At 37.6% G+C, this 54594-nt stretch overlaps 4 protein-coding genes across 6 annotated transcripts; 2 read left to right on the top strand and 2 right to left on the bottom strand.

The window, feature by feature from the left end:
* The first annotated feature begins 442 nt into the window (after positions 1–442).
* On the top strand, positions 443–9876 carry LOC137391644 (probable helicase with zinc finger domain). The gene is made up of 20 exons (XM_068078166.1): positions 443–460; positions 573–682; positions 832–1018; positions 2659–2766; positions 3000–3188; positions 3354–3553; positions 3735–3908; positions 4102–4312; positions 4553–4681; positions 4782–4903; positions 4992–5228; positions 5504–5754; positions 5954–6072; positions 6989–7091; positions 7272–7462; positions 7615–7807; positions 7898–8087; positions 8191–8285; positions 8872–9062; positions 9745–9876. The coding sequence occupies exons 1-20, from the start codon at positions 443–445 to the stop codon at positions 9874–9876; spliced, it is 3150 nt and encodes a 1049-aa protein (XP_067934267.1).
* A 263-nt stretch (positions 9877–10139) lies between these two features.
* Positions 10140–18391, bottom strand: LOC137404459 (thioredoxin domain-containing protein 15-like). The gene is made up of 8 exons (XM_068090674.1): positions 18289–18391; positions 15427–15571; positions 15167–15276; positions 14855–15068; positions 13894–14031; positions 13046–13253; positions 12664–12794; positions 10140–10623 (listed from the first exon to the last, which is right to left on the bottom strand). The coding sequence occupies exons 2-8, from the start codon at positions 15458–15460 to the stop codon at positions 10406–10408; spliced, it is 1053 nt and encodes a 350-aa protein (XP_067946775.1). The 5' UTR covers positions 15461–15571; positions 18289–18391; the 3' UTR covers positions 10140–10405.
* Positions 18392–18622: 231 nt separating this feature from the next.
* LOC137386040 (cleavage and polyadenylation specificity factor subunit 3-like) lies at positions 18623–43581 on the top strand. Of its 2 annotated transcripts, none has more exons than XM_068072693.1 (17): positions 18623–18734; positions 29552–29625; positions 29893–29956; positions 31796–31893; positions 32199–32327; positions 32835–32919; positions 34988–35170; positions 37919–38069; positions 38348–38523; positions 39614–39772; positions 40149–40295; positions 41381–41530; positions 41989–42097; positions 42370–42563; positions 42728–42818; positions 43029–43192; positions 43382–43581. In XM_068072693.1, the coding sequence occupies exons 2-17, from the start codon at positions 29558–29560 to the stop codon at positions 43478–43480; spliced, it is 2067 nt and encodes a 688-aa protein (XP_067928794.1). In that variant the 5' UTR covers positions 18623–18734; positions 29552–29557; the 3' UTR covers positions 43481–43581. The 2 variants fall into 2 exon arrangements, with proteins under 2 accessions (XP_067928794.1, XP_067928793.1); XM_068072692.1 differs by having other exon boundaries at positions 18663–18801.
* Positions 43566–54286, bottom strand: LOC137386041 (tyrosine--tRNA ligase, mitochondrial-like). 2 transcript variants are annotated; one of them, XM_068072694.1, is made up of 10 exons: positions 54019–54286; positions 52362–52447; positions 52051–52159; positions 51655–51753; positions 51361–51442; positions 50582–50763; positions 49946–50015; positions 49215–49418; positions 45658–45765; positions 43566–43700 (listed from the first exon to the last, which is right to left on the bottom strand). In XM_068072694.1, exons 1-10 carry the CDS (start codon positions 54283–54285, stop codon positions 43642–43644), a joined length of 1266 nt encoding a protein of 421 aa, XP_067928795.1. In that variant the 5' UTR covers position 54286; the 3' UTR covers positions 43566–43641. The 2 variants fall into 2 exon arrangements, with proteins under 2 accessions (XP_067928795.1, XP_067928796.1); XM_068072695.1 differs by lacking the exon at positions 54019–54286 and having other exon boundaries at positions 52051–52151; positions 52362–52442.
* Positions 54287–54594: the final 308 nt, after the last annotated feature.

Raw genomic sequence — 54594 nt, 5'->3', positions numbered from 1 at the left:
TAATTGTTGGTTTGTCTCCATTGTAAGGAACTCCAATAACTTTGCACTCGCCCTTTTGCTACACAATTTAAAGCGAATGTCATATAAACTCTCGATTGGAAAGCAGTCCAAAAGGCGGACCCTTGAAGAAGCCGTCCAATGAGCAATGCACTTTTATGAGGTTATTTATTTCCGGTCTGAGATGAAGATATAAAGACGAGAGTGCTGACTCTCTGTTCTCATTCTTTTTCAAGAACCTCGGATACTTGGATTCTTAGTTACTCCTCTCTTTTGTCAGATCGTACACATTTGGTGAGTTTTATATTAAAAATGTTTGTCATTTGTCTATAAGTATCATATCTCTATGATGGATGTGGCAGCTGTATGCTAGTACACATTTCTCAAGTCGTATTATCATTTTAGGCTCATCTGGTTAAATATATCTCAAATTCTACAGAAGAACATGGCGGGTTATACTTGGGTAAGTGTATGCAGTAGGCTTATAGATTTCATTGTTTGAAGCTGTTTGATAATCCTTGAAGTAACGTCTTACTCATTCAGAGAAACATAGTTGATCTCCTTTTTAACTGTAGAATACATGGCAAGTTGGTAGTGCCTGGGATGGCGTAGATGTTAGATTTTATGAAGGCGAGCCAATCTATGGGGGCCAGCAGGCTCGAGAGGAAATGTCAATTTGTAACCGGTGAGTGAACAATTTTCTAAGCTTTTTGCAGGATATAAACAACTACAAATGTCTTGACTACACTTGTGAAACATGCTGAATATTTGAGTAGAAGCTAGGCCGAGCTCATATCACTATATTAACATATTAAATGATGTTGCTTATTTCAGTCAGGGAGCTTGTTCACGCCGGCCTACTTGCAACAGAGCACACAGTGAGGATGAACTGGAGCTACGAATGATGAGATTGGCTGTAGATAACCGTCTAACCAACCGAATAACTTTAGGACATGAGCCAACATCTCTGACTGAAAGGTTGCGTCGTCACCTTAGACTCGTACAAGACGCTTCTCATCTTGTGAGTCAAGTTTTAATATATCTACAGGTCATGTTACTTCAGCGAGTTTTCCTTATTTCAAGCTCTTCATGAGTATTTTGTCTACAGCTCTACTGGTATTAGTCAAAAGTCTCTAGCATCTGTTGGTATACCCAGAGTAAATGTGGTCATAACTAGAAGGAACAACTACCTGGTGGTAACTACATGCATCAGCTGCTTTAGGGAACATGAGTGCTGAATTCTAACTAATTCCTAGACATCTTCTTCTCTCCTTGTGTTTAATATTCTTCACGTAAATCAGGACCGTCCAAACCTTTTGCAAAGGGGGCAGATTTGGCGTGTTAAAAGTTTAGGAGGCCATCCTTGGCAGACATTTTTACAGATAACAGCAACTAATGTAAATAAACTTTACCGAGCCAATCCGTGTTTCTTATTTGCTTTTTTGTTTTAAGTTCAGCTATCTTAAGCATGTGTTTTGGTTCATTTAAAACATGCGTATCAAATTTGCATTGACATTATAATTGAAATTTAATAATCACTTAACTTCACTTTCTTAATACCAACTTTTTTGTAACAGTTGAACAGACGTAATTTGTACTCTTGAGTACAAATTACATTTGAAACGTGAAACAATATCTCACTATGGCAGTTTAATATTTATAGAACTTTTAAACACAATTACAGAAAAATGAACAAGTAATAAGCATATCAACAAGTGCAGGGCTCATTTAAAATATGACAGTAGCTATAAATGTTGATTGAATTTTTAAATGTTTAACACGCAGGTAACAGCGCTTCTGCTCAATTTATTAACCCTTTGAACACTGGTAGTTTTGTCATTGGTGTCAGTAACCCTAAGCAATCTGTCCAGCCATTCTAAGTTGTTAAACTTTTATTAAATATAACTAAACATGCCCATAATACAATGATATTTGGTAAAACATTAGTAAAAAGGTTGAGCAGCCTACAGCAAATGTCATCAAACAAACAAAACCGTGCGTCACCATTATTCGCGCCAAAACTATGAAAATTCGTACGATTCTAAAAAACTCGTAAAAACAATTACAGTAGCATCATATCCATTGAGCAAATGTTCATCATCATTTCATTACTCAAAATGTAATGGAAATTTATAGTTAGTATATCATAAAATTCTTTATTTGCATCAAAAGCATTTAGGACCTACCAACAAACGAGTCGTATCAATTTTTCCGCAACGCCATTCTAATAAAATTTGCTATTAAATCTAAGGAAATGAAGATATTTGAAAACTGTTACAAATTGATGAGACATTTCTGGTCAAACATCCTGTGCAAGAATTAATCTGATTGGTTTATGCCGTTAGTTACAAACTACTTTTGTAAACAGAGCCATGTGAATGTCAGAATTCCGGCCGTTAGGGATTTTGACACACCCTATGCGATGCTGGAAAATCGGCGTTAGGGTTCGAAGGATTAATTCTACAGGCGAGCCAGACGTATTAATTTTATGACAGAGGCTGAGGGCCGAATGAAAATTGACCCTGGGCCGCATTTGGCCCGCGGGCCTGACTTTGGACATATCCGACTTAAATGGTTTTCATCTGACCTTCATGCAATATATATATTCTCTTGCTGACAGAAACTGTAGTTATGTGATGCACTCATTCCGGCCTGTTGTAGTTGAAAAAATATCTGGATGGTGTTGAGATGTACCTTGATAAACAAGATACCATTGTGGTAGAGAGCAAGTCTGAGGTGGTTAGCTGGATATTTAATGTTTCATCATCGGTAAGCATTTTTTGAGAAAATCATAATCAAAAATTATCCGTAATAACTTTTTAAAGTGATGTTATATTTACTAGTTATTTGAAACGTTTATTGCTAAATATGCTTTTCTGTATTACATCACCTTTACTGAGCATAATGTGCTAAAATAGTACTTTTGAGTGATGACTATAATAAAATAGTCTGCATATGAAACGTGAGCGGAGCACCTTTTCATGTGACTCTCTTTTTTGTAGGAGTGTGTAAAGGGAATCGTTCTCATCGACAATGAAACGGCAGCCAACTTTTCTCTTCAATATGTCACAAGGAATGTTTTGGGATCGGGTGATGTGGAAAGACTGCCAATGCGACGAGATGGTCAGCGAGAATGGAGGTTTCCTTATTATGATACAAGAAGGCATGCTCCACAAACCTTTAGAGTAAAGGTGAGTAAAGACCTTTTTATTAGCGGTGCCTCGCAATGTTTTCATTTGCACAGAATTGTATTAAAATAAATACAACTTCATCTTGTCAACTCCGTGGTCCAGCTACCCCTCATGAACATACTTGGTGAGTTTTGCATAGTTCGCCTAAGAATTTTTGCCTTGCAGGTTGAGTTCAAATGCAACGCATATGGCGTCTATCAACAAAGAGTGGTTTTTGCAATGGATCGAGAAAGGTACTTGTACAGGAAGTTAAAAGTGACAGTTCGGCCAATGACAATGACCAATCCTGTAACAGACCTAGCTGTCACGGAAAGCCGGCGATGGGACAGTCTGCCTGAGTTGCGCATCGTTAAATGGCAGGAGTCGTAAGTGTCTGTTTACTTTTGCAATAAGTTCTTATTTGAAGTATCTTGTTAATGCTGTTCACTTTCTTTTCTTATTCATTAAAATTGCCACAAAAAAAAATCAATAAGAAAAGCTAAATTCTTCTGTTGTAATTAATGTTGAATGATGTTGATAGTGGTGTTATGTGGCTCTTGTGTTTAGAATGGATTCAGAACAAGATGAACAGTTGAGTGAACAATACAAGAGACCTTCTAATGTTGAAGACTGTGTAGAGATTGTTAAGTCTCAAGGCAGTCTTTCCGCTTCCAACTACAAACTCTACAATCACTCACTATTATATCTCGAGGAGATAGAGCAATTCCATAAACTTTCCAAGTTAGTAGCGTGTTTACACTTCTACAACTCTGAACTTTCCATATTTTGTTCTAGTAGTTCTACCGCTTCATGCAACTGCATTTGAAATGTAGTCATGTTCTGACACTATGCTTTTTGGCTATTGATTTTGATTGATGCCAACTTGCATGCCAGGAACTTTAAAAATCTTTTAAGTTGTTCCGCTGCTTTGTAGGCTCCAGCTGAGTAGGGTGGTACATTTTACTCAGACCTACACGAGAGAATCTCTTGTCAACAACACTACTAACTATGCTCGGCCTGCCGAACTATTCGGAGAACTGCCACTCGACAATGCTTTATCAGAGGATACAGTGCCTGGAAGGATTCTTTTGCAGAATGTTAACAGCCTACTAATAACATGTGACATGGATCCTTGTCCTTCAGTGGTATGAATCTCTTTACATAACTTGTGTGCACCTTGACATGCTCTGCCAACGTGCGACTGATTGTATTGAACTGCAAACTAACACCCGTATTGATCTATAGCTTTCGATATTCAACTTTCAGTTGCTTCATTTCTCTGTATGTGCTAAAACTCAATGCTAAAATAGTTAAAAAATATTTTCAAACAAAATATTTGTGTAATTTTGGCCCTCATATGATTGCATTCGCTTCCATTCTCACAGCTCCTTTATTTCTCACAGGTGTTTGAGTGTCCTATATTAGACCATTGTAAAGCTGGCATGATCTTCAGGGTGACGGCTAAATTGGTAAAGTTCTTTAAAATCAAGGCCCAAACTTCTAGAAGATGTCAGGTAATATTTATGGTGCTCTGGATTGTTATGCATTTTGTGAAGTTCTTTGCATCTGCCACTATTTCATTCCTATTTCATTCTTCCACTACTTCCTTCATAGGTACAGTTTGTCGTGAACAGGCTACCGTTTTGTGAGATGCACTCAGCCTTGGATCAACTGGATAATATTATTCGATTATTTCCTGCACCTCAATATATGAGGCCTTCTCAAGTCCAGACATGGTGAGTATCTATATTTAGACTGTTCTTTCTTTGAGCGACTTCTTCAACCAGAAATGTTGCTATAGTTCATCAGTTGCTCCCCTTGTAGCATGAATGGGATCAGATCAAGACCCTTTGTGCTAAATCGGAAACAGAAAGACGGCTTCAACGCGATGACTAAGCCTATCCAGCCTCACCCTGTTCTTCTCATCGGGCCTTTCGGAACAGGAAAGACATTGACATTGGCTACTACACTGCTGCATCTTATAGAGAACACTGAGAACCGCATCCTTCTCTGCACTCACTCCAACAGGTTTTTATCAACTGCCTATCTAGTTCCTGCTTTGTTCGTTGGCCGTTTCAGGTTAATCAGTCGCATCGTCAAATGGCTCATGTGGATATTACCTGCTAACATGTTACATATCATACTTCATAAAGAGTGGTTAATACGTGCTGGTATATTATATCGTATAGAGCCATCAGGACGTTTTTAGAGAGTATACTTTCAGTTGCAGAATTCCTTCAGTTTTGATCATACCATGCCATTAGATTGATGCTTTGTCTGTGTCAGCAAAAAGCCATTAGAAGGTGTTGCAGCTGATTATGTTTCCTCATTTACAGCGCTGCTGACCTGTATATCAAAGAGCATATCCACTCGTATCTAGCCACTAAACCATCCTGTAAGGTACTGAGGCTTTACTACAAACATCGATGGAGTGCAGCTGTTCATCCCACTGTCAAGAACTACACCCTATTCGACCATGTCTCGCAGTCCTTCCGTGACCCGGTTATGAGCGACTTACAAGGTGTAAGGGTTGTCATCGTTACCCTTTCATCTTGTTACAGCCTGCTTCGTCTTCAGCTACCCAAAGGTATCTTTTGCTATAAGTGGTATTCCGAGCATTTTTCTTTTCATGCTCAGTGCTGCCCTCTGTATTCACCAGACCAGTTTCATCATGCTCAGTAAGGAATTCGGTCAAAAAAAGTTTTCCACTTTACTCAACTCGCTTATGCAAGGTAAAGAGTGTAGCTTTTGTGCTAATGTGTATTTTTTCTGTACTTTGTTCACAGGTTTCTTCACTCATATCATGGTGGATGAAGCGGCACAGGCAAAGGAAGTTGATACAATCATACCATTCACACTAGCTGGACCCAACACTAAGATTATAATGGCGGGTGATCACATGCAGGTGAGTTTAGAATGCTTAGTATAAATTAACATTTCAATATGTATCAGTAAATGTCATCTTTAGCATTGGTTCAGCGGATTTTATTGACATGGACTGTTTTATAAAATAGTAAACTGCATACCTTTTTAATTACGGCCATGTGGCTGAATATAGTAACCTTCTCAACAATAGAATTGTATACCGTAAGTCCTTGTGCTCAAGCCGCGCGGCTTGTCGTTGGGCGCGGTTCCTGGTTCAAGGTCACAGGCGGCGGCTAAAGACAAGTTTTTAAAACTTATGTGGGGCTCAGGGCGGCTTCTCGATAAACGCGGTTTCTGCTCAGTTCCGCGCTATAACCATAAAATTGCAGTCAGATACACTTTTATGTATGGGGTTTTAGTGACCTACTCGTTTATTTTCAAGGTTTATTTTCATGTTTATGGAATACTTTAGACTAAAGAAGAATTTATCGGTCATGTTTAACTCACCACAGTCATAGGTTATTAACACCTTTTCCTTCTTGACTGGCATCTTTCCATAAACGTGAAGCCCTTTAACAGCGAAATAAAAATCTAGCTGAGACATGGCAAGTAAGTTCTTGATGCAAGGGTTTAGGAATTTTAATTCGAACTCGGAGGTAAAAGAAAACTCTTTTCATATGTACTGATGTGACCTGTTTTCTTATTCAAGAGGACGGGAGTATAACGAAACCCGTCTCAACACTCTCACTCCTGAAGGGGTCAAGGACGACAAAACCTCTGTCATTAGCCGCAGTCTGCGGGCATATGCGGCTTGTTGGAGGATTATTTTTTCTTTCGTGAGTCATTTGTTTTTTAGCACAAGCCGCGCGGCGGGAGCATGAGGTCTTACGGTATATGCAATAGAATTGTGTATATGACATGTCTATTGCTTTTTCCTTTCCATTGTTACATTGCAGATGAACCCGGATGTTTTCTCAAAGCGTGCGAAGAAATATGGATTGGCTAGCAGTATGTTTGAGCGATTAACCAAGCTTTACCCGGACACCTTTGAATGTAAAGGTAAACTATGACACATTTAATCAACATACCGTTGCTGCTTCTAGCTATAGATACTTGATGTTTGCAGTTAGCAGCATCACACCTAGCCTATCATACTTGGACACTTTCACCCATGTTTGATTATATTTCCTATACCAATAATGATGGCCTTTTGCTAATTATTCTATGGTCATGTTTTAGTTACTCTAAATGAGAACTACAGATCCCACGAGTCACTCGTCAGGTTCTCTTCTCGTTATTTCTATAATGGTATGCTGGAATCTATGGGAGATGAGCCAAGCCACCCGTGTCTCTACCCGCTCTCATTCATCGCTGCCCGTGGTGAAAGTTTACAACATGATAAAGGCACAGGGTATTATAATCTGGCAGAGGTTAGTATTTTGAATCTCTTTTGCTATTCCTTCATCGATGAAACACTTAATTAAAATATTTACAAAGCCATTATATGGAAAGAGCTTGGCGTAGCGTTTGATCTTTAACAAAGTTATAGTGCATTGTTGTAGTCTTTCTCTTCTGTCACCAGGTTCATGAAACAGTTGACTTTGTCACTGACCTGCTGGCCAACTGGCCTGAGGACCAATGGGGTGAGTTTAATCCAGAGTCAGTCGGAATCATCCTCCCCTACACAGATCAAGTGGCTATTGTGAGGAAGTTGCTCAAAGAAAAGCCTAGTCCTCTTCGTGAGATTCAAGTGGAAAAAATATCGAATGTGCAAGGTGTGTTATGCAGTTATCGCTTTGCTTTATTTAAATTTATAACTGATGCTTAAGTATAACAGTATTTCACAATTCAGGTTTGTTTTCTAGGTAAACAGTTTCGTGTCGTTGTCATCAATGCAGTGCGCACATATAATTCATGTCTGGATGTTGATGGGAATGAGGCAGATTTTGGCTTTCTTTCCTACCCCAAGCTGCTCAACACTGCTATTACCCGTGCCCAGTCCCTAGTAACCATCATAGGAGATCCTTTTTCGCTTGTCACTGTCGGCAAGTGCAGGTGAGCTCCGCAGCAAATGAATACAGCGTTATATTCTTATTTACACAAATGTAACGTTATCTTGCAAGCTACGTTTTTTCCATATACTCTGTTTGATTGTTAGGAGCCTCTGGATCCACTATCTGGAGCAATGCCAGTGCAATGGGAGTCTACGCGGAGTGACGTTTGCCCAGCTGCAGGACTACCTCAACTATATGGGTGAGTATAAACAGTCTAATTTTGAGAACCAGTGTCTGCTGAACTGCACTGAACTTGACTTTGTGACAGTTTCATTTTGTATTGCTAAATACCGCACACCTGATCCCAAACCCAATGTTTTTGTTTACATAAAACTTATAGTAAAGTTGTTGAACTGAATCACAACCCTAGCAACAACTGATATCAAAATTTTATAAAACAAATCCCACAGACAATGACCCCATATCGATACAAATACCGATACTTTCTGAAGAAATCTACAATGATTTCGTACATCGTTTGGACTCATTTTCCATTTTTCCAAATATAACCAAGAAGAAAATGTATAATTACTCATATCCCCCTACAAGGTTATTGCTCAGCTCAAAAAAAACTTTTGTTTCAACAAGTTGAAATTTTAGTTAGGAATAATATCTGTCTGTTGAAAGGTGCCAGTCTCGGTTTGGTTTTGTTCCCTGTTTACTCATTTTCATATGACTGAATGATGGGTCGGTCATATAGTCATACTTTATACAATAAAATATAACCGTAACCCTGTTGCCCTTTACAATTACTCAGTCTTTCAGATTTTGCCTTATATTTACAGATATAGAGAAATCTTACAAGTTTAATCCTCAAGCTAGCGAATTCGTACCAAGACCAGCTCGAGAACGAGTCGCAGCTCCTCATCGCATAGTTCCGCCACACTTGGTTGTTCCTGTTCCAGTGATACCTTCAGATGCAGCTCCTGTATTGACTCAGGAAGTTACACAACCTCAATGGCATCCACCTGTGCAGGTTAGCACAATTGTACCTATGGTAGGTACAATAGTTGCTGGGATCGTATCTTTCATTTAAATTTCACTTACCTGCTGATATTGAAGGCAACATTTTGCTTATCCAGCGCTACGTACATGACTAGGTCGTATATGAATGCGATTGCGTCTATATGTTTGACCATTAGGCTTCTGTACATTAAAAGACCTGTCACCAACAACCTTTCCTAACTTACCTGAAACCCAGCCTTTTGTAGCAGTTTTGAAATAACACTGCTGGCCTTCATCCAATTTGCTTTTCTCTTTACCAGCATGATTATCATGGTAAAATCTATCGCTTGATTTAATCCTACCTAACTGCTCACAGTACTCATTTAAATCATTTGACTTACCAGCATAAGCAGTCTCACACACAAGCATACCATCACGCAACACTCTACCCTGAAGTAGTTGTGCAGGGGACAATAACCCATAGGTTTCTGGAGTATTGCGTATCGCTAAAATACCTTTCAGCCAGCTTTGGCCCTGTTGTCTACACTGGTTCCGGAATGCTTGAAGACTGTTTGTTGCGGCCACCACCTAGCATTTCAGAAAGTTGTTGCTTTCTGCAGTACTAAAATCTAGAATTGAAAAAATTTCTAAAGTTGCTAAAAGTTTTTTCTGCTTCTCATGCTGTCATAACGATCAGTTCTGGAATATTCTAGGTCGGAGCCCCATCTATTCGATACGTTCCGAGTGCAGCAAGATATCGCTCTATGTCATACTATCCAGCACACACTCACTACAGCGACGCAGCAGATGAATATTATAGTGAGCAAGCATCGTCACGTCTATAGACTCTGCTGTTGACCCCTCTACTACAGTCGACTGCTTAGCTGAGCCCTCAGCAACTTGGAAGGCCCATACGAACTGATTATTTTAGATCCATGTTCCGATGAAGTATTTTTTAATTTTTATACTATCTTTCTTTGTGCATTTTCAGACTTTGACAGGAAAAGATTTGGCGCATGCATTCTTTTTAGGTAGTGATAAAACACTTTTTTACTATAACATTTGCTTGGCTACATAACATTTCTCTTTTCTGTGTAATAAAATCATATCAACAGACACAGAACTGTATTGTTGTTAACAGTTTTCATATACGGTATATGTTATCAACAAGCTACCAATAATTTGGCAATCTGTAATAAAAAATTAGCAGTGAAATAAGAGCCTCAGTTGCAGGAAGTGGTGGTGACATTCAATTACACACAGAGGCAATACTAAACGTCTCTATCTAGTCTTTAGCTTCACTTATGGCTGCTGAGCCATTGATAACACAGACTCGGCAAAAACATAAATTAAATGGACTCCCTCTTTTGGTAACTAGTCCAGATGATCATGGTCATAGTGGAATAACTGTGCAGTGTAATCACAGACACGCCGAAGTGTTCCACCGCATCTGTAACAGCCAAGGAGTAGAGCATACCCAATTACAGCCCATGACAGTATGAGGTAATAATCCGTAGGGCGTAGCACCTCTGTTGGCACGGGTCCAAGATAGTCACTAGGCATCAGATCCACTGCCAGTGATGAATTTAAGTCTGCAGCATATATAACAGTCTCAGTAAGCTGTAACCTCGAACTCTGGTAGCTGAGATACAAGTAATAAGAGGGAATTGGAGTAGTGTTGTTGAAAAGATAGCGCTGCAACTCTATTTGAACGGCATGACGCTTAATTTTTAACCCTTTTCCTACAGTGGCGTCTTATTAGAGGTGCCATTCAAATAGAGGGTGGCGCTATATTTTTCAAATAGCCATTTTGATAGCCATAAATTTAGCCATTTTACAAACAAAGCGAATGTCACGGGTCTGTATTTTGCACTATCCTTTCAACGAAGCGACATAAACCCTCTTGGATGCAATAAATCTACTAATTTACCTCCAACTTGTCACAGATCTCTAAATAAATATGCCTTGAAAAGCTGAGAAATATATCTACCAGTTGATATATATTGCTTGCAATTAACCTACGACGCAACTTTCATTTTTTTTTTATTTCATTCTAAACTTGAAAGCATATTTTTATTTTATAACTATATTTAACAATGTTGCACTAAAGCTCATGGATGCGTGCTACAGTTCGCAGCCAAAACTGACTTTTCGTGTGCAATAGAAGATGAGTTATGAGCGGTGAATCCGTTGATCCATTGTAAGCCGAGTGTTGACACTCGCAATGATGCGATCAAACAATTTGCCATTAATTTGCAAAATTACAAGTTATATAATAATCATTTATCAAATAGTACAAATATATATTTAAAAAAAAGTGATATAAACAAATCATATTTATAATATATGCAGAAATAAAAATTAACATTTTTGAAACAAAATTATTTGCATCGTTTGCTTTGTCAGTTGTGTTCTGATTGTTGCTTCACTGTAGAACTATTTGATCTCATTCTGGCTTTTAATTATCTTCCCCAGTGTCTGCTGACCTCATCTCTTCTGCACTGCTGAACTAGTTGATATTAGCGTCCAAACAACTTTTTAACAGAGCAAAACTTTTATGCATTGCAATTTAGAAAACCTTCTGCAAAGTAATGAGAAACTTTTAGACACATGTATGCTAAACACAAGTTTATAGCCTAAAAAATAGTAGTACAGATTTCATTGTAACTGCAAACAATTTTTTATATACGTTGAAGTATCAATACCGCATTAAACAAGGAATTACTATTAGTCTGATACAATAATTAATTATTTTTATGGCTTTGCTTTCAAGGTTTTGAATAAAAAACCGTAAGCTTTGGAGTTAGAGATCGGACCGCGATACAATCAGCAACGACGGAAGAATGAATTGTTAATGATGTACTGAGTCCTTATTAACATTATTTTGTGGACACCTTTCAACTAATCACTGGCTATTAGAGTTCATAAAGATCAAAGAATCTCAAAGTGGCGGTCAAATAGAGATGGCGTTCAAATAAACGTTGCGTTCAAATAGAAGTTTTACGGAAGTTTAAAATTTTCATTGAATCTCATATCAATAATCTCATAGTAAATGTCAATGAATCTTAAAAAGTTTGAAATCCATTGGTCACTGAGATCTTAAGGCTGGTTCACAGTATATCCTCATATCTCGGTGTTGATACCAAAATGCTTCGGTGATTGCTGGTGAAAACAATGTTCACACTATCATAAAAACACGCGATGTTTGCTTTCGCTTTCTTTTTTTTCTAATTTTTCGTATAGAACCTCTTTTTTGCCGCGTGCTCAAATCAAATACTAGTTCCGCAGCAACTAACACAACTGGAAATATAAATAAAGCATTCTGCAACAGCGAATCAACATCGTTTGACAGCTGCAAACTTTCCCGACGTATCAGAATTTCTTCGTCGATGCCACCGGTTCAGCGCACTCAGTCGATGATGAACGACGAAAGAAAAATGGTGATATAGTGTGAACCAGTCTTTAGAGTGATGCGTCAAAACAAAACAAATATGCAGTCCCTGCTGCAAGTTCCACATTCAATCCGTTAACTTTTTTGATCTGCTTGTTTTCCATTTTCATAGATTTATAAATTGAGAAATCAAGCAAAAATTTAAGTATATTGCAATGTAAATCATAATAATTATACTTACTTGTAAAATTTTGAATAAAATGAGTAAAACTTTGGATATTCTTCTCCGTGTAGTTATATTTAGCTATAAATTTACCATTATGGAATAGCAGAACGTTTGGCACAGCTACTGTACCAAACCTTGCATTCCAACTACAACAGAAAAATGCAGACAACCTCATTGTTTGTCCAAGTATTGACAAATAGAACAGATAGAGCATACACAGTTAACATGCTTTGATACCTTGAATACATGTATTAAACAGTAATTTAAGCACGCTGATTGGGTGAAACCTCTAACCATGTGGTAAGACGACACATTCAGCACGCTCAGGAGCAACACACATTAATATAAACTGTTACAGTCACAACACTTTAAGCTTGATCAGTTGTAGAAGACCTACTAGTTTAATGTAACGGCATTGATAGCGAGAGCCTCAAGATCGGGAAATATCCTGCCGAGTGCATTGTAATGAGGAGCGAGACGAGCGCTGAAAGGGCACCAGGGAGCGTAGAGTAACAATATTTGACATGGCGCGCTCCCATCTACTTCTGGACTGCCATTAACTGTCTTCTCATTCTTCAATAGTTGCTGGAGTAAAGTGTCATTCACTGAAACAAGTTGAATCTAGGTGATTCGACAAGCAAGAAACGAGTCGATAGACCCGCGTAGGCCCGAGAGACCCATGTAGGGCCCATAGAAGCATGTAAGGCCCATAGACCCATGTAGGGCCCAAAAACGCATGTAGGACCCATAGACTCATGTAGGGCCCATAGCCCCATGTAGGGCCCATAGAAGCATGTAAGGCCCATAGACCCATGTAGGGCCCATAGAAACATGTAGGAATATGAAAATATATATTAAAAAGTAATCAAGGCAAGTTTTCAGAGAACTGTTCTGTAGAGCGGTTCTCAGAAAATCACCTTAATTATTCATTATACACACAATCATATTTAAACAACTTCCATGTTGATTGGAACTGGATAGTTACTTGTAAAAGGTCGTGTTTGTAAAAGATGTGCAAAATGGCATGCGTTTTGGACTTGACAGTAAGATTGGACTTGACAGTAAGCTATCACAAATGCAAAGATTTGGTATTTCAAGTCATTTGGGACCACTGATTATCTTTATCCTAATAATAGTACCTCTGAGACTCGACAGGTTTCTTTTCCTTACTTATGGTTATAAAGCTTTTTTAAGGTTACAGCAGTGCATGATTGAGTTAGTTTAGGCTCACTCGGTAGCCCTTACCTAGTATAACCTCGCCATCAGCTGATGAGTTCTGCCTGAGAGTACAATTGGCAGGTTTTCGAACTTCGGCAGACATTTTGTTTGAATCTTGTGTGTTCACTCGGTCACTTTCTTCTTTCAGTGAACCAATCTTAGCGTCTGCTCAGCACATTAACAGTAGTTTGTGTATCAAACTCTACTTGAATATAACATATTAATAGTAATGTTTGTATTAGACTCTATATGAATATAACGTATAAGCAGTAATGTTTGTATTAGACTCTATATGAATATAACATATAAGCAGTAATGTTTGTATCAGACTCTATATGAATATAACATATAAGCAGTAATGTTTGTATTAGACTCTATATGAATATAACATATAAGCAGTAATGTTTGTATCAGACTCCATATAAATATAACATATTAGCAGTAATATTTGTATCAGACTATCAGAATATAACATATTACCATTAATGTTTGTATTAGACTCTATATGAATATAACGTATAAGCAGTAATGTTTGTATTAGACTCTATATGAATATAACGTATAAGCAGTAATGTTTGTATTAGACTCTATATGAATATAACATATAAGCAGTAATGTTTGTATTAGACTCTATATGAATATAACATATAAGCAGTAATGTTTGTATCAGACTCCATATAAATATAACATATTAGCAGTAATATTTGTATCAGACTATCAGAATATAACATATTACCATTAATGTTTGTATTAGACTCTATAAGAATACAGTTGCCAAATGCTTAAACATATTAGTCGTTTTCAGGAAATACTAGCTTGACAAATTTACTAAATCAAAGAATGACAACATAGCTTGAACTTTTTCAAGCTAGAGAATAAATATACTGGCTATAACACAATTTCGGAGCATGAATAGTTCATTCGAAATAGAATGTCACACAAGAATGGCCTTGAAACCATGGAAACATTAACTCTATAGACTACATACCTTTGTTGGTATAAAGGTCACCTCGACTGGATTCGGCAGGGAAGAGATATTCTATAATTTTTACAAGATACTTGGTTATGCCGCTAAAACTCTGCCTAGGACCAAGGTGCTTTTTTATATTTGGCTTTTTCACCTCTTTTTCCTCTCCTACGCTAGTAAGAAGTCTGAACAAATCAGCTTTTCTGTCGTAGACACACACATCTAAAGCTTCACTCTAAAAAAATGATGCAAATTTGACAACCTCGACTTGACAAATTTGAAGGTATTTTGAGGAATATGGCTACAAGAATTCACTGATTTTCCGATTCTTACCGATGTATCAGCAGCAATATCAGATGTAAGTTTTGATGTACTCTGTAAAATTGGTAGCTGTTGAAGCTGGGGGTATTCTGACTGGACTACATTACCAAAGCTGAATAGTACTGAAAGAGCAATAAATTATACACTTATTCTCAAATGTAACACCGATGCGTGTCATAAAAAAGGTAGAAAAAGGATGTATGACACAAAAGCACACAAAAATGTTAAATGTAACACAAAAATATATTCAGAAGTAATGTTTTACAACTTACACCAGCAGACTGAGATTAAAGAAGACAAATACATATTCACTCCAGGAGCCTGATGAAGAATTAAGACATTCCGTTCCGCTGTATAAGGCCAAGCATTAGCCTTTGGGATACAATAGCTTTCAGCACAAATGTCCAGCCATTTTTGCTACATAAAGCAACATTTCCCTTCTGTAAATGTCTTAACTAGTCTCCACATGAAGATTAAACTTGGAGGCGAGTGTTTAACTAGCGTAAGAACTCCAAATATGTTTTCGCCTTACATCCACTGCGCTTACAGTTAGGTGCATTCCTTATATTTCAGAGGCATCCTTGCTAGCAACTAAGTCTAAACTGTTATGTAGAGCTGGCAATAAAGAGCATCAAGAGATCACTTTCTAGAAAATGCAATGATTAGTATAAATTTCTGATCTATTCGATATAAAATGATACTATTATGTATTATATTGCTATGAGTTTGTGTGAAGAAGATCATAGCTGGGTTTGTAGTTTATGGCTGTACCTTACGCTGCCTGTCATTGTTTTTTGTTGGACCTGAGTGCACATTCTTTATTTTTTTGATATTTTTATTTTATATTTGCATTCTTGTTTCTCACCATACTCTTTTGTGCTTTAAATTCACCTCTGTTAGTTGATATTAAAATTTGGTTTATGTAGTTTGCTAAATCATTAAAGCTTTTAATCTTTCAAAGCGTGTGTTCATGTAATCGCTATCTGGAAATAACTTTTCATGATGATATTGGTGGTTGAACTAATATTAGTTTTGATTTTGATGAATAAATGGTTAGTTTTTCAGTTTGATTTATGTTCTACTGCAGGTTATAACTGACAACTATATCTCAGTCGCCTCCTGTATGACGACTTAGCAGTTAATAGACCTTATTAGAAGACAACCCCTGTGATCTTATCATTAAATACCCAGCACAGAGCAGGATCCGACCTTTGAATAGCGTCGCGTCAGCTATTTAAAAAGGCTATAACTGATAGACAAAAAGTGTGACAAGAGATACAAAAATATTAAAAGACATTCCAGTCATGTGGGCAACCGCTTTTGGACTAATCAGCAAAAACTTTTTTACTGCTGATATTGTAGTGAGGTTGCGTCTATGCTTACCAGCTATCAAAGTGCAAAACTGGACTGGGATTTCTCCCATTCATTCTTTCTCATATCAGCTACATGATGAGAACTACAGACAGACAGGTTGGACTATGACCTTGTGAAGCCCTGCAGCAACTGTTGTATGGAAATATTTGCAAAAGCAGAAACGCCTATATCGCTGGAAAGATACATGATATTACAACAAAGAAAAAACACCTAGTACATCAGAGGGCCCTCAGGTACAACAGTCATCATATACCCATCTACAAGTAGATTAGAAACCTCCAGCAGAGGTAACCCATGAGGAAAGAGACATCAATTGATGTGCCAGAAAACCATCAAAAAAATTAGACCTCTAAAAAATATATCAGACCTGTACTAGTCACGACCAAAACAATTGGAGTTAATCTTCAATTCTAATCAGTAAACTTCTATGACGTACATTTGACAAGTCCAGTCACATGCTAACCCTCTGCAACATATAGAGCAATGTAAGTTATCCTAACTGTAAGCTTATTCAGCTCAGTACCTGAGCACCTAAACACCTCACATGCTAACACAGACATCTATAAAAGAGAACAACTCCAATGACAGCCTCTCTTTCCTGAAGACCTGCTGAGGCTCTCCTTTTTCCAAGGGCTTGCTCAAGCTCTCTCTGTTTCCCCCTGCCTGCTGAAGCGCTTTTCTCTGCCTGTGGGCTCTTCCTGTCCCTTCCCTTTGCCTGTGGAGCCTTCCTGTCCCTTCCCTTTGCCTGTGGAGCCTCTATCTTTTCCCAGTCGACGGAGCCTCCTTCTCCATCCTCAGTTGAGCCTCTTCTCCATCCTCAGTTGAGCCTCTTCTACTTGACTATCTTAACTACCGCACCTTTATATCTAAGAACTGTCACGACTCTCATTTCACTGGCAAGACTCGCAGCAATATGGAACTGAGCAAACGAACATGGACGACCATTCGAGTAAGGGCGTAACATTCAATAGCTACTTTAAGCTTTTGTCATTAATAATATTGTTTACAATTTGTTAACTGTGTAATTTAATTGCTGGACTTCTAGAATAAATAAGTATATTTTACCAGTAAATACTAGAATTGCTTACGATAGCTTAACACCTTCACTAGTAAGTGAACCAGTAGTAATCAAATTGTCTCACACAAGATAAGCAAAAGTGCACAAACGAAACATAGTCAAAATAGAATAACATGAGAAACAACTTCAAAATGATGTTGTGTTTCGGATTAGTTACGCATAACATAATTCTTCACCAATTCACTATGACAACGTTTCAACTTAACACCGACCCGTCGTAGAAAAGGCAAACTAGCATGTTTACTTATATATAATTACTCTACTAACTTGTAGCATCGTTTACTCATACTGCTTATGCTTAATTTAGTAACTGCTCACTTAAAAAATCAAGCGTTTGGCGAGCAATAAAACTTGCTTCATCCCTTATCATGCTATAGGTTACGCATTTTAATACCCTGCAGACAAAATCATTATTTTGATTAACTTAGTTAGCCACAGAGACCATACCCACTGATCATCAATTCTTTTGCATTCAGCAAACAAGTTTGAACTTTTAGTAGCACTTTTAGCGGATCATTCTAATACTGACATATTTTAGCGTTTACAAGTTTTTACAAGCTTGTGATCGATTTTAACCCTAACGTTCTAGAACAATGAATTGCTAGATACGTCAAGTATGTTCAATTGATTGAGCACAACCATCGTTCTATATTTTATGTTGGCAAGATTTCTTAAAACCCACATATAATTTCTAGCAACAAATCGGAGCATTCTTCTTTCTCATCTTGCTATATTCAAAACCATGAAAATGTTCTCGATGCAAGGGGAAACAATCAGGGCAAAAGAAGAATAGCTACACGGTAATCACGCAAAACTGTTGGCTACATAAACCCTTTCAAACATAACGCAGGAGCTAAATGCGCCCGTAATATAATTGCAAACTCACATAGGCTGCTGCTCTGCCAAGGACGATTATATTGCACAGCGCCGATTTCTTTAAAACATTACATGTCTATTTTGCGCGATTTCACATTGGACAGATGTTTTTATGTACTTGTACTTGCCTTGTAGATTGTACTCTATGACAATAGTGGAAGTAAAATTGATTTCTGTTTGCTGATTTGTTTTTGCGTTAATCTATTTTATTACCACTGATGTGATAACGTTTATAAATAATGTTTACCTGAGGTATCGTTTGTTATCATAGCTTGTCATGCTTGGCTGTGGTTATAAGGAATTAGGACTGGCCGGCCAGGTATAGGGTTAGGGTACTGAAGACTATAGCATTAGTTAAATAGCGGCTGTTTATTCTCTAGTTAGAGTCTCGACGTGTAGCTTCTCCGTAGGTTGACATCTTTCTAATATCTCGAGATTCTCGTTCAAGTCGTTAATATAAATGTAAACAAAAACATGTAATACCATCACAACAACCGCTCTTCCTCTGTTTATAGTCACGTTATAATAAAGCCGGCGCAGAATACAGTTTGCAAACGTTGTCGCTTTCAGTCGGTACTAAGTAGTGTCAGTAATAATAAACCTTTTGTTAATCAGAAACATACTGGTTTTACGTTCATACGTATATCAATGAAAACTATGCATTATAACAGACAGTGGTCTAAACGAAACACGTGGAGCACAAATATACTATATACAACTATACTTTGATGAAAGCGTAACGCCAGAGAATAACACAATGGTAACCATATACAACACAGATTTGCTTTGCTAGGGTCTAACAGTATACATCTCTGGATTTCCATATCTTTCTGGAAGGTTAGTCACCCATTGTGAATGACGACAAACTGGGACACTGACAGAATTTTCAACAGAACTTGCTGGTTCACACACTCGCTGTGTGGCTGGTTTGCTATCTATTTGGTCACTTACCTGCTGATATTGAAGGCAACCTTTTGCTTATCCAGCGCTACGTACATGACTAGGTCGTATATGAATGCGATTGCGTCTATATGTTTGACCATTAGGCTTCTGTACATTAAAAGACCTGTCACCAACAACCTTTCCTACCTTACCTGAAACCCAGCCTTTTGTAGCAGTTTTGAAATAATACTGCTGGCCTTTATCTAATTTGCTTCTCTCTTTACCAGCATGATTATCATGGTAAAATCTATCTCTTGATTTAATCCTACCCAACTGCTCACAGTACTCATTTAAATCATATGACTTACCAGCATAAGCAGTCTCACACACAGGCATACCATCACGCAACACTCTACCCTGAAGTAGTTGTGCAGAAGACACCAACCCATAGGTTTCTGGAGTATTGCGTATCGCTAAAAGACCTTTTAGCCAGCTTTGGCCCTGTTGTCTACACTTGTTCATCGTACTCTTAACTGCGCCTACTGTACACTCCACATGCCCATTGCCTGATGAATGCAGCGGAAAACTGGTAACCTGATTTGTCTTATAGCTTTTACAAAACTGCTTGAACACAGTGCTGCATAGCTGAGGACCATTGTCACTCACTACATTTCCAGGCACACAAAAATCAGCAAACACATCTTTTAAACATTGCACAATCGTGTTGCTGGGGATACTCTTCAACGACTTCACAACAGGCCATTTAGTCAGGTAATCAACTAACATTAGATAGGGATCATCATCAATGCTAAATAGGTCAATTCCAAAAGTTTGAAATGAATACTCTGGCACAAGATATGAAATAAGCATCTCTTTTCTTGCTCCACACTCATGCAAGCTCCACAAGACATACACTTCTCTTCCACACGCTTTCGGATACCAGGCCAAAACACATGAGATTGAGCACGCTCTAGGATTTTTGTAACCCTCTGATGTGCTGCATGGAAGAGATCAATAACATCAGCTCTCAAAGAAACAGGAACAACCACACGGGACCCATACATAATAACACTATTCACCTCAGACAACATGTTTCTCAAGTTATAATATGGCAATGCCCTGCTAGCACACATCTTTCTGGCAACTGGCCAGCCTGACCTAATGTAACTCAAAAAACTGACAGTTCCTCATATACCTCTGTAGCGAGTTTATATTGATCCATTACAGGACTTGACTGGGTAGTCATTTGACAAACTTGCAGCAGTGGATCTGTACCCAAATCTTCAAATTCATTAGTTCCTGCAGGGCAAGAACGAGACAAAACATCTGCCAGAACCATCTCTTTACTGGGTTTATACTGTAGTTTCATCTGAATAGGGTATGTCAGAATCTCCAAGTGCATCTGAGCTAAACGAGGAGACAACACACAAACAGGCTTTTGCATTTACCCAAGCAATGGTTGATGATCGGTTTCAACCGTCAAATCACTCCTGCCTCACGCAAAATACTTAATCTTAGTCAAAGCAAAAACAGCTGCCAACAACTCTTTCTCAATCTGAAAATATCGCTGTTGCGTATCTGTGAGTGACTTGGCAGCAAACTCAATTGGTCTGTCATTCTGCAAAATCACTGCTCTGAGGCTGTGAGCACTTGAGTCAGCTGACAGAGTAACTGGCTTTTTTGGGTCAAAAATGCCAAGGTTGGTGAATTTGAAATTGCCTGTGTGATTTTTTAAAGGCCTCTTGTTGTGGGCCTTCCCAGCAGAACTGAAACATTTTCTTGCACACCTGTTGCAATGGGGCAGTCAATTCAGACAACTTTGGTACAAATTTTGCTAGATACCCAACAAACCCCAAATATGATTCGAAAGCTTTTTTGTCTTGTGGCACGGTCATAGCCTGCACTGTTTTAACCTTTATTAGGTGAGGCCTGATGCCATTCTCTGATATTTTATGACCTAAAAAATCACCTTAGACTTACAAAACACACTTTTGTCACGGTTCAGTGTAATCCCAGCATTCATCATACGCTCCAACACACATTCTAGCCTAGCATCATGCTCCTCCTTACTCACTGCATGCACAAGTATATCATCCACATAACATTCTACCCCTCGCACCCCTTCCAAGATATCTACCACCATTTTGTTGAACAACTCAGGCGCATTAGCTACTCCTATAGGCAACCGTTTCCAATGAAACTTTTTCAAATGGTGTCAAAAGACAAATCAGATGAGATGAGGCAAAATCTGACTCAAGTTAGGGAAAATCTTGCTTTCCATTTAAGCATGTTAAGTAGTGTGAGCCACCAATCTTTGAAAAAAATTCAGTAGGAGTGGATAGCTTACATTGTGTTCTAACCAACTGTGAAATCAAATGTTGTACTGCGAATCCAAACACAATCTGATTGCACCATTTAGTTTGTTTACAATGACAGTTGGACTAAGCCATTTGGATGGCTCTGTGTCTTTAGCTATTATCTGTTTTTATTCCAAACGCTCAAGCTCCGCTTTCAGACTATTTCTAACCTTTTCTGGCACTAATCCAGTTGCAGCTGTCCTAGCTATAGCTCCTTCTTTCAGTTTAAGACTGACCTGTGTATGATATTTGCCCAGGCCTTCAAATACCTTCCCATACTTACTGAGTATCTCCATGGTTCTACCTGACTCTACTTGAGTATCACTTACCTGTTCTATACTAGGTATTAGCCCAAGAGCCCTTATTGCAAGCATACCTAAAAGGGTATCAGCATCATTTTCTACTACATAAAACAATTTCTTACACTGCCTTTACGAGCCAGCGTGTAAGACAGAAATTTTGAAGTGAACTTTACCGAGAACAGGAATAGTTTTTTTCCAACATCGCCTGCCAGCGCAAAGCTCGTTCTCAACAGATGAGTAACACCTACACTTTTAGCTGCTGGTTTTGACATGACAGATACCTCAGCACCTGTATCAATTTTGGCACCAAAACTGTGGTCACCCATTTTTACATCTACAAACCATTTAGTTTTTGACAGACTTTCTTTCAACTCAAAAACCTTTACCACATCAAGTTTAAATGAATCGCCCACACGCCTTTCCTTGATATTGATGTCATGTTCTACTACATTTATAGCTCGAGACCTACACATTTTAGAAAAATAAATGAATCTGGAACATTTATTGCTACTCTTACTATACGCTGGGCATCTTCCACGTACATGGTTACCTCCACAATAACCGCAGTCTTGAATAAAGTATTTTGTTCTTCCCCTGGCATCATCTTTTTCATTCGCTTGCCTCACCCTTGCAGAACCCCTACCCTGGGACTTTAGGGCAGTCGGGTTGCTTCTCAAGTCGTTTCGCGAATTTCTGCTACAGCGTGTGCTCCATCCATTTCAGCTTTCTGGTTTTTTAGAATTATTTCCTTGGCTCTCATCTTTTTCTTTATGTCTTCCAAAGCAATATTTGCATCAAGCTGCAGTTCTCTCGACAAAGCTTTGTCACTCATGATTGCCAATAACCTCACCTTGAGCATCTGTTTTTGCTGTTCTTCTCCAAATCCGTACTTAGCAGCCAGTTCATAATGGTTCCTAACATTTTCTTCATTAGATTCTTCTGGCTTCTGATCTCAACTGCTCAACAATATAGCGTAGTGTAGAGTGGTGCTCTGTGGATTTAAGTAGTTCGTAAATGTTGTAACTGTCCTTTCACATAGCAGCTGCGGGTTTTCTTTTTCTTCATCATTAGTTGGAGTTGCTATGACCAATTGTGCATGTACTTTTTCTGCCTCCTCACCCATGATGTACATGTATATTAGGGTATCCACCTGCCTAGCTCTAGACTTCTGTCCAAACCGCTTGCTCGGTGGTATCGTTGAAATCGAGCCAACCATTTAGACCATGTCTCCTGTAACTTACTAAAATCTAGCTCACCAGGTGTTTTTATTCCAGAGCTAGCCATAATATTAGCTGTAAGTATATATCTCTATGCGATCGCTATGGCTCAACAAAAATCCTGCCTACGGCGCCATGTTTTATGTTTGTATGTAGATGTTGGTTCTAGTAAGTGTTTCAGAGCAGGTTTTATTATTCACATATGTGTTCTACCACTCTCTAGCTAGCTCTGCGTTACAAGCCTGGCCCTTCATGCTGAGAGCCACATAATGCGTATATAATGAGTATGTGATAATATTGCAAAATACTAGGTAAACAGCAGTAATAACATTGGCCTTTCCTTGACTGCAGCAGCAGTGAATAACAATCCTGTCACATCTAGCATTACTGTGACAGAAGTTGATTGCAAAAACACAATTGTACAAAAATTGATTTTTTGGTAAACCACACAAAAACAGAACATGCCTTTTTAAATATAAAATCACAAAAATCTGGTGGATGTAGCTTACAATAATTTGTCCTAATCAAGAAAAGCCTAAACGATTGAGTGGTTTGGATACTTGTCCCGACCTAGTGACAACTGAGGAAAAGCTTGAACTCATTTGATTGGGATTGGTTGCACCTGTCCATGCAGAATTCAGTCAACAGATTTGGGAACAACAGCTAGTGTAGCTGACCTTGCTGAGCAGACTGGACTGAAACCAAAGTTTTATCAGAATTAGTGCTTTCAACGAGTCTTTGCTGTTTTACAATTGTTATCATTAATTGAGGTTTTATCAGAATTAGTGCTTTCAACGAGTCTCTGTAACAGTTGTTTTTTGATGTTATTATTAATCAAGGTTTTATTACAAGCATGAGAAGAACAGTTAGGTCTTAGAGCGTTTATGTTGCGCCTGAAAACTGCCATCCGCTAAGCTGATGGAGTAACTTCGAGGCGTTTCCGCGTGTTCAACAATAACACCTTCCGCCCACCTTCTATGGCCTAATTTACACCAAACCCTCATTCCTATTCCTGCACAATACTCAGTGGGAAGAGTAGCTGTTTTGTTCTGAAATATAGCTTGCGGTTGTTTTTTAACAAAGCGATTGTGTATTTCCCCTAGATGTAGTTCTTCGGGCTTCAGTTGGTGGGGTAGGCAATGTAATTGTCCTCTTAAATTTCAGGCCTGTAGCAACACTGCTGGGGATGAGAGTTGGTCACCCAATGGAGTTGACCGTAATGTGGCTAAAACATCACACAACGTCTGTCCAGATATCAACGTCTTTCTGAGACTGTTTTTGATAGTTTGATTCATGCATTCAGCCAACCCATTAGAGCGTGAATAGTAGGGAGAGGAAGTTATGTGTTTAACGTCGTTATCCTCAACGAAGCATTCAAATTCATAAGACGTGAAATATGACACATTGTAAATTTATTTGTCACTGACCAAGGTTTCAGGCCGACCAAAGTCAATGAACTGCTTTTTTAGTAAATCTATGACTTCTAAAGACCGAGATGTTTTCAATTGATAACAGGCCGGCCACTTCGAGTATCGATTCACTGTTCCCAAATAATCGTTGCCATCCAGGTGAAAAATATCCATACTCACTGACTGCATAGGGATTTTTTGGGATAGCATATGACTCAAGGGTATACTGACTGTTCAATCTCATGTATTCCTGACAAACAACACGATTCTACCAAATCTCTAATCTGACCTAAATAGCCTGGCCGATAAACTGCACCTTTGGCTCGCTCAGTGCATTTACTAACTCCCATGTGACCATCATGTATTTGGTCCAACACTGTTTTCCTCATAGCAATAAGAATAACAATCTTGGCTCGGCACAGCTGTAGCAGGTCATCGTGCATTGTGAGATTAGATTTTACTTTCCAGTAAGGTTTTAGTGGCTCAAGGCAAGCATGTTTAGTCAGTGGCAAGCCGCGCTCTATGTTTGACGCTGGTATCTGCATTGTGGAATCTAGTTTGGTTGCCTGACTCAACTGTTCCTTGAACAGAAGTTGCATGATAATGCCTGTGGTTATTGAATCAATCTGATCATGATCTAGTGCTTCAGGCTTATTAGCCTCAGCACCCTAGCTAGGAAGAAATGCGTGTGACAATGTATCAACCAAAATTAGGTCTCTACCTGGTTTATGAATTAAAGTGTAATCGTATCCTTAATTATGTAGTCTCATACGCATCAATCTAGGGCTAAGCTCATTTAAACCCTTTTTCATAATTCCATTTAGTGGAAGATGATCTGTTTCCACTATGACATGCTGGCTGTATATGTACTGATGAAACCTAATCAGACCATATTGAATCGCGAGGTATTCCTTCTCAATTTGCGTATATTTTCTCTGGGTTTCCTTAATGGAGCAACTGGCATATTCTATTGGTTGGCCTGCATACATTTTTACTGCTCCCATGCCAAACTGACTGGCGTCAACTGATAGAGTAACTGGCAACTTCGGATCAAACATTTTTAGCGTTGGTCTAGATGATACGAGGAATTTTAGTTTTTCAAACGCCTGCTCAGCTGCTTCGCTCCAGGACCATTTTACACCCTTTTTAGTTAGCTCGCGCCGTGGAGTGGTAACCTCCGACAGATTCGGACAAAACTTAGCTAGATATGTGGCCATTCTTAAGACCCTACTGACGTCATCTTTGCACTCTGGTTTTGACATTTTTGTAATTGCCTCTACTTTACGGACATCGGCCCTGATAGTACCATCGCCTATAATGTGACCTAGATATTTCAACTCAGACTGCCTAAAATTGCGTTTTGACTCTTTCACTTTCAGATTACAATCCTTGTATCTGTGCAACACCAACTCAAGATTTCATCGTGTTTGGCCTCAGTAACTGCATGAATCAACAAATCATCTATGTAGCATTCCACTCATTCAATGTCTTCAAATAATTCCGAAACGACTCGACAGACTATCTCAGACTAGAGGATATCGCATAAGTCATTCTAAGAAAGTGATATCTGCCGAATGAAGTGGCAAATGTCGTCAACAAACTACTAGTCTTATCTAATTCAATCTGCAAAGATTTCACTAGCTGTTGGTAATGCAAAATGTTCATGTTTTAGATTTTTGTTCAACTGTGTAGGGTCTAGGCAAATCTTTAGTGACCCATCAGGTTACAGAATGTTTACTATGGGGTGCACCCAGTTTGTAACCTGTCTTACTTTAGCTATCGTGCCCTCACTTTCCATATCTTTTAACGTGAACTTTAGTTTATCTCTTAATCTAAATGGGACCCTCCTAGTACTTTGTATAAGCGGCTGAGCGTTTTCTTTTAGCTGCAAAGCATGCTTACATGGCAACCTGCCAAGACCAATGAACACATCAGTGTATTGTTTAGCTATCCTATCTGTAACGAAATCAGCCCTATTAACCAACCCAAGCTCAATGCAACTGGGCAGCCCCAATAAAGTTGCCATGTTTGTATCAGTTTTTATGACTATACATTCCACTGTATGATACTTATTGCTAACATCCACCAGTAACGTAACCTTGCCTAATATATCAAGAGCATGTCCACTGAAAGACACTAATGATTTTGCATGCTTGACAATTGTCGCCTTACTATTTACGCTGTCTAGCACAGTCTGCAAAATTCACATTACATGATGCTCCCGTATCCACTTTTAATCGTAATGGCTTAGCATTGCACTTAGCATTGATTGTCCATTCTCTTCCGTCATTGATCGCGAATGCAATGTCTCCCTTATTAAAGGTTGACTTGCAACAAAATTCACATTACAGTTATTTGGTATCAGAAGGTTCACCATGTCTTACTCTGCTGTGTTGTAGGTGCAAAATATGTGGAAATGTGATTACAAGATCAAAAACAAAAAACAGCCGTAGATTGGAATTGGTTTATTTCTCTGACGTTGTCATTACATTTGGTTATTGTTTTGTCCCGTGATGGCTCAATATAAAACAAAAGGCTCAAAGGCTCAATATAAAACTTCTTGTAGGACACTACTAGTCCTACGAGAAGTCTTACTAAACTACTCGTAGGACACTTCGGGTCTTACCGAAGACCCCGTGTGGAATATAGATGCTCGCTACTTTACAGTTTTGTTTTGACTCGGTCTAATCGTCTAGTCGTAATCTGATCATGTGACCTAATACTTCGCAAATAATTTCTGCAGCGATTTTCGATTATCACAGGTGACCAACAGGCTCATCATTATTATCAGACAATGATATGTACTCCTTCGAACTAAGGCTAAAAAATTAAACAAATTTTTATGGTAAGGTATAAGATATCAGTGCTAAAAGTGACAGCATTACAATGACGATAAAATAGACACGTAAGAACAATAGACATGGTTTTATCAAATGTGTGAAGTATATTTATGAAAATATTTCGACGAATGAGGTTGCATGAAAGTGTAAACCAAAGCCATCTTGTACAACTACGTCCCATTTGAGCCGTTTTGGAAAGAGATTCTGATCTACGGCGGTTTTATGATGGCGACGAATAACTGTTCGTTTTTGAGCTTTAAGGAGCTTGTAATCACATTTCCACATATTTTGCACCTACAACACAGCAGAGTAAGACATGGTGAATGCTTTGATACTAAATAACTGTAATGTGAATTTTGTTGCAAATCAAATTTTAACGTTGTCAGGTTCCGATACCTTATAGGCAGTGCTGTCACTGCCATCTTGTGTAGACAAGCATGCAGTGGCAAAGTGATTTTTACATGAGCATTTTCTGCACACCTTTCCATAAGCCGGGCATCTCCCTCGTTCCATAGCGCCATATATTTCAGTCTTTTATCATTTGTAATGGTCCAGTTCTATACTGTCTATCTGACTGTGGGTTTGGGCTTTTGCTCTGTGACAAGGATACTTTCTGTTGTGGCAGTATGACACTTCGTATGGCATCAATTCGTATGGGCGTTCATTTCTCTGAGGTATTGTGTTGTGGCCTCTTTACGTTGGTATACTAAGATACCAATGGAGGCAATCCTACATTACAGGAGGCAACCTCCTGTCATGTAGGTTTGCCTGGCAAGTTGAATATATCCTCATGAATCGACTTTGGAGGATATACCTGCTACGATTCTGTCCACTACCGCTTTGTCTTTTTCATCAACATAAAATTCGCAAGTTGTGATGAGATCTTTCAGTGCTGTCACAAAGCTTTAAATGGCCCGCCTTGCTTCTGAACTCTGCTTAAAAATTTGAATCGTTCGAAGACTTTCTTTACTTAAGGGTTGAAGTGTTCAGTGAATGCTTTCTCTACTTCTGCAATGTCTATTCGGTCCGCTATATTAAGTGTTCAGAATATTTCTTGGCCTTGTGCGCCAAGAAGTGTCAATAAAGTTCCAACTTCTACTAGTCCCGCAGATTGTCTGTAGAATTTACAAAACTGTTGGCGGTTTCAACCCTCCCTCTGTCATGTTTCCTTTTCGTTCTCTTCAAAAATCCCGTTCTGACACTATATCATAAGGCCAGTATGCGTCAGTGTAATAAGGTTATATGAAGTGTCAACTGCATGCATAGGATGTGTGTAAGCGACTGATACAACATAGCTAACACAAACATAGCTAGCATAGGTAACATTATAATATGAGAATAAGCTGACTCAACTACTGTAGGGCTGGTAAAGTCATTAGCACTCAGGGTGAGCACACACTGTGACAAGGTGGAAATCTTTCGTGGAACCATCTCCAGTTATTTTGAGGCTACTAGTAGTAGGATGTGCTAGTAGTAGTATGTAGTAGTTGTATGAGCTAGTATTTTCAAGGAAGATGATACAGAGATTTTTGAAAGAATAACTGTTAAATCTCCTCTGTTCTGTTAAATCTTCATTCTTATTATTTTTTTCCATTTGGCTGTCTTTGTCAGTATTTTATGTTACATGTATATTGTTGTTTTGTTGTATATTGTTGCCTTTGCAATAATTTTGTTAACATCGTGTCACTCTGCATCACTATTCATGATATTTGTCATTTATGGCAAATATATGTTGAATCACAACTTAATAACCAAAGTGCTGTAAATTTGAACTTTTTTCACTGCGCATTTATTAGTCTGCTAAGTATAGTCTCTGCTTAGCAAATTGCAAAAGGAAGATACAATCCACTGTCTGATTTGGGATTAAGTCAATGATATTTCTTATAATTTGAAAGAAAAATGCCATATAAGAGCTACAAAGCAGATGAGTTATCGAAATTGATCCTGTTATTTAAAAGGTGAATCGTTATTTGTCTGCTAACATTCTTCAGCTAACCATCCTGTTTCCATTTGCATATTGTTTCATAATACTCAGTGTGATTAGGATTTTGGCTGAATATAGGTCACCATGGCTGCTGTGAGCAGGAAAGCCAAAGACCAGCAGCTTGAGAGCGATATTCTCAGCATCATGCCTCTGTAAGTTTCAACTTTTATTATTCTCTACTCTGCTTAACTACATGTATAAACCACTCCGATTATAGGGTCTTTGAATGAGCCTGTTACTCTGAGTCTCTGATATTGCTTTTGTTTTGAAGCAAACCAATATGTTTTGCGCTCGTTTCAAGCATTTGAGGACGATTTACGCTACAGAGTTTGTGCCATAGCGGATAGATGTTTGTTATACAATCAATAGTTAGTTTATAGTAGGTACACTAGTTGCTTTATTTTCACGTCGTCTTGCAGAGGAGCTGGCCAGGAAGTGGGTAGATCCTGTCATTTACTGACTTTCAAAGACAAGAAGGTCATGGTGAGTATTCTGACAATCCACCCCTTATATTTATAACAATGAAATGGTTGAGAATAGATGCTCCAGCTTGTGAGGAATTATTACAATATTGGGTGGAGCTTGCGTTGCAAGTTTATATCTACTACTGTTTATAAATAATAGACTACTTGCTACAACTAATGCTCCCCACTGTTTAATATATAAACAGTAGGTAGCATTCTCAGCCGCAGTAGTCTTTATTTCTATGGGCATTTTTATTCTTGCCTATTTCATCTCTTTTTCTTCCTCTAATATGATCTATGTGTCACTGTAATGCATTAGTATTACTACTATACTCATAGAAACTTTCATTATCATATTTGGTATGCATGACTCTACCGGGTCCTATATTTTAAGGCTACCCTAGGACACTTATGTATTCGCCTCATCTAACTTTCGCGTTTTCGCGGAGTCATCCTCTCGCGAAAATTCCATTAGCGAAACTAAACTATTATAACGAACGAGCGAAAACGTGGAATTACATAGTTTTGTTCATTGATACTGTAGAATGGAATTTATTAACGACATTTATTTTAACGTTTTTAACGACCACTATAGCATCGTTAAAATATAAACCAACAAAATAATTTGACTGTCAAAATTTATTACGTTATTATTTTGCAATTAATTATGATTATTTTCCCATTAGGAATGATTTATAATGATAGGAATTTGATGTCAATGCACACGCATTAGTAGCGTTATTGTTTGTTGGACACATCAATCGACGCAGTGAGCATCGCGTGTTGAAAGAAAATAAGACACACTGACACTCACAGTACTACACAAGCAGCATGGCTCTGGAAAGGTTTGGATTCACCACTGACACCTCTTCAATTACTTGTAATGATTCAGAAGATGAGGCAATAGAGAAAGAGTTAGCTCTGATAAATAACCCTAATAAAAAAGGAAGAGAGGAAGTCATAATAACTACACACTGTGCTAGTATCTGTAGTATTACTAGCAGCTGTATCATGTATGTATTTGTATACAACTTGTAATTACTGTAATAAAGATGTTCAGCAATTATTAGCGGCAGTTGAGTGTTTGGGAAAACGTTAAAATTAATACCTATACACAACACCGTTGATCGTTAAAATTAAAAGACGTTAATATAAAAACACGCTAAATTGTGACAAAAACGTTAAAATTTTCAGCGTAATTAAATTCCATTCTACAGTAGTCCAAGAAGCAAATGGCAGCAAGCGATCACATTGCATTATCGATCTCGGCCATACAATTCTACCTGCGGTTCACAATTACAAACTAGTCCCAAAATGAAAAAATTTTCTTACCGGCGAACCGAACCTGAGTAATATAATTATGTTTGTTCCACTGCATTTATTTTCACATCATTATATTTTCGCACTCATCAGAGTTGCGAAATTAAGTTGCAGCGAAATTTTACTCTGTATACTACTCATGAAACTAAATGCTAGCGAAATATAAGTGTCCTAGGGTATATTGGCAATATTTTGGTTCAGTTTTGTGTGCTTGCCTTTGTGCTTGATGCTGAGTACCGATACATTGATGTATTTAATTAAACATTTGTTGTGCATGTAGGTGTGCACATCTATGGAAATAATGATGGCATTACCTTTAACACTACATGTCTATGAAGATAAAGATTATATTGTCATTACCACTACATGTCTAAAGTGCCAGGGGTGATATTATCATTGACAGATATAATTGGAACGTACCACGCAAGCTTCAAGATATGGCTACAAAATGAATAAGTGATATATGAATCATTGGTGTGGTATTTATATGTATTTTTATGATATTTTAGCTCAGATAACTCTTGTGATTGTTATTTAGCTGGACTGTGGGATCCACCCTGGTATGAAGGGATTAGAGTCGCTGCCCTACACTGATCTTGTAGATCTGCATGACATAGACATTCTTCTCATCAGTCAGTGAGTTGTCTTCTCTCTGTTAGATACCGCCCAACTATTTGATGTTGGATCCCAATGTGCAAGCATCTATTCAAAAACGAGTTCACTTCTCATTGTTAGTTTCTATGTGACTAATCATGATCATTTTCAGTGCTTCACATGATCAAACCATAAAATTGCTTGGCTAAAGCTGTATTTAGTTTTCACTGTCTGATCTACTGCTGAATTTGCTTATCTACTAGATTAGGCAAGCCTTGAATCAGTTGATAGCTATTCGGATCATGTATTCATGTCATACGCAATGCAAACGTCTGCTTGACATTTAGCTTTCATCTTGACCATGCTGGTGCTCTGCCTTGGTTTCTGGCTAAAACACAATTCAAAGGAAGGGTGTTTATGACTCATGCGACTAAAGCTATCTACAGAATGTTACTCTCAGACTTCGTCAAAGTCAGGTACCTACTCCATCTGTCCTACTAGAATTGTTGCATGTTTTTTTAGTAAGCTGCCTAAAGTTATAGCGGTTAGCTCTAAAATATATCATAACACTGAAATAAATATAACTTCTATTAGAATTTATTATGAGTCATCGTGCTTACATGTGCAGCATATTGGGCCATGAATGTCAGTTAGTCACTCGGGCATGATCTACTGGACGTATAAACATGTTAATCTGGTGACACGACGACAAAGGTGTCAGCGTATGTAGCCACGGGAAATATTTACAACACTCATCAGTGATTCATTTTGTCGGTGTGTTTAACCAGACCTTTAGACTATGTTGTGTCCTGTTTACACTCATGCTAACTTGGAAGTGTGCATACATTCCATATAGTTTTTCTTATATACTCATCCAAACAGCTCATGAATAAACATCATGTTTTATATGCTCCTTGATTTGGATCACTTCTTGTTTGATAACTTCTTATCGCTTGACTCGATTTTTGAATCTTTTCATAAAGCAATATATCATCTGAGACGATGCTTTACACTGACCAAGATATCGAGGCGAGTATGGAGAGGATTGAGGCCATAGACTTCCACGCTGTATGTATAATTCTAGTAGCTCTATATAATCTTTGATCCTCTCTAAATTTAGGCTATTCAACTAGCTCACTTATGTTTTACCTCACTTTAACCACCACACAGGACTCTGTATAGTGTCTAGTGACTAAAAGGACTGTATGGATAGTGTATGCTGTTAATACTTAGTACAGTCAAACCTTTACATATGAAGACTGAGTTGGTACAACTAGTGTATGCTGTTAATACTTAGTACAGTCAAACCTTTACATATGAAGACTGAGTTGGTACAACTAGTGTATGCTGTTAATACTTAGTACAGTCAAACCTTTACATATGAAGACTGAGTTGGTACAACTAGTGTATGCTGTTAATACTTAGTACAGTCAAACCTTTACATATGAAGACTGAGTTGGTACAACTAGTGTATGCTGTTAATACTTTGTAGTCAGACCTTGACATATGAAAACTGAGTTAGTACAACTAGTGTATGCTGCTAATATTTAGTACAGTCAAACCTTTACATATGAAGACTGAGTTGGTACAACTAGTGTATGCTGTTAATACTTAGTACAGTCAAACGTTTACATACGAAGACTGAGTTGGTACAACTAGTGTATGCTGCTAATATTTAGTACAGTCAAACCTTCACATATGAAGACTGAGTTAGTACAACTAGTGTATGCTGTTAATACTTAGTACAGTCAGACCTTTACATATGAAGACTGAGTTGGTACAACTAGTGTATGCTGTTAATACTTGGTACAGTCAAACCTTTACATATGAAGACTGAGTTGGTACAACTAGTGTATGCTGTTAATATTTAGTACAGTCAAACCTTTACATATGAAGACTGAGTTGGTACAACTAGTGTATGCTGTTAATACTTGGTACAGTCAAACCTTTACATATGAAGACTGAGTTGGTACAACTAGTGTATGCTGTTAATACTTAGTACAGTCAAACCTTTACATATGAAGACTGAGTTGGTACAACTAGTGTATGCTGTTAATACTTGGTACAGTCAAACCTTTACATATGAAGACTGAGTTGGTACAACTAGTGTATGCTGTTAATATTTAGTACAGTCAAACCTTTACATATGAAGGCTGTAAAGAAGTTAATCTGTTTTATGATTTTTGTCTTTAAAAACGATCGTACAAATATTTTCAGAAGAATTCACTGTATTTTGTTTAATGAATGTCACATTCAGCCCCAAACCTTACAGATAAATGCTTCCTGGTAAAATGAAAGCTTTATATAAAACTACATAAATAACTTGATGTAAAAAAAATGTAATAAGGGAAACTAAATTATAAAGTAATAATCAATAAAATGAAGCTTTGATTGTCACCTTTAAACTAAAGACCGGCAAGTGGAGGTGTTACTTTAGTGATACAGGAGACAGTCAGTGATAGAGATACAGAGTTAGTCTAAGTCTAACTAAGGGAGTTTTAGATAAATATGGCGCATTTATATTTTTGTATATTTATATTTTTGAACTTTGTTTACATTTGATATATAATTGCCTCCAGAATCTCTCATTACAGGTTTCTTTTTTGTGGATCACTTTCTTTTTTACACACTGCATCTTCTAGACGTTTGCCGACATTTCCTAATGAGTTTATTCAAAGATCTTAGTTCATATTTTCTGTAATTTATTACTTGAATTTTAAGGAAGATATTACCTTTTTTATTTTACGCCATTACTCCCATTTCCAATAAGCTTCTTGGAATCGATGAATTTAAAATTAAAAAGTAATACATGAAGCTCAGTTTAATAGTATTAGAACACCATAGAACCAAACTATGGGAAGGAAAATCAGTACATACAGGTATGTATGTATGTATGTACTGATTGACAAACTGCTACTTGCAATGGTTTTGAAAAACGTAAATCACAAAACGGATTACCTTTGTAAGGGGAAACTTTAAATGTCGAGCTCATACATTGCATCATATATTAGAATTTACGTATGTTAAAATTATTTTAAATAGAAGTTGGATTGAAAATCAGTTCTGGTTAATCTTATCACAGCACTAGAGAAAAAGGTAGTGTGGGGTATTGAGCCTGTGTTCTCTGAATGCATAGGAAACAGAAGTTAATGGCATAAAGTTCTGGTGCTACCAAGCTGGTCATGTGCTTGGTGCTGCCATGTTCATGATAGAGATAGCTGGAGTAAAGACTCTCTACACAGGAGATTTCTCCAGGCAGGAGGACAGACATCTAATGGCTGCTGAAATCCCTTCTGTGAAGCCTGATGTCCTTATAATGGTGAGAGAAGTGTGTCTGATGTCCTTATAATGGGGAGAAAAGTGGGCCTGATGTCCTTATAATGGTGAGAGAAGTGTGCCTGATGTCCTTATAATGGGGAGAAAAGTGGGCCTGATGTGCTTATAATGGGGAGAAAAGTGGGCCTGATGTCCTTATCATGATGAGAGAAGTGTGCCTGATGTCCTTATCATGATGAGAGAAGTGTGTCTGATGTCCTTATAATGGGGAGAAAAGTGGGCCTGATGTCCTTATAATGGTGAGAGAAGTGTGTCTGATGTCCTTATAATGGGGAGAAAAGTGGGCCTGATGTCCTTATCATGATGAGAGAAGTGTGCCTGATGTCCTTATAATGGGGAGAAAAGTGGGCCTGATGTGCTTATAATGGGGAGAAAAGTGGGCCTGATGTCCTTATCATGATGAGAGAAGTGTGCCTGATGTCCTTATCATGATGAGAGAAGTGTGTCTGATGTCCTTATAATGGGGAGAAAAGTGGGCCTGATGTCCTTATAATGGTGAGAGAAGTGTGTCTGATGTCCTTATAATGGGGAGAAAAGTGGGCCTGATGTCCTTATAATGGTGAGAGAAGTGTGTCTGATGTCCTTATAATGGGGAGAAAAGTGGGCCTGATGTCCTTATAATGGTGAGAGAAGTGTGTCTGATGTCCTTATAATGGGGAGAAAAGTGGGCCTGATGTGCTTATAATGGTGAGAGGAGTGTACCTGATGTCCTCATAATGGTGAGAGAAGTGGGCCTGATGTCCTTATAATGATGAGAGAAGTGTGCCTGATGTCTTTATCATGATGAGAGAAGTGTGCCTGATGTCCTTATAATGGTGAGTGAAGTGTACCTGATGTCCTTATAATGGTGAGAGAAGTGGTCCTGATGTCTTCATAATGGTGAGAGGAGTGTACCTGATGTCCTCATAATGGTGAGAGAAGTGGGCCTGATGTCCTTATAATGGTGAGAGAAATGTGCCTGATGTCCTTATCATGATGAGAGAAGTGTGCCTGATGTCCTTATCATGATGAGAGAAGTGTGCCTGATGTCCTTATAATGGTGAGAGAAGTGGGCCTGATGTCCTTATAATGGTGAGAGAAATGTGCCTGATGTCCTTATCATGATGAGAGAAGTGAGCCTGATGTCCTTATAATGGTGAGAGAAATGTGCCTGATGTCCTTATCATGATGAGAGAAGTGTGCCTGATGTCCTTATCATGATGAGAGAAGTGGGCCTGTTGTCCTCATAATGGTGAGAGAAGTGTGCCTCTGCTTGTCCAGCTTTTTTAAAGGTTGACCTGCAACAAAATTCACATTACAGTTATTTGGTATCAAAAGATTCACCATGTCTTACTCTGTTGTGTTGTAGGTGCCAAATATGTGGAAATTTGATTAAAAGCTCCTAAAAGCTAAAAAACGAAAAGCCGCCGTACATTGGAATCTCTTTATTTCGATGACGTAGCCATGAAATTTGTTTATTGTCTTGTCACGGGATGTTCTCACGTGAATTGAAAGGCCAATAAAAAGCTCAATATAAAACTTATCGTAGCACTGGTTTATGACAAACACTTCGGGTTTTACCGAAGACCCCGTATCAAATATAGATGCTCACTATTTCACAGTTTTGTTTCGGCATTATTCAATAGTCAAGTCGTAATCTGATCATGTGACCCAATACTTCACAAATAATTTCTGCAGCACTTTTCGATTATCACAAGTGACCAACAGGCTCGTCATGATTATCAGACAATGATATGTATTCCTTCAAGGTAAGGCTAAAAAATTAAACAAATTTTTACGGTAAGTTGTAGGATATCAATGCTAAAAGTGAAAGCATTACAATGATGATAAAATAGACGCGTAAGAACAAAAGACATGGTTTTATTGAATGCTATAAGTATATTTGTGAAAATATTTCGACGGATAAGGTTGGATGAAAGTGTAAACAGAAAACATCTCTCACATCTACGTCACATTTGAGCCGTTTTGGAAAGAGAATCCAAACTACGGCGGTCTCGTGTGGCTGCGATTTTCTGTTCATTTTTGAGCTTGCAAGAGCTTGTAATCACCTTTCTACATATTTTGCACCTACCACACAACAGAGTGAAAAATGGTGAATCTTTTCATATCAAATAACTGTAATGTGAATTTTGTTGCAAGTCAACTTTTAAAGAAATATCCAACAGTGGCTACTTAGCTGTCCGACATTGTGAATTGTTCTACTATCAAAGACGTGTATTTTCATGTGAATCTACTGATGATAACTCATAACTAATACACGTCGTGTTTGATATGATATTATATAATATTAACTATTGCTGCTGCATGCTTTTAAAGCTGTCTGTTTATTTGTTTACTTAAACTCAAGTATTCATTTTACTCAACGAGCTCAGTATTTGCTCCTTTTCACAATCGCTGCAGTGACGCCTCCAGTTCACAAATAATAGTTACCAACAAAAGTTTTTCTCTATGCCTAGCAAAAGGAAGAGGGCAACTCCTGCTTACTGGCATTAGGAAGCTTCTTATCACTTTGGCTATAAGAAGTTGCTCTTGATTAACCCAGCTAATTGTTGTAGAACTTTCTGTTTTTGTCTGTGTACAGATTCTTCCAAGCAATACACTCAGTTTTTAATGTATCATGAACTGAACTATTCATGTAGAGGTTTGATAAGCAGGTCAAGCTTATTTACAGAAAGTGTTGTATGCAGATTTTCCCATTTTTGTTTATATTTGTACTCTAATTGTTCCATAGGAGGCGACTTATGGTACCCACATACATGAAGACAGAGAGAAAAGGGAAGCCCGTTTCACAAGCCTCATCACAGATATTGTAAAACGTGGCGGACGTTGTCTCATTCCTGTTTTTGCTCTTGGACGGGCTCAAGAGCTTTTGTTAATCCTAGGTTTGCACATTATTATCTCTTGAGTGTTTCCATTACCTATTATTTTTTTCCATTCTAGTGTGGTATGTTATGTGGATTTCTAGGTATCTAGCTTTTGGCAAATGTACATCTCAGTGTCCAAACACGGCCTGAGTTTACATGACGCTAGCGAGTCAATTTGTGTAGTGCTTGACAACTTTGGTTCTGGTGCACATTTCATGCTGTGTCTATTGCATATCAGTTAGATTATCATCTTGAAACTCTTAGCTGAAGGTCGCTGAGAGTACGGGCTTTTTTAGATGAATATTGGGCTGCTCACCCGGAGCTGCATGATGTACCGATATACTATGCATCCTCTCTCGCCAAGAAGTGCATGTCTGTATATCAAACATACATCAATGCTATGAACTCCAAGATACAGAAACAAATCACCATTAGCAATCCCTTCGATTTCAAACATATTTCTTACCTGAAGGTTAGTTTATGTAAAGTATATTGTAGTGGCTGTTGTCTTTGATAATCCGTACAAAATGGCATTATTTATATTTACATGCAATATTAATGAACTTTAACAAAGGTGAAGCATTTGTAGCAGCAATTGTAGCAGCAATTGTAGCAGCAATTGTAGCAGCAATTGTAGCAGCAATTGTAGCAGCAATTGTAGCAGCAATTGTAGCAGCATTTGTAGCATCATGTATGCATGTGTGTTCACCATCTTTGTTAGATGTTTCAACACCTAACACTAATTCTTAACACTATTCTGTGCAAGTCTCTTGAAGAGGCAGAACAAAAGAACTTTAATAGTTGAAAAACAACAACATAAATCTTTCTTCATTTCTGTATTTATGCTTTAATTAAGTTTAATTCGCTTCCATCAGTTCATCTTTTGCTCAAAGGTGCATTGAAAATTGTTTGATACAAGCTTTCACTATTGCATCAACAACGGACATCCGTGTATATAAATGTATAGAGATGAAAACTAGTCTGTTATCAGTCGTTATCCTTTCCTCCACTTCACCCACGTCCTTTGTCACCACCACACATCACCTTTTCCCTAGCTGTTGGAGAGCCTTGAAAAAGCTCACCAGTACTCATTGACCAGGGTTTGGAGTCGTCTGTGAATGAAAGTTGTTGATTAGGAGTTTCTCTATTAAATGCTTTTTATTTCTTTACAGTTATTTCATCCTTTGTGAAATGCAATTGTCTAACCGAATCAAACAAGTAATCATCTTTCTTTTCCATATTTTGTTCACATTTTTACTGATTTGTTTATAAATATTCTATATAATAAATAAATACAATATGATAAATATATAAATAATCTATAACTACAAAGGCTGTCATAGTAATAGACAGTGGCTTGTTTGATAAGGCTTCTGTCGGTATGTATGCGTGTGTATGTTGCCATAGTATAATAGCGGTAGGTCAAATCCTCATAGAGCACGGACTGTCTTAGCAAAATAAGTATATGTAAAACCTTGACATTTCTCTTGCTGATGCTAATCTTTGTTGTAAGTGATGGCATGATCTTGTAAATGACTGCGGTTTCAATGTACTGTTGACAGAGCATAGACCATTTTGAAGACCTTGGTCCTTCAGTCGTGATGGCAAGCCCTGGTATGATGCAGTCAGGACTAAGCAGGGAGCTCTTTGAAGACTGGTGTGTCGAGAAAAGAAATGGCACAATAATAGCTGGCTATTGTGTCGAAGGGACACTCGCCAAGGTCTCTGATCACTGCTTTATGTTATGCATTGCTTGAACTCTCTTTTATTGGATAGTGATACTTGTGTGTTTATTTACACAGTTATATGTGTTCCACCTCTTCGTTCTTGTCTCTCCTGCCATGCATAGACTAGTGGTTATATAACTTGAAAATATATTTTCTTCCAACATGCATCAGCCACAATAATAGAGTATATTTATGTTCCCAAGTAGTTGCGACCTTTGTCCAAAAGTGGAACTTGTGGAACTAAAAGTAATTTTTAAACAAATGTGTTGAATCGAGCTGTAAAGTAGCATGACTTTAGAGTCCTGCACATAGCAATAACAGAGGATAACAAAATTCTGTGAATAAATTGCATGTTTTTGTGGCTTTGCAGAAAATCTTATCCGAGCCAGAAGAGATAGAGACCATGTCGGGACAAAAGCTGCCACTGAGGTGCTCTGTAGATTATATCTCCTTCTCCGCACATACCGACTATGAACAGACCAGCGAGTTTGTTAGAACACTCAAACCACCCCACGTTGTATGTTCTTGTTTCTAATGTTGTTTCCTTCAGTGTTTATCATCGGTTACTTGCAGTGACTGCGTTCTAACTAACTCAAGTATGAGAAGCACACTTGGCTGTATGCACATGCATATATGCGGTGTGCATGCAGCGTGGAACTCAGATCACAAATTAGTTAAGAGTTTAATGTTAAATTATGTATCTCTGCCAAAAAGTAATTTACGTTAGTCGCTAGCGCTTCATATTGTACTCCTTTTTTCAGGACTTTCAAGATAGATTAGTCACAAGGCTAGAAGGTTGTTTTAGGGTCACCAGGAGTTCGCTTGAAAACTGTAGCTACACACCGCCTCACGCTTGGCTCGTGCATAGGCAGAAAAATACTATGGCTGTGCATAACAAAGTGGCTTGATGACACACAGTGTTCGCAAATAGTCGAACTAATATGATTATGCCTAGTAAGGTTGATTGCCACGACATCCAGGACAAATTTTTAAAACGATTTATCATTTCTAATATAAAGCAAAAGTCTAATTTCTCTGCGATGAAACTTGAGCAGTGCATTTATGACAGCAGCATTTATGCTAATACTTATAAGTGATGATGAATCTGTTGTCACCTTTGTGAGAATTTGCAATAAAAGTGAATAAAATTGAATCTAGATTCTATTCAATGATTAGTACCTTTTTTACCGATCGCAGCTGTCTAGGTTACTCCGCTGTCTACAAAAAATATGTTTGATTTGGAAGCAATACATCTATTATATACATATGCTTATTGGCTACACTCAAATGCCAGTGTACTGTAAATAGCTAATGTTAAAATGCTCTAGTTCACGGCCCAATTCTAACAAATTTTTACAGGTGCTGGTATATACAGAATAGAGTACGATGATTGGTTGTTTTAGGTCTGATTTGTGAAAATTAGAATGCTATGAAAAGTTGTTACAGGAGATCAGAATCAGATAAGAGGTTATTAAAGGAACTAGTAGACGGACAGCTGGATGAGATGAGAGGGAGTTACAAGTGCTGGTTTGTGGAGATAAAAGTAAGAGTAGAGGTTGTTACTGGTGTTTGTACATAGATTGAGGTGTACACATATTGCAGGTGCTTGTACACGGAGAGCACAATGAGATGATGCGACTTAAGGCTGCATTGATAAGGGAATATGAAGAGAACGATGAAACTCTCCAGATTTACAGCCCTGCCATCGGTGAAAGTGTCCCTCTCCACTTTCGTGGTGAGAAGATGGCAAAGGTATCAATTCTCTTACTTTATGTAGCTAGCCAATTTATAGTTATTGGGAGTTGTGTCTACTTGCCAATTGTTTTCGTCAGTGCCATCTGTATAAAAGGGATTGCTGAGCAGCATTCAGGGCTCTTCACCAAACTTGTGTACTGCCTTTTGATACTCTCCAGTTCAATAATATATTGATCTGCTTATTTTATGGTGCAGACTACATTTAACAAACATGTTTTCTTCATCAACAAAGTTGCTGATTTATTGATCTGTTGGTTTTTATTAAGCGATCTATCAGTGCATAGAATTGTTTGGTTTGATTTGTTTGGCCAAACTATCTTCTAGCCATGGTTTTATCTTGTTTTCGAATATTGTATAGGTGTATGCTGTCTGTTGGTGTTCCCTTTGTGTGGACTTTGAATCGACTTTGCATTCTCCTGCGTGTTTTTATACATGACAGCAAACACTGTTTGCAGGTGGTTGGCTCTCTAGCGGTTAAGAAGCCTGGCCACGCACAAACTCTCTCCGGAGTTTTAGTGAAAAGGAACTTTGCATACCATATTCTCTCCCCCTCTGACATATCCTGTGAGTGTGCTCGATAGTGGCTCTTTTCAGTTTTTATGTATTGAGCAATGACAGCTGAAACGATGAAAGGTTGCTGCTTGAAAACAGATTTCAAATTTCAATTATCATTAATCAATTGATATTTGATTGTAAATATCTTGTTTTTAACATGTAGCTAACTTGAATATTTCCTCCCTGAGGAAAGAGATGTCCTACGCTTTAATGTTTGCATATTTTGTTAGCAATGTTTTAATGCGCTGCAGATAAATGATGTCACTGAATTATGTTTGCAGCTTACACAGAACTCTCAACCAGTACTGTGATGCAAAGACAAAGTGTGGCATACACAGGAAGCACCTCGCTTCTCGAGTTTCAGCTTTCACAATTGGCTGGTGATATAGAAACAATTAAAATAGATGATAAAAAGTTTCTCAAAGTTTTCAAGGACATCACCGTGAAAATAGATCCAAAGATGATTGTGTTAGAGGTAAGAGGCATGAATCCGGGAGTGCCAACAGCCTGCTTTGACAGTATTCTTTCTGTGCAGATCTTGTCCAAGGGCCTTACTCATTTTTTTCTTATGTAGTATTCCTGCAAACAGGTTTCTTTAGTAAAACCATTAACTAGCGATGTAAAGTGGTGATGTTTCAGTGGGAATCAAGTCCGGTAAACGACATGTTTGCTGATGCTGTCCTCGCTGTCATTATGCGAACTGAACAAGAGCCAGAGGCTAAAAAGAAAAGTTAGTACCAAATGCATCCTTGAAAACATTTTGTAGATTCAATAGACTCTTGAGGTAGTTGTTTGGCCAAGGGGAGGGTAACTCCTTACCTGGTTGGCGAGAGAGTAACGAGTTAAAACTCAGGTTATATTATATCAAAACTTGTTACTATTATTAGAAACAATCTGCATTAGCTCATCAATCGATGGCTTAACTACACTGCACTTGCAGCCAATGCATCTTTGGTGAAGATGGACAAGTCTCACTTCCAGGAGTGCGCTCTGGACATGCTCACAGAGATGTTTGGGGAAGATTGCATTGGTAAATTGGTGAAAGGAGACAAAGTGCAATTGGTGGTAAATGACATCCAGGCAACTGTGAACATCAACACATGTGTTCGTATCATTTTTTACTAATTTACCTACAAGATGGTTTCATTGTCAGCATGTATTTCTAACTAGGAATACATGTACTGAACTTTCATAGACAAGATCAATTTATAAATGTGGTATTCTATTGATTTCATTAGGTTTTAGAGCAATGTTTCAACTTGGAGCATGCAGTAAATAGTATTAATGTTGTAGGAGGTTGCTTGTGAAGATGCCACGCTGAAGCAGATCATCACAACATCTGTATCTAAACTTCAACAGAGCATGATGCCTGTCAAGTCAGCGGTAGTCTAGTTAGTTACAGTAACAGAATCTTCATTAATTGTATACATAATTGTACATACTATCTTATTTCTATTTCAAAGTATACAAATATAGACGTGTGTATAAAGCTATATTATCAACCGTATTACTGTCATCACATTCAGCTTTTGCTGACTTCTCCGACTCAGCTCCTAGCTGTTCATCGTCCATCTTATGATAAAGGCGGTTTTGTTCCTCTTTCTTCCCAGCACTAAAACGAGTCATACTAGAGATAACTAAACTCGCAAGATTTCTGCATATGGTGTGTGGCGTGTGTGCTGCTTGACAAGTCTTATGTTTGAGGCTTAAAGGTTGACTTGCTACAAAATTCACATTACAGTTATTTGGTATCATAAGATTCACCATGTCTTACTCTGTTGTGTTGTGGGTGCAAAATATATGGGAATGATTACAAGCTCTTAAAAGCTACAAAACGAACAGTTAATCGCAGCCACACGAGACCGCCGTAGTTTGGATTCGCTTTCAAAAACAGCTCAAATGGGACGTAGTTGTTACAGGATGGTTTCTGTTTACACATTCATGCAACCTCATTCGTCGAAATATTTTCACAAATATACTTCACGCATTCAATAAAACCATGTCTATTGTTCTTACGCGTCTGTTTTATCGTCATTGTAATGCTGTCACTTTTAGCACTGATATTTTATAACTTACCGTAAAAAATCGTTAAACTTTTTAACCTTAGCTCGAAGGAGTACATATCATTGTCTGACAATCATGACGAGCCTGTTGGTTACCTGTGATAATCGAAAAGTGCTGCAAAAATTATTTGCGAAGTATTGGGTCACGTGATCAAATTACGACTTGACGATTGAATAATGCCAAAACAAAACTGTAAAGTAGCGAGCATCTATATTTTATACGGGGTCTTCGGTAAAACCCGAAGTGTTTGTCATAAACTAGTGCTACGATATGTTTTATAGTGAGCTTTTTATTGGCCTTTCAATACACGTGAGAACATCATGTGACAAAACAGTAACCAAACTGTAATGACAACGTCAGAGAAATAAAGAGATTCCAATCTACGGCGGCTTTTCGTTTTTGAACTTTTAAGGGCTTGTAATCACATTTCCACGTATTTGGCACCTACAACACAACAGAGTAAGACATAGTGAATATTTTGATACCAAATAACTGTAATGTGAATTTTATTGCAAGTCAACCTTTAAAGCACATAAATTATATAATTTTTTTATTATATAGTTCAATACATCAGTCTTGGCTTTTGAATGAGCCTATATTCAATACACAAAGAATAATAGAACTATGAAAAACAGGGAGTCAAAAGTATGTCCTGCAATAAAAAAAACACTTGGTTGCGGTTCCCACAATGTGATGTCATAATTATTATTTAGCCTTAGGTAGTCGATCCCTTTCGCTGCCATTGAGGCTGCGCTTTTCTGTGACAATCGGTGCTGTTAAACCCAAAGAGCGCTAATAATAAACTAGGATTCTAGATAATGAACAATGCCCGGGATCGTGCTAACGCCCGACCAATACAAAAACATGTTCTGGGTTAATTAATTATGCTTCAATAAATATACTGTCGTTGATAAAAGTAATCAAATCACATCGATTAAATTGTGACCTGCAGTTGCGTGGCCCTAGGAATATATGTCAATCGCACTTTCGCGAGATTACGCAATGCTTGAAATTAATTAGTCTCAGTCGTGCACCTCAGCATCACAATAAAAAGAGAGGCTAGTGCATAATATCATCTGGAAAACATAGTATGGTGCTTGGAATCTGAATTATTTATCATAGAAATAATCTGTACATGGAGAGCTAATGACACTGATTCCTTTGTCATCTTCATTGGTTCTCTGGAGTTGTCCTACCTTCGCTTGCCACTAGCATCATTATCGTAGTTGATAAATATAAGCGGTAAGCAATAAAATAAGCGGTAAGAGCACACAACACCGAATATGAAAATTGTGACATCACAATTTTCGAGCCTATACCATTGAACATTTCTGCGGAACAGCTCTGGGGAAATCCTATAAACACCAACCAATGTCTGTCTCACCATGTCAAACAATGGCTCATTCGAAATCCAAGACTTTGATGTATTGAAATAATTATATGATATAAAAATTATGTGATTTATGTGCTTTAAAGGTTGACTAAATGACAGAGCAATAACCTACCGAGTAGACTCTTTCCATCTTCTACGTCTTTAGCGGTGAATCTGTGGTCAAGCTCTATCTGGCTGCCATTGCACAGCAAGTGTCCTTTATGTAATGCTTGCCTAATGACTAAGAACAGATTGTCTATGTTAAAAATTGTATATGCACTATTATTATAGCTACTATTATTAGCTCGCTGTTACTGTCACATTTCATAAAAGGATTTAGATTCCATGATCTCAAGAAATACATTCACCATTGTGAAAATAGGAATGTTCTTCTATAACCAGTTTACTTTAGATCATGTAAAATGGTCTAAGTTGTTAATCTGATACTGGCCAAAGCATAGGTCCACTTAGTTGTATGTACTGTTGAGATATTGAAAAACATGCAATGAGCCAGTAACATCTCTTATGATATGCATAGGATAATATATCGTTAAGTCAAACTGGCGCTAAAGTGGAATGAGAAGTTTTTGAATGTAAGAACTTTAAAAGCGACCATGATATCTTTATAAGTGTTAATGTGTAATATCAGTCAAATCTAACATTTGTAGGGACAGACTTGATCTAGATATAAAATGTGTGATTCAATGTTATTGAAAGCCAATTCAAGCTTTCCATCAAGTAACAAAACCATAGAACCATTTCTTCATAGAATGCTCACTTATAAATAACACTGCTGACCAAGCGATGCTGCGTTGGAACCATTTTTTGATTGAGCTTACTCCGAGAATGGTTACGATTTTATGTAATTACTTCGTTTTTAGCTGTTCACAAAATAGCCAAGAAAACAACCAAGACATTTGAAATTCTAAAAGGTGCTCATTTCATGAGTCAAACCATAGAGTTATCTCCCCCTAGAGTGATAACTACACGAGCATTTCCGGTGCCAACAAGGAGCGTTTAGGCCACGCCTCTTTTTTGTGCTAGTCAGTCGTAGTGATTGACTAGATGAATAACATCAGCCATGAGAAGGGTTAAACAAGGATCATGAATTTCCAGTTGAGATAGTAATTAATGCTCATATTAAAGAAATGATGATTATAGTTTATTACTCTAATATATGCTTATTATTTAAAGCAATTCAATACCTACCAGGGATTGCTAAACATATTATGGAAATGTTTACTTTTTCATTTCCATAAACATAAATATTTCCATAATTTTAAGGAAATGGATATGGAAATTTTATTTTTCAAGTATGGAAATGGTATGAAAATGGAAATAATATGGAAATGAATTATGGAAATGCTATGGAAATGGAAATAATATGGAAATGAAGGAGGGTAATGTTATGGAAATAATATGGAAATGAATTATGGAAATGGAATTAATATGGAAATGGAAATAATATGGAAATGAATTATGGAAATGGAATTAATATGGAAATGAATTATGGAACTTTTATGAAAATGGAAATAATATGGAAATGAATTATGGAAATGGAAATAATATGGAGATGGAAATACTATGGAAATGAAATAGGAAAATGGAATTAATATGGAAATGAATTATGGAAATGGAAATAATATGGAAATGGAAATAATATGGAAATGAATTATGGAAATGGAATTAATATGGAAATGAATTATGGAAATGGAAATAATATGGAAATGGAAATAATATGGAAATGAATTATGGAAATGGAATTAATATGGAAATGAATTATGGAACTTTAATGGAAATGGAAATAATATGGAAATGAATTATGGAAATGTTATGGAAATAATATGGAAATGAAGTAGGGAAATGTTATGGAAATAGAAATAATATGGAAATGAATTATGGTAATGTTATGGAAATGGAAATAACATGGAAATGAATTATGAAAATGGAAATTGTGAGATACATGTAATCCCTGATACCTACATGACTTGTCAAGGCACTAAATAGATAGTGAGTGAAAGTGAAGGTAATGCAAGCAGTTACTCATAGAGAACATACATAGTCATACTGGGGTTGTATTACATTGGTGTGATGGGAAGCTAATCAACTGCCATCAACTATGAGCTGTACTACCCGGTGTTGCCCGAGTAATAAAAAAGTATTTGGACAGAAAATTTATTTTTATATAACATTCACTATTCTAACTTTTAAACTTCATATCATGAGAAAATATTTTTAAGCAGTTTAAATGAATTAAGAGGAAAAAGAAAACAACTCTAAAGGTTTGCAAGCTTTTCAAACAACTACAACTTTTAAATTTCAAATCATGAAAGAAGTGTTTTGTTGAAATAAATTAGGAAAAAAAATAAAACTGTAAATGTGTTTAAATGTAAAATAATTAGCAAGTAATAGCTAAATATAATCTGTTTAGCTATAATTACAATGAAAAATTATCTAATAAATAAGGTAATAAAAAAGTCTATTTTATTTTTATATAATTATAGTTAGTAGAATTAAGTATAATTTATTTTTATTTAACATATAACAACATTTACCATTTCAACTTTCAAACTACATATTATGAAAAGTGTTTTGTGTAATTGAAATAAATGAAGAGAAGAGAGAAAATAAAAACAACTGTAAATGTTTTCAAACTTTTTCAAACAACTACCACTTTTAAACTTCATATCATGAAAAAAGATTTTTGCTAAAATGAATTAAGAAAAAAAAGAAATTGCAAATGTGTTTAAATGTAAAATAATTAGCGAGTAATGCTAAATATAATCTGTTTAGCTATGATTACAATAAAAAATTATTGTAATCATAGCTAATTTTTATTACTTTATTTAATAAATAAAGTAATTCACAACTACTTTTTTATTACTTTATTTAATAAATAAAGTAATAAAAAGTCTATTTTATTTTTAAATAATTATAATTCAGTATAATTAAGTATAACTTATTTTTATCTAACATATAACCACATTTGCCACTCTCACTTTCAAACTTTTTGCTTGCTTACATCAAGCAAAGATGTGCACTAACTAGTGGACATCTTTGCTTCAAGCTAGTCTATGTATTTGATTGATATGTATTGAAATCTAATATTACATGCAAGGGCTGTTTGTGAACTGAGGTGACAATGAATCACTCTATCACCATACAATGTCAATACTTTCAGTTGATGGCAGTCGATTAGCTTTCCATCACACTAATGTAATACAACCCTAGTATGACTATCCATCTTATCTATGAATAACTAATGATATACAGCCCCTCATGTGTGGGGGCTGTATATCATTGGAGTAACTGATTGCATTAACTCACTTGCTTAACACCATCTATTCAGTGCCTTTGCAATGCATGTAGGTATTGAATTGCTTTAAATAATAAGCATATATTAGAGTAATAAACTATAATCATCATTTCTTTAATATGAGCAATAATTACTATCTTAACTGGAAATTCATGATCATTCTCATGGCTGACGTTATTGTTCTGTCGATCACTACGATTGACTAGCACAAAAAAGGGGCGTGGCCTAAACGCTCCTTGTTGGCACCGGAAACGCTCGTGTTGTTGAATGCACAGTTATCACTCTAGGGGGAGATAACTCTATGAGTCAAACTACCAGAAAAGATATGTCATGTGGCCACAGTTACTTGCAAAGCAATATATGTGTAAACTCACACGCGTCAAAAAGGCACCATTGGCCTTCGGGTATATTAAGACGAGCTTGGTCACACAAATCGGCGAGAAGCATCCGCTCCGAATAGACAATGGGGATAGAATGGACCACTTTCTCAATGCTGTCCATATCCTCCAAGCCCGGCTTCACGAAACTGTTATAAAGCTTCGAAGCTGCATTCACACAGTCAGGTAAGAGTTCTTCACCTGTAAAAACACACAAGACTGATTAATGGGTAAAGTGGCAGAGTGCAAGGTGACAGAGTACACAGGAGTTGCGGATACAGTGATACAGCCACATGGGTAGAGGGTAGTGATACCGGATATAGGGTACATAGGTACAGAGGCACAAGAGACAGCGACAAAAAATACAGTAGAAGGCTAGAAGTGGACAGTGACCAAGGACATAGGGATAAATGGCACAGTGATTGTGGACCCAGGGGCAGAGGGCAAAGTAAAAGAGGGCACAGGAATCAAAGATACAGCGAACAGATGAGACAGTGCGCAAGCCAAAGAACCAGTTTCATTGAAGATTATGATCAAGTGTAGTTTTGAGCATATAATATATATATTTATATACGCAGATGTAATGTAAATGAAATGTTCAAAAAGATAACTTAGTTATGGCATAGTTCTACCTGACAACGAAGCATTCATATATGTACATTTTAGCGTTTTAGGCCTCCAACGAATAAACCTGAGCTAAAAGTGAGAGCTAAAAGTTAATAACTCACCTCCAGACTGGTTAACTGCCAGCAGATTTTTTGCCACCATTTTCTTTCCATAATTTTCTGTAGGAGATTTCTGTCAAGTTGAGCATTATAGAGTGATTAGAAAAAAAACATTGCCGAATCACATTCCTCATCTGAACTGATACCATCACTCTTGCCGAATCACATTCCTCATCTGAACTGATACCATCACTCTTGCCGAATCACATTCCTCATCTGAACTGATACCATCACTCTTGCCGAATCACATTCCTCATCTGAACTGATACCATCACTCTTGCCGAATCACATTCCTCATCTGAACTGATACCATCACTCTTGCCGAATCACATTCCTCATCTGAACTGATACCATCACTCTTGCCGAATCACATTCCTCATCTGAACTGATACCATCACACTTTGTGGCTCTCATGACATGACCCAAACAACCACCTATCATCCTCATCACCCTGTTTTGATGCTCTGCACGAGCCATCGAGATCAATATATAATATAATCAACAAATGTAGCGTTTCTCAATACCCAAACTGTTATCTCTAAGTCCCTGTTTGACAGCACCTCACTCTATTCCACATGCCCATTAACCAGTGGTAAAGTGTCTTTAGATTACCTGCTGGCAGGAGACAAGACTGCTCACCTCATGAGTTTGCATGATGCTGTCAACATCCTCAGCACTGTAGGTGGTGAGGCGAGTGAGTGCATCACCCACAGATGTGTCAGGGATGTTTACACAGTACTGGTAGGTCTCATAAGCGCAGTTACTTTGAAAATTATTTCGTGGGTAATTTACTGTAGCATCAAATGTAGGTGCCTCTACCACTGCAAAAGACACACACGAATAATGGAAATAGCTGGCATCAATAGAAATATTTAAGGATATGTCCATGGAATGCCAGGCTATCTATTTATGGATACCATATTACTACCTACTCCAGTTACGCGATCTGCCCGAGTTGGTTAAGCGGAGAGAGCAGTGTTAAATCGAAGGTTATTCCTGTCACCATCGGTGGCCATTTACAGAGTTTAGGCTTCAGCCTGCTGTTCACAAGTCAGGTATGTAGACCACTAGGCTCCTTATGAGCATACACATGTATCCGAATGAACATGAAAATTCCTCATATCAATAATTGCATACATCTCTGAACAGTTAATAAAGGATGGCTGCCATGAAGCAAACTTAATGATACAATCTGCTTGCAACAATAACTGTGCTACAATCTGTGCACACATACTGTATACCCAAGCCTGAAGGTGCAGTGCTTGTCGTCCATCTAAGTCTGCTTATAACTGGGCATATAGCTAAGGATCTGCTAATAATAAAGAAACAAAAATCCTTTAAAAAATTAAATTGGATTGCAAAATGAAAATCAAATAACTTGTCTGAAATAAAGTTTAAAAAGATGTTTAATGACTCACACAAAGGATCATGGACAAATCCCCTCTTTAGAATGTGCTCTAAAATATTGAATGAGCTTGTGTCAGGCTTGCCTGGCTGCAACTGCAAAGGAGTACAACTGAGAGTAAGCCATGTTATACAGTACATGCATGATCAACTGGAGTCTCAAATGATGTTTCAGACTATCTGAGCAGACAGCATTGTATCAGCTCTGAATGCCGGGACCTACATAGATAATCCCATGCTATTTATAACTCGCACTCCATAAAAAGGTCAACGTTGGAGATACGCAGGCTAATCAAGGTAGAACTGACCATTACAGAACACCCGTGCTCGCTGAAAACCTCCTCCCAATCAAGAACATCAAGAAATTGATGCAGAACATGAGAGAGTTTCACTCCTTTTTGATCTGACTGCCTAAAATAGAACACAAAGTTTAATGTTACAACCAAACTGTTTACTTGACAAATATAAATGTGTATATATTCAATCAACAGGCTAACACTAGCAATGTCAAGCCAAATTTTCTACATCCATGTCCACCTGAAAACTATGTTCTCTAGATAGCAGACCATAATAACCCATACATACAGCAATGTAAACCTACTTGTAAAACAGAGAGATATTAGGCCATAACACGTCATACATACATTGGTGTACACCTACTTGTAAAATTATTCTCTACAAATTCTTCAATCAACAATGAAAACTTGCCTTAATTGTTCGGCGAGCAGGCGAACGCTAAACTCTGATGTATCTTGCTGTACGAAGTCCACAATGGTTTTTTTATGAACACCCTTGAGGCTTGAGTCTACAACACTATATATTCGTATGCAAAATACACTTGGTTAACACTTGGAGACAGATAAAGCTAACAAGGTAAATTTAGGCCTAAATCAATATAGAAATACCTTGTATAGAAACACCTTCAATCTTGTAGCAGTGCAAACAAACGGTGTAAGGTTTTTAATAACAGTACCTATATATATGTCTTTATAGAAGAGAAAGTTTTTTTACAAACCTGAAAGAAGAGCGAGGGTAGTTGTATAGTCTACATACATTATCCACAACGAGCTGCATGTGCCTGTAGCTATCAGCATTATCAACCTGAATGAGCCAATAATTCAACCAAAGATTAACACGGACCAGATACTCTAATGGTGCGTTTACACTGGCCGACACCGACTCCGATTAGGTGCCAATACCCCGACTCAGACAGGTACCTCCGACATTTCACGCATGGGTGCCGACACCGACTCCCACTTTACATTGCAACGATCAAACGATTTTTGTCGGTACCAACAGCCAATCACAGCGTTTCGCCGTTCTGACCTTCACCCGACCACGCGAAGACGAGTACACATAAAAATCAACGCGCTTGATGTGGAAAATTATATACTAGTACTACACTACTACTACTGCTCCTACTACTACTGCTAGAAGCAACTACTGAATGCCAAGCAATGAATGAATGATGAGGCAATGAAAATCCGAGCAAAGAACTGTACGTACAGTTCTTTCGTTCGAGTAATTATAATAAATAAAATGAATAATGAAGAAGATTGAATGGTGAATGTATATTTGTGGTAGTAGTAGTGTGATGGACGCCGGGCCAACACTTTACACTTCTTGTAATTATTTGTTTGTATATATTTTATATGTCTGTAAATATTTTATTATATGAGTTGTCCTTTTTATTCTCTCTTTATTGCCTTTTTATTGTTGGCCTTGTTACTCGTTATGCTATCTATTGTCGTCGTTTATGTTGTCATATCAACGCACTAGCGGGCCTAATTATTGGCCATTTAAACATTGCTAGCCGGTGTTCTCACTCGGTCCCGTTAGCCGGAACGGGCAATTTTATTGTATATAAGGGAGCAATGCTCACTTAGTAGACAGAGCAAATGGCCGTACGCTCCTCAGCTAGTGAATTTCCTTCGCTAATAAAACATTGAATGAAATTACACGCAATGTATTTCTGTATGACATAATCTAAATCGTGCCAAGTAAGGACCGGCAAATTTCTTTACAGTGGTATTTACAGTAGTACTAGTAGTAGAACTAGTAGTAGTCGTACAACTGGCTATTCACTTTTAATTAAATTAAAGAAAAAAACTTGATTTTTTGGTACTCTCGCGTTCACATCGTTGCTAGCCATGCTGGTTCACTATTAAAAAGAGAACGAGGGAAATTTTAATAACAGTCTTCTAGCCTCTCATTAAACCTAGCCCTTTCGTTTCATAAACTTAGCACTGTCATTAAAGCCTAGGCTCATTTAACTAGAGGCTCCTAGCTTCTGATTGGCTGATGAGCGTCCGACTTGTCGGTGCAACCGGGCACTGCTGGGTAGCTCCGACACCGACTTTCAGATCGGTGCCGACACCGATTTTTCTGTTCACACCTACCGACACCGACTCATCAAATTTGTCTGTGCACGACAAAATCGGTAACAAAATCGGCCAGTGTAAACGCACCATTAAAGATAATAGCTGTTGCAAGTTTAAAAGAAAATATATAGACCGAAAGCAAACGTAATTTTTTTAATTTACCAAGGCGAAATTCTAGATTGCATACCTACAAATTAACTACAAAGCAACAAACCTTGAGCGAGAGGTCAAAATATTGTTGTATAAAAACACCGGCTGCACTAGACTGTTTTGGTATAAATTATAACTAACCTGGAACACTGTAGTAGCCTGTTTGCCTAGTTGTTTAAGGTGCCTTGGTAAAACCAGCGCATCGCATATTTGTGAATAGTTAAGAGCGTGAAAGGACGATCGGTTGGGCAGGAGTTTAACGAATAACTTAATATCGTTAGGCACGTTGGCCCACTTTACATTGTTGCTCTTTATAACTCTGCAACCTCTTTCTTCAAACAGGTGGCAGAGATATTTTGGGGCATACATGGGCATCTTTGTTACGTGTCGAGCATTGGTAGGAACCATTCTCCTCTGCAAAGAATACATGGGCATGTTTACACAGAGCAAGTTTTTTGAGTAAAATTGTTAGTTCAGAGATACTTCCAGTATCTCTGAATTTCTGGAGTTCAGAGTATTTCCTAAGCATACAATTTAGAAAGATTTGAGTTTTGTTTTTCGTTTGGTTACAGGTAAATTAATAAGAACACAATAATGCTGTTGCCACTATTTATGGCAACAGCATATTTATCTACCCTCTCAATGATGACATCAGGATTAGATTTTAAAAATTGCTGTAGGAATTAGTGACAAAAATAGGATATGATCCACCCTAAA

The sequence above is a fragment of the Watersipora subatra genome, chromosome 1 (assembly GCF_963576615.1).
Source record: "Watersipora subatra chromosome 1, tzWatSuba1.1, whole genome shotgun sequence".
Lineage (NCBI taxonomy): Eukaryota > Metazoa > Bryozoa > Gymnolaemata > Cheilostomatida > Watersiporidae > Watersipora > Watersipora subatra.
This window is presented reverse-complemented; position numbering and strand designations above follow the sequence as displayed.

Coding starts and splice junctions, on each gene's coding strand:
- LOC137391644 (XM_068078166.1), top strand. Junction 1,019..2,658: donor TACAAGACGCTTCTCATCTT/GTGAGTCAAGTT, acceptor GGCCTGTTGTAG/TTGAAAAAATATCTGGATGG. Junction 8,088..8,190: donor GTCACTGTCGGCAAGTGCAG/GTGAGCTCCGCA, acceptor TTTGATTGTTAG/GAGCCTCTGGATCCACTATC.
- LOC137404459 (XM_068090674.1), bottom strand. CDS start 15,460: ATGTATTTGTCTTCTTTAATCTCAGTCTGCTGGT. Junction 15,277..15,426: donor TTTAATCTCAGTCTGCTGGT/GTAAGTTGTAAA, acceptor TTGCTCTTTCAG/TACTATTCAGCTTTGGTAAT. Junction 15,069..15,166: donor ATATTGCTGCTGATACATCG/GTAAGAATCGGA, acceptor TCATTTTTTTAG/AGTGAAGCTTTAGATGTGTG.
- LOC137386040 (XM_068072692.1), top strand. CDS start 18,760: ATGCTTGGCTGTGGTTATAAGGAATTAGGACTGGCCGGCCAG. Junction 32,920..34,987: donor AGGCCATAGACTTCCACGCT/GTATGTATAATT, acceptor CTGAATGCATAG/GAAACAGAAGTTAATGGCAT. Junction 42,564..42,727: donor CAAAGATGATTGTGTTAGAG/GTAAGAGGCATG, acceptor GTGATGTTTCAG/TGGGAATCAAGTCCGGTAAA.
- LOC137386041 (XM_068072694.1), bottom strand. CDS start 54,285: ATGGTTCCTACCAATGCTCGACACGTAACAAAGATGCCCATGTATGCC. Junction 50,016..50,581: donor GCATCATGCAAACTCATGAG/GTGAGCAGTCTT, acceptor TCAACTTGACAG/AAATCTCCTACAGAAAATTA. Junction 45,766..49,214: donor ATGGTGCCTTTTTGACGCGT/GTGAGTTTACAC, acceptor ATCTGTTCTTAG/TCATTAGGCAAGCATTACAT.